General features: G+C 48.6%; 3 protein-coding genes, 1 long non-coding RNA gene and 1 pseudogene across 7 annotated transcripts in view; 2 read left to right on the top strand and 3 right to left on the bottom strand.

Moving 5' to 3' along the window:
• Positions 1 to 14969: 14969 nt before the first annotated feature.
• On the bottom strand, positions 14970 to 15658 carry LOC127911707 (uncharacterized; the record flags this gene model as incomplete). Its single annotated transcript, XM_052479002.1, has 1 exon — positions 14970 to 15658. A coding segment is annotated over one exon (627 nt), but the record flags the coding sequence as incomplete, so codon positions are not given.
• A 1038-nt stretch (positions 15659 to 16696) lies between these two features.
• LOC127911708 (uncharacterized) lies at positions 16697 to 17212 on the bottom strand (the record flags this gene model as incomplete). Its single annotated transcript, XM_052479004.1, has 1 exon — positions 16697 to 17212. A coding segment is annotated over one exon (516 nt), but the record flags the coding sequence as incomplete, so codon positions are not given.
• Positions 17213 to 23940: 6728 nt separating this feature from the next.
• On the bottom strand, positions 23941 to 24974 carry LOC127911898 (uncharacterized; annotated as a pseudogene).
• Positions 24975 to 26136: 1162 nt separating this feature from the next.
• Positions 26137 to 44401, top strand: LOC127911709 (uncharacterized). 4 transcript variants are annotated; one of them, XR_008079015.1, is made up of 5 exons: positions 26137 to 26182; positions 30639 to 30895; positions 32132 to 32419; positions 34979 to 35289; positions 37890 to 37962. It is a non-coding gene; the product is annotated as an uncharacterized LOC127911709 (long non-coding RNA). The 4 variants fall into 4 exon arrangements; XR_008079014.1 differs by lacking the exons at positions 26137 to 26182; positions 37890 to 37962 and adding an exon at positions 44360 to 44401 and having other exon boundaries at positions 30470 to 30895; XR_008079013.1 differs by lacking the exons at positions 26137 to 26182; positions 37890 to 37962 and adding an exon at positions 39302 to 39374 and having other exon boundaries at positions 30470 to 30895.
• A 16822-nt stretch (positions 44402 to 61223) lies between these two features.
• Positions 61224 to 69522, top strand: part of LOC118371625 (calsenilin-like) — a 23120-nt gene continuing 14821 nt past the window's right edge. Inside the window, exons 1-5 of the mRNA XM_052479001.1 lie at positions 61224 to 61556; positions 64337 to 64406; positions 64625 to 64803; positions 64900 to 65004; positions 65169 to 65231. Coding sequence (XP_052334961.1) covers positions 61245 to 61556; positions 64337 to 64406; positions 64625 to 64803; positions 64900 to 65004; positions 65169 to 65231 — 729 coding nt within the window. The 5' untranslated portion in view covers positions 61224 to 61244. The remainder of the gene's footprint in view (positions 61557 to 64336; positions 64407 to 64624; positions 64804 to 64899; positions 65005 to 65168; positions 65232 to 69522) is intronic.

The raw sequence follows: 69522 nt of genomic DNA, 5'->3' as shown, positions 1-69522 counted from the left end.
TCCCCTCCCCCATCTCCTCCGCTTCTCCCCTCTACTCCTCTCCGCCTCTTCTCCTCTCCGCTCCTCCTCCTCATCCCTCTCTTCTCTACAGTTGTGTGAAGTACCTAAGTAAAATACTTTAAAGTACTACTTAAGTCGTTTTTGGGGTATCTGTACTTTACTATTTATATTTTTTACAACTTCTACTTTTACTTCACTACATTCCTAAAGATTTTCCATGACACCCAAAAGTACTAGTGATATTTGGACAGGAAAATGGTCCAATTCACACACTTATCAAGAGAACATCCCTGGTCATCTCTACTGCCACTGATCTGGCGGACTCACTAACACACATGCTTTGTTTGTAAATTATGTCTAAGTGTTGGAGTGTGCCCCTGACTATCCGTAAATAAATAAAAACAAGGCAATTCTGCCGTATGCTTTGCATAATATAAGGAATTTAAGTATATTTTAGCAATTCCATTTACTTGTTATACTTAAGTATATTTAAAACCATTTTTAGACTTTTTCTCAAGTATTATTTCACAGGGTGACATTCACTTTTGATTGACTCATTTTCTATTAAGGTGTCTTTACTTTTACTCAAATATAACATTTGAATACTTTTTTCCACCACTGCTTTGATATTCTGCTCTCCACTCCCCTCCACTCCCACTCCCCCCTCCACTCCCACTCCCCCTCCACTCCCCCACCCCCTCCACTCCCACACCCCCTCCACCCCACACCCCCTCCACCCCCCCCCCTCCCCTCCACCCCGCTCCCCTCCCCCTCCACTCCCACCCCCCCACCCCCCCCTCCACTCCCACTCCCCTCCACTCCCCCCCCCTCCACTCCCACTCCCCTCCACTCCCCTCCACTCCCCCACCCCCTCCACTCCCACCCCCCCCCCCCCCCTCCACTCCCCTCCACTCCCACTCCCCTCCACTCCCACTCCCCTCCAACTCCCACTCCACTCCCTCCACTCCCACTCCCCTCCACTCCCCCCACTCCCACACCCCTCCACTCCCACTCTCCACCCCTCCCCCTCCACTCCCACTCCCACTCCCACTCCACTCCCAGTCCCCCTCCACACCCACTCCCCTCCACTCCCACTCCCCATCCCTCTCTTCTTTATTCTGCTCCTCACTCCCCTCCCACTCCCCTCCACCCCACTCCCCTCCACTCCCACTCCCACTCCCCTCCACTCCCCTCTGCTCCCCTCCTCATCCCTCTCTTCTTTATTATTTTCCTCACTCCCCTCCACTCCCCTCCACTCACCTCTGCTCCCCCTCCTCACTCCCCTCTCTCCTGTCCCTCTGCTCCTCACTCCCCTCCACTCCCATCTGCCCCCTCCTCATCCCTCTCTCCTGTCCTCTGCTCCTCACTCCCCTCCACTCCCCTCTGCTCCCCTCCCTCGTCCCCCACTCTTTATTCTGCTCCTCACTCCCCTCCACTCCCCTCTGCTCCCCTCCTCATCCCTCTCTTCTTTATTCTGCTCCTCACTCCCCCTCCACTCCCCTCTCCACTCCCCTCCTCATCCCTCTCTTCTTTATTCTGCTCCTCACTCCCCCTCCACTCCCCTCTGCTCCCCCTCCTCATACCTCTCTTCTTTATTCTGCTCCTCTCCCCCTCCACTCCCCTCTGCTCCCCTCCTCATCCCTCTCTTCTTTATTCTGCTCCTCACTCCCCCTCCACTCCCCTCTGCTCCCCTCCTCATACCTCTCTTCTTTATTCTGCTCCTCACTCCCCTCCACTCCCCTCTGCTCCCCTCCTCATCCCTCTCTTCTTTATTCTGCTCCTCACTCCCCCTCCACTCCCCTCTGCTCCCCCTCCTCATACCCTCTTCTTTATTCTGCTCCTCACTCCCCCTCCACTCCCATCTGCTCCCCATCCTCATCCCCTCTCCTGTCCTCTGCTCCTCACTCCCCTCCACTCCCCTCTGCTCCCCTCCTCATCCCGCTCTTCTTTATTGTGCTCCTCACTCCCCTCCACTCCCCTCTGCTCCCCCTCCTCATCCCTCTCTTCTTTATTCTGCTCCCTCACTCCCCCTCTACTCCCCTCTGCTCCCCTCCTCATCCCCCTCTTCTTTATTCTGCTCCTCACTCCCCCTCCACTCCCATCTGCTCCCCACCCTCATCCCTCTCTCCTGTCCTCTGCTCCTCACTCCCCTCCACTCCCCTCTGCTCCCCTCCTCATCCCTCTCTTCTTTATTCTGCTCCTCACTCCCCCTCCACTCCCCTCTGCTCCCCTCCTCATCCCTCTCTTCTTTATTCTGCTCCTCACTCCCCCTCCACTCCCCTCTGCTCCCCTCCTCATCCCTCTCTTCTTTATTCTGCTCCTCACTCCCCCTCCACTCCCCTCTGCTCCCCTCCTCATCCCTCTCTTCTTTATTCTGCTCCTCACTCCCCCTCCACTCCCCTCTGCTCCCCTCCTCATCCCCCTCTTCTTTATTCTGCTCCTCACTCCCCTCCACTCCCCTCTGCTCCCCTCCTCATCCCTCTCTTCTTTATTCTGCTCCTCACTCCCCCTCCACTCCCCTCTGCTCCCCTCCTCATCCCGCTCTTCTTTATTCTGCTCCTCACTCCCCCTCCACTCCCCTCCACTCCCCTCTGCTCCCCTCCTCATCCCGCTCTTCTTTATTCTGCTCCTCACTCCCCCTCCACTCCCCTCTGCTCCCCTCCACTCATCCCCTCTTCTTTATTCTGCTCCTCACTCCCCCTCCACTCCCCCTCTGCTCCCCTCCTCATCCCCTCTTCTTTATTCTGCTCCTCACACCCTCCCCCTCCACTCCACTCTGCTCCCCTCCTCACCCCCTCTTCTTTATTCTGCTCCTCACTCCCCCTCCACTCCACTCTGCTCCCCTCCTCGTCCCCCTCTTCTTTATTCTGCTCCTCACTCCCCTCCACTCCACTCTGCTCCCCTCCTCATCCCTCTCTTCTTTATTCTGCTCCTCACTCCCCCTCCACTCCACTCTGCTCCCTCCTCATCCCTCTCTTCTTTATTCTGCTCCTCACTCCCCCTCCACTCCCCTCTGCTCCCCTCCTCATCCCTCTCTTCTTTATTCTGCTCCTCACTCCCCCTCCACTCCCCTCTGCTCCCCTCCTCATACCTCTCTTCTTTATTCTGCTCCTCACTCCCCCTCCACTCCCTCTGCTCCCCTCCTCATCCCCTCTTCTTTATTCTGCTCCTCACTCCCCCTCCTCCCCCTCCCATCTGCTCCCCATCCTCATCCCTCTCCTGTTATTCTGCTCCTCACTCCCCCTCCACTCCCTCTGCTCCCCTCCTCATCCCTCTCTTCTTTATTCTGCTCCTCACTCCCCCTCCACTCCCATCTGCTCCCCTCCTCATCCCTCTCTTCTTTATTCTGCTCCTCACTCCCCTCCACTCCCCTCTGCTCCCCTCCTCATCCCTCTCTTCTTTATTCTGCTCCTCACTCCCCCCTCCACTCCCCTCTGCTCCCCTCCTCATCCCCTCTTCTTTATTCTGCTCCTCACTCCCCCTCCACTCCCATCTGCTCCCCATCCTCATCCCTCTCTCCTGTCCTCTGCTCCTCACTCCCCCTCCACTCCCTCTGCTCCCCTCCTCATCCCTCTCTTCTTTATTCTGCTCCTCACTCCCCTCCACTCCACTCTGCTCCCCTCCTCATCCCCTCTTCTTTATTCTGCTCCTCACTCCCCTCCACTCCACTCTGCTCCCCTCCTCGTCCCCTCTTCTTTATTCTGCTCCTCCCTCCCTCCACTCTGCCCCCTCCTCATCCCTCTCTTCTTTATTCTGCTCCTCACTCCCTCCACTCCCCTCCACTCCCCTCTGCTCCCCTCCTCATCCCCTCTTCTTTATTCTGCTCCTCACTCCCCCTCCACTCCCATCTGCTCCCCATCCTCATCCCTCTCTCCTGTCCTCTGCTCCTCACTCCCCCTCCACTCCCCTCTGCTCCCCTCCTCATCCCTCTCTTCTTTATTCTGCTCCTCACTCCCCTCTGCTCCCCTCCTCATCCCTCTCTTCTTTATTCTGCTCCTCACTCCCCCTCCACTCCCCTCTGCTCCCCTCCTCATCCCTCTCTCCTGTCCTCTGCTCCTCGCTCTCCTCTCCTTCATTAGTGATGGGTCATTAATGACTCAGCATTTCCTCTTATTCCTCATCCCTTCATCTCTCTATCTCTCTCCTCTCAGGTATAAGTAGTGAAAAGAGAGAGAGAGAGGGAGAGACTAACTATTTGCACATCATTACAACACTGTATATATTTTGTTTATTATCTATTTCCCTTGCTTTGGCAAAGTAAACATATGTTTCCCATGCCAATAAAGCTATTCAATATAAATTGAGAGAGAGAGAGAGAGAGAGAGAGAGAGAGAGAGAGAGAGAGAGAAGAGAGAGAGAGAGAGAGAGAGAGAGAGAGAGAGAGAGAGAGAGAGAGAGAGAGAGAGAGAGAGAGAGAGAGAGAGAGAGAGAGATTCTGTACAGATTCTGTACAGATTCTGTACAGACCTGGGCCCTGACAGTAAATATCAGTTAGACAAAATAATGGTGTTCCAAAAAGGTCCAGTTGCCAGGACCACAAATACAAATTCCATCTAGACATCGTTCCCCTCTAGAGCACACAAAAAAACTATACATACCTTGGCCCAAACATCAGCACCACAGGTAACTTCCACAAAGCTGTGAACATCTGAGAGACATGGCAAAAAGGGCCTTCTATGCCATCAAAAGGAACATTAAATTCAACATACCAATTAGGATCTGGCTAGAAATACTTGAAAAAGTTATAGAACCCATTGCCCTTTACAAAATGGGACAAACACCAAATTGAGACTCTGCATGCAGGATTCTGCAAAAATATCCTCAGTGTACAACGTAAAACAAATAATGCATGCAGAGCAGAATTAGGCTGATACCCGCTAACTATCAAAATCCAGCAAAGAGACCACCTAAAAGGAAGTGATTCTGAAACATTTACATTTACATTTACATTTACATTTAAGTCATTTAGCAGACGCTCTTATCCAGAGCGACTTACAAATTGGTGCATACACCTTATGACATCCAGTGGAACAGCCACTTACAATAGTGCATCTAGATCTTTTTAGGGGGTGAGAAGGATTACTTACCCTATCCTAGGTATTCCATCCATAACAAAGCCATCACCTACAGTGAGATGAACCTGGAGAAGAACACCCTTCTTTAAGCTGGTCCTGGTGCTCTGTTCACAAACGGAGCCCCAGGCCAGCAACATATATCTATATACAACACTGAATAAATGTATTGCTGATGACACAGCAGTGGTAGGCCTGATCACCGACAACGATGAGACAGCCTATTGGGAGGAGGTCAGAGACCTGACCGTGTGGTGCCAGGACAACAACCTCTCCTCAACGTGATCAAGACAAAGGAGATGATTTGACTACAGGAAAAGGAGGACCAAGCACGCCCCCATTCCCATCGATGTGCTGTAGTGGAGCAGGCTGAAAGCTTCAAGTTCCTTGACGTCCACATCACCAACAAACTAACATGGTCCCAACCACACCAGGACAGTCGTGAAGAGGGTACAACAAAACCTCTCCTCAGAAGAGCATGACCACTGGTTGCATCATGGCCTGGTATGGCAACTGCTTGACCTCCGACCGCAAGGCACTATAGAGGGTAGTGCGTACGCCCATACATCACCGGGGCCAAGCTTGCTGCCATCCAGACCTCTATACCAGGCAGTGTCAGGCGGTAAAAATTGTCAACGACTCCAGCCAACCTAGTCATAGACTGTCCTCTCTGCTACCGCACGGCAATCCATACCGGAGCGCCAAGTCTCGGTCCAAGAGGCTTCTAAACAGCTTCTACCCCAAGCCATAAGACTCCTGAACATCTAATCTAATGACTACCCAGTATTTGCACCCCTTACAACACACACACACACTGCTGCTATTATCTATTATCATCTATACATAGCCACTTTAATAACCCTACCTGCATGTAAATAATTACCTCAACTAGAGACACCGGTGCCCCCGCACATTGACTCTCTCACTATTGTTATTTACTGCTGCTCTTTAATTAATTGCCTTGTAATGACAACATATGTCTTGCATGATAAAGACATGATGACTAATATTAAATCATTGATGGTAAATGGCAGTATACTGATGTGCCGTGTGTGTGTGTGTGTGTGTGTGTGTGTGTGTGTGTGTGTGTGTGTGTGTGTGTGTGTGTGTGTGTGTGTGTGTGTGTGTGTGTGTGTGTGTGTGTGTGTGTGTGTGTGTGTGTGTGTGTGTGTGTGTGTGTGTGTGTGTGTGTGTGTGTGTGTGCGTGTGCATACTTTCGTGTGTGTGGTGATGTCAGAGCGATCCAGTGAAGTGCTGCCCCAGGCCAAAGCCATTTGGAACATTAAGAGAGAACAGGAGAAGAGAATCCTGGCTGGCTGGCTGGTGTGTGTGTTTCTGTGCGTGTGCGTGTGCATACTTTCGTGTGTGTGGTGATGTCAGAGCGATCCAGTGAAGTGCTGCCCCAGGCCAAAGCCATTTGGAACATTAAGAGAGAACAGGAGAAGAGAATCCTGGCTGGCTGGCTGGCTGGCTGGCTGGCTGGCTGGTGTGTGTGTGTGTGTGTGTGTGTGTGTGTGTGTGTGTGTGTGTGTGTGTGTGTGTGTGTGTGTGTGTGTGTGTGTGTGTGTGTGTGTGTGTGTGTGTGTGTGTGTGTGTGTGTGTGTGTGTGTGTGTGTGTGCGTGTGCATACTTTCGTGTGTGTGGTGATGTCAGAGCGATCCAGTGAAGTGCTGCCCCAGGCCAAAGCCATTTGGAACATTAAAAGAGGACAGGAGAAGAGAATCCTGGCTGGCTGGCTGGCTGGTGTGTGTGCTCCTTTCCCCCAAGCGTGCTCCTTCCCCCGAGCGTGCTCCTTTCCCCGAGCGTGCTCCTTTCCCCGAGCGTGCTCCTTTCCCCGAACGTGCTCCTTCCCCCGAGCGTGCTCCTTCCCCCGAGCGTGCTCCTTCCCCCGAGCGTGCTCCTTTCCCCCGAGCCCTTTCCCCCGAGCGTGCTCCTTTCCCCCGAGCGTGCTCCTTTCCCCCGAGCGTGCTTTTTAATCTTTCTTTCCCTCCACCCCTCCACCCCTCTCCCTTTTCCAGTCTTCTCTCCATCCCTTTCTCTCCCACATTCCTCCACCATTCTCTTCCCCTCATTCTTATCCCCCACTCTCTATCTCTAGCCCACCACTACCTCTCTCTCTCTCATCCCTCTCTGCCAGTACTCCCCTAAACCTCTATTTGTCCTGTGCTCCTGCTTAGATAGCCCAGTATTCATTAGGATAATTGACTTCAATTCTTCCAAGAACAAACTCCTTTACATCCTCTCTATCTCTTCTCTCTCTCTCTCAGTATAAAGAAAGGGATGTGCCTGTGTTGTCAGACTCCCCCAGGATCTCACAGCCGTTTACACTCCTCCACTGTGTTTTCCCCCTGTCATCCCTCGCATCCCTCCCACACAGCAGAGAGCAAACAGAGCTCCTGTATCTTCTCTCTTTCATCTCCTTCCCTCGATCACCAAGGGACCTAGCCAATCCCGTGTTTGTGTGTGTGTGCATGCGGGTGGGGGGCGAGACGTTTTAGGATCGTTTGGGAATGAGCTGTATCACTCTTATCAGATCTCTCATCCATCCACACTGACTTTCACAATGCCCTTGGACCGCTCAAGCACCTTGTTGAAACATCCTTATGTAAAGAGATAATGTTGCTCTGCTATGCTTTAGGTTTAGTGGTGGAGACACACCCTTGGACCCTCTTGATCCCCTTTCCTTTCTATAATTCCCCATCCTTCTGTTCCCTCCCATATGTCTGTTCTCAAATTAAATCTGTGATCTGATGACCCTGTCCGTCCATCCATCCATCCATCTCACTCACTCACTCACTCACTCACTCACTCACACCACTCACTCACTCACTCACTCCTCTCTATCCATCTCTCCTTCACCTTTGCCCCAATGCTTTGTATAGTCAGTGTGTGCAGTAATAATCATCCACTGTCTGTCTCCCTAGTGCCCTACAGGTCTGTAATTAAACTTCATGACTTCTTCTCTCTCTTCCTCTCTCTCTCTCCTCTTCTCTCTCTCTCTCTCTCTCTCTCTCTCTCTCTCTGTGTGTAGGAGGATGGTAAGGTGGTGGATGGCAGCCTGTTGGGTGATCAACGGTTTACACTCCTCCAGTGCCAAGTCCAGGAAGAGTGAAGGAGTCTGGGAAATGGCAGAAGCCCCGGTTCACACGCAAAGCCCTGATGAGCTGTCTGGTCAAATGGATCGTCACCCAGGACAACACCAGACAAAGGTGAAGAGAGAAGATCCTGGGGTATCTTCTCTCTTTCATCTCCTCTCCTGGGGAGGGGTGGGGTTGGGTTGGGACCTGGGGAGCCAGGGTCCCGGGGTTGGGTGTGGGTGTGGGGGGAGGGTGGGGTGGGGTTGGGTGGGGGGCGGGTGGGGGGGGATGGGGTTTTAGGATGGGTTGGGAATGGGGGAGAGGCTGTTGGGTTGGGTCTTATGGGGGGAGGGGTGGGGTCTGGGTTGGGTGTGGGGAGGGTGGGGTTCAATGGAAATGGGGAGGGTGGGCCAAGTTGGGTTGAAACATCCTTAGGGTGGGATAATGTTGCTCTGCTAGAGGGTTTAGTGGGTGGAGACACACCCTTGGACCTCTTGATCCCCTTTCCTTTCTATAATTCCCCCATCCTTCTGTTCCCTGCCCCATATGGGGTTGTTCGGGTCAAATTAAATCTGTGATCTGGGGTGTGTGGGGAGGGTGGGGTGGGTTGGGGTCCATCTGGGGAGAGGGTGGGTTGGGTTGGGTGTGGGGGGGAGGGTGGGGTTCACTGGGTGTGGGGGACCATGGGGGCTCTATGGGGGGATCTCTGGGTTTGTGGGGGAATGGGTTGGGTTGGGGGGGAGGGTGGGGTTGGGTCAGGGTGTGGGTAAGGGTGGGGTTCACTGGGTGTGGGGAGAGGGTGCCCTGGGTGTGGGGGAGGGTAATTAAATCATGGGGTTCTTGGGTCTGGGTGGGGGGGGGTGGGGTGGGGTCTGGGTCTCTGGGTTGGGTGTGGGGAGGGGTCTCTCTCTGGGTTGGGGTGGGGGAGGGTGGGGTTGGGTTGGGGTGGGGGAGGGTGGGGGTTGGGTGTGGGGAGGGGGGGTTGGGTTGGGTGTGGGGGGAGGGTGGGGTTGGGTTGGGTGGGGGGAGGGTGGGGTTGGGTTCTCTCTGGGGGGTGGGGTCTGGGTTGGGTGGGGGGAGGGTGGGGCTGGGTTGGGTGTGGGGGAGGGTGGGGTTGGGTTGGGGTGGGGAGAGGGTGGGGTTGGGTTGGGTGTGGGGGAGGGTGGGGTTGGGTTGGGTGTGGGGGAGAGGGTGGGGTTGGGGTGTGGGGGGGAGGGTGGGGTTGGGTGGGTGTGGGGAGAGGGGTGGGGGCCAAGGATGGGAAGGGTGGGGTGGGTTGGGGGAATGGGGGGTTGGGGAGAGGTGGGGTTGGGTGGGTGGGGGGAGGGCCCTGGGTTGGAGTGGGGGGAGGGTGGGGTCTGGTGGGGGGAGGGTGGGGATGGGTCACCAGTGGGGGGAACACCAGACAAAGGTGTGGGGGGAGGGTGGGGAAGGTGTGGGGAGAGGGTGGGGGGGTGGGGGAGGGTGGGGTTGGGTTGGGTGTGGGGGGGGTGGGGTTGGGTTGGGTGTGGGGGGAGGGTGGGGTTGGGTTGGGTGGGTGGGGGGGGGGGGTTGGGTTGGGTTGGGGTTGGGTGTGGGGGAGGGTGGGGTTGGGTTGGGTGTGGGGGGAGGGTGGGGTTGGGTTGGGTGTGGGGGAGGGTGGGGTTGGGTTGGGTGTGGGGGAGGGTGGGGTTGGGTTGGGTGTGGGGAGGGTGGGGTTGGGTTGGGTGGGGGGTGGGGTTGGGGGGGGGTGGGGGAGGGGTGGGGTTGGGTTGGGTGGGGGGAGGGTGGGGTTGGGTTGGGTGTGGGGGGAGGGTGGGTTGGGGTGGGGGAGAGGGTGGGGTTGGGTGGGGGGGGGAGGGTGGGGGGGTTGGGGAGGGGTGGGGTTGGGTTGGGTGTGGGGGAGGGTGGGGTTGGGTGGGGTTGGGTTGGGTGTGGGGGAGGGTGGGGTTGGGGGGTTGGGTGGGGTTGGGTGGGTGGGGAGGGTGGGGTTGGGTTGGGTGTGGGGGAGGGGTGGGGTGGGTTGGGGTGGGGGAGGGTGGGGTTGGGTGGGTGGGGGGGGGGTGGGGTTGGGTTGGGTGTGGGGGAGGGTGGGGTTGGGTTGGGTGTGGGGGAGGGTGGGGTTGGGTTGGGTGTGGGGGAGGGTGGGGTTGGGTTGGGTGTGGGGGGAGGGTGGGGTTGGGTGGGGTGTGGGGGAGGGTGGGGTTGGTTGGGTGTGGGGGAGGGTGGGGTTGGGTTGGGTGGGGGGGGTTGGGTGGGGCTGGGTTGGGGGGGGAGGGTGGGGTTGGGTTGGGTGTGGGGGGAGGGTGGGGTGGGGTGTGGGGGAGGGTGGGGTTGGGTGTGGGGGAGGGTGGGGTTGGGTTGGGTGTGGGGGGAGGGTGGGGTTGGGTTGGGTGGGGGAGGGGTGGGGTTGGGTTGGGTGTGGGGGGAGGGTGGGGTTGGGTTGGGTGTGGGGGGAGGGTGGGGGTTGGGTTGGGTGGGGGGGGAGGGTGGGGTTGGGTGGGTGGGGGGTGGGGTGGGGTTGGGTTGGGGGTGGGGGGAGGGTGGGGTTGGGGTTGGGGTTGGGTGGGGGAGGGTGGGGTTGGGTTGGGTGTGGGGGAGGGTGGGGTTGGGGGAGGGTGGGGTTGGGTGGGGGGGGGGGGTGGGGTTGGGTTGGGTGTGGGGGGAGGGTGGGGTTGGGTTGGGTGTGGGGGAGGGTGGGGTTGGGGTTGGGGTGGGGGAGGGGGGTTGGGTTGGGTGTGGGGGGGGAGGGTGGGGTTGGGTTGGGTTGTGGGTGGGGAGGGTGGGGGTTGGGTTGGGGTGGGGGAGGGTGGGGTTGGGTTGGGTGGGGAGGGTGGGGTTGGGTTGGGGTGGGGGGGGAGGGTGGGGGGTTGGGGGGGGGGGGGTTGGGGTTGGGGGAGGGGTGGGGTTGGGTTGTGGGGGAGGGTGGGGTTGGGTTGGGTGTGGGGGGGGGGTGGGGTTGGGTTGGGTGTGGGGGGAGGGTGGGGTTGGGGGTGGGGGAGGGTGGGGTTGGGTTGGGGTGGGGGAGGGTGGGGTTGGGTTGGGGTGGGGGGGTTGGGTGGGGGAGGGTGGGGTGGGGTTGGGTTGGGGGAGGGTGGGGTGGGGGTGGGGTGGGTTGGGTGGGGGGAGGGGCAGGTGAGGGGTGAGTGGGGGAAAGGTGGAGAGAGGGGGAAAGGACAGAGAGCGAGAGGGGAGAGAGGTGGTGGAGAGAGAGGGACACATTTGTGGAGTTGAATGTGTAAACAGTAAGTAAATGAATTGGAATGGATTCAAGACTGGACTGGCCTGACCTCTGCTGGTCCCTGTGGGTGAGCATACACATTTAGTGGGCGGTACATTCACCAAGGGGTCAGAGTTCTCACACACACACACTATATTTGATGCATCAATGGCCTTTCCTTTGCTCATTATTTTGGAGCTCTTAGTTACACTTCTGTGTCCGATTGCAGATTGAACAGACAGCAGCTAAAAAAACATCAACTAGTTGTGTCCCTCTCCTTCTTCGTGTCTCTAAATATACAGTGTTCACATCATACTGTTCCATTAGACCAGGGATCATCAACTAGATTCAGCTGTGGGACCATTTATTTTTATGGACCTGATGGTCGGGGGGCCAGAACATAATTACAAATCATTTGCAGACTTCAAATTGACCGCAAGAATCCCAAACAGATATAATGTTTGAATAAAACATAATCATTTCAAACCTTGGTTATATTTGTATATGATCATGTGTCTCTCTATTATGGGTGGGAATACTTGGGAACAGATTTCTTAAATCATACTGAACAAAAATATAAACACAACATGCAACAATTTCAATGGTTTTAATTACAGTTTAATAAGTTACAGTTTAGTTACAGTTTAATAAGGTAATCAGTCAATTGGCCCTAATCTATTGATTTTACATGACTGAGCAGGGGTGCCTGGGAGGACATCGGCACACCCACTGGGGAGCCAGGCCCAGCCAATCAGAATGAGTTTTTCCCGACAAAAGGGGTTTATTAAAGATAGAATTACTCCTCAGCTGTCCGGGTGGCTGGTCTCAGATCCCGCAGGTGAAGAAGCCGGATGTGGAGGTCCTGGGCTAGCGTGGTTACACATGATTATGAGGCCAGTTGGATGTACTGTCAAATTTCCTAAAATTACATGGGAGGCAGCTTATGGTAGAATTAACATTCAATTATCTGGCAACAGCTCTGGTGGACATTCCTGCAGACAGCATGCCAATTGCACGCTCCCTCAAAACTCTGTGGCATTGTGATGTGTGACAAAACTGCACATTCTAGAATGGCCTTTTATTGTCCCAGAACATTGTCCCAGCACAGAATGTTTTTTGTGTTATTACATAGAGCCAGAAATAACTTGTGGATATCAGAGCGGCGGTAACTTACCAGAATTACAGCCAGAAATACGATTGATCCAGGGCAATTAAACTTATCCCAGAGGCTGCTCCAAGATGCCGCCAATGGAGAAGAGATATTTGGAGTAGACTTCTAGTCCGACTCGGGAGGCGTGCACACCATCCACCACTTCCGAGTATTTTACTCGCTAATGTTCAGTCCTTGGACAATAAAGTAAACAAGCTCATGGCGAGGATCTCCTTCCAGAGAGACCATCAGGGACTGTAACATACTCTGTTTCACGGAATCAGGACTCTCTCCAGATATATTGTCTCAGTCCATACAGCCAGCAGTGTTCTCAGTACATCGTGCAGACAGGAACAAAGACCTCTCCAGGAAGAAGAAAGGTGTGGTGTATGCTTTATGATTAACGTACAGGAACTCAAGTCCTTTTGTTCACCTGACCTAGAATATCTCACAATCAAATGTTGACCCGATTACCTCCCAAGAGAATTCTCTTTGGTTATAGTAACAGAAGTGTATAGTTCCACTCAAGCCAACACCACAACGGCCCTCAAGGTACTGGGCTTTGGGCAAACTGGAAAACACATATCCTGAGGCCGCATTTATTGTAGCTGGAGATTTTGGTGCATCAGTACTGCTTGTCGTGCGGTAGAGGAAAGAACAGTCTATGACTTGGGTCGTTGGAGTCTTGAACATTTTTTAGGGCCTTCCTCTGACACCACCTGGTATAGAGGTCCTTGATGCAGTGAGCTTGGCCCCAGTGATTTACTGGGCCATACACACTACCCTCTGTAGCACCTTGCTGTTGGATGCCAAGCTGTTGCCATACCAAGTGGTGATGTAGTCAGTCAAGATGCTCCCAATGGTTCAGCTGTATAAATATTTGAGGATCTGATGGCCCATGCCAAATATTTTCAGCCTCCTAAGGGGAAGAGGCATTGTCGTGCCCTCTTCACGACTGTATTGTTGTGTTTGGCCCATGATAGTGATGTGGACACCCAGGAACTTGAAGCTCCCGATCCGCTCCACTTCAGCCCTGTCGATGTGGATGGGGGCGTGCTCAGCCCTCCGTTTCCTATAGTCCACAATCAGCTCCTTTGAGCTGATGTTGAGGGAGGGTTGTTGTCCTGGCACCACATTGCCAGGTATCTGACCTCCTCCCTATAGGCTGTCTCATCATCATCTGTTATCAGGCCTACAACCGTCGTGTCATCTGCAAACTTAATGATGGTGTTGGAGTCATGCACAGCCAAGCAGTTGTGGGTAAACATTGAGTACAGGAGGGGACTAAGCACACACCCCTGAGGGGTTCCTGGGAAGAGAGGAAGAGAAAGATAGAGAGGGGGAGGAAGAGAAAGATAGAGAGGAGGAGTAAGAGAAAGATAGAGAGGGGGAGGAAGAGAAAGATAGAGAGGGGGAGGAAGAGAAAGATAGAGAGGGGGAGGAAGAGAAAGATAGAGAGGGGGAGGAAGAGAAAGATAGAGAGGGGGAGGAAGAGAAAGATGGGGAGGAAGAGAAAGATAGAGAGGGGGAGGAAGAGAAAGATATAGCGGCGGAGGAAGAGAAAGATAGAGAGGGGGAGGAAGAGAAAGATAGAGAGGGGGAGGAAGAGAAAGATAGAGAGGGGGAGGAAGAGAAAGATAGAGAGGGGGAGGAAGAGAAAGATAGAGAGGGGGAGGAAGAGAAATATATAGCGGCGGAGGAAGAGAAAGATAGAGAGGGGGAGGAAGAGAAATATATAGCGGCAGAGGAAGAGAGAGATAGAGAGGGGGAGGAAGAGAAAGATAGAGAGGGGGAGGAAGAGAAAGATAGAGAGGGGGAGGAAGAAAAGATATAGCGGCGGAGGAAGAGAGAGATAGAGAGGGGGAGGAAGAGATAGATACAGAGGGGGAGGAAGAGAAAGATATAGCGGCAGAGGAAGAGAGAGATAGAGAGGGGGAGGAAGAGAAAGATATAGCGGCAGAGGAAGAGAAAGATATAGCGACAGAGGAAGAGAGAGATAGAGAGGGGGAGGAAGAGATAGATACAGAGGGGGAGGAAGAGAAAGATATAGCGGCAGAGGAAGAGAGAGATAGAGAGGGGGAGGAAGAGAAAGATATAGCGGCAGAGGAAGAGAAAGATATAGCGACAGAGGAAGAGAGAGATAGAGAGGGGGAGGAAGAGAAAGATAGAGAGGGGGAGGAAGAGAAAGATATAGCGGCAGAGGAAGAGAAAGATATAGCGTCAGAGGAAGAGAAAGATATAGCGGCAGAGGAAGAGAGAGATAGAGAGGGGGAGGAAGAGAAAGATATAGCGGCAGAGGAAGAGAAAGATATAGCGGCAGAGGAAGAGAAGGATATAGCGGCAGAGGAAGAGAGAGATAGAGAGGGGGAGGAAGAGAAAGATATAGCGGCAGAGGAAGAGAGAGATAGAGAGGGGGAGGAAGAGAAAGATATAGCGGCAGAGGAAGAGAGAGATAGTGAGGGGGAGGAAGAGAAAGATATAGCGGCAGAGGAAGAGAGAGATAGAGAGGGGGAGGAAGAGAAAGATATAGCGGTCAGAGAAAGAGAGAGAGAGAGGGGGAGGAAGAGAAAGGTATAGCGGCAGAGGAAGAGAGAGATAGAGAGGGGGAGGAAGAGAGCGATACAGAGGGGGAGGAAGAATAAGATATAGCGGCAGAGGAAGAGAGAGATAGAGAGGGGGAGGAAGAGAAAGATATAGCGGCAGAGGAAGAGAGAGATAGAGAGGGGGAGGAAGAGAAAGGTATAGCGGCAGAGGAAGAGAGAGATAGAGAGGGGGAGGAAGAGAGAGAGACAGAGGGGGAGGAAGAGAAAGATTTAGCGGCAGAGGAAGAGAGAGATAGAGAGGGGGAGGAAGAGAAAGATTTAGCGGCAGAGGAAGAGAGAGATATAGAGGGGGAGGAAGAGAAAGATATAGAGGCAGAGGAAGAGAGGGATAGAGAGGGGGAGGAAGAGAAAGGTATAACGGCAGAGGAAGAGAGAGATAGAGAGGGGGAGGAAGAGAAAGATATAGCGGCAGAGGAAGAGAGGGATAGAGAGGGGGAGGAAGAGAAAGGTATAACGGCATAGGAAGAGAGAGATAGAGATGGGGAGGAAGAGAAAGATATAGCGGCAGAGGAAGAGAGAGATAGAGAGGGGGAGGAAGAGAAAGATAGAGAGGGGGAGGAAGAGAAAGATAGAGAGGGGGAGGAAGAAAAGATATAGCATGGGAGGAAGAGAGAGATAGAGAGGGGGAGGAAGAGATAGATACAGAGGGGAGGAAGAGAAAGATATAGCGGCAGAGGAAGAGAGAGATAGAGAGGGGAGGAAGAGAAAGATATAGCGGCAGAGGAAGAGAAAGATATAGCGACAGAGGAAGAGAGAGATAGAGAGGGGGAGGAAGAGATAGATACAGAGGGGAGGAAGAGAAAGATATATGCAGAGGAAGAGAGAGATAGAGAGGGGGAGGAAGAGAAAGATATAGCGGCAGAGGAAGAGAAAGATATAGCGACAGAGGAAGAGAGAGATAGAGAGGGGAGGAAGAGAAAGATAGAGAGGGGAGGAAGAGAAAGATATAGCAGAGGAAGAGAAAAAGAAGGCCAGAGGAAGAGAAAGATATAGCGGCAGAGGAAAGAGATAGAGAGGGGAGGAAGAGAAAGATATAGCGGCAGAGGAAGAGAAAGATATAGCGGCAGAGGAAGAGAAGGATATCGGCAGAGGAAGAGAGAGATAGAGAGGGGAGGAAGAGAAAGATATAGCGGCAGAGGAAGAGAGAGATAGAGAGGGGGAGGAAGAGAAAGATATAGCGGCAGAGGAAGAGAGAGATAGTGAGGGGGAGGAAGAGAAAGATATAGCGGCAGAGGAAGAGAGAGATAGAGAGGGGGGAGGAAGAGAAAGATATAGTGGTCAGAGAAAGAGAGAGAGAGAGGGGAGGAAGAGAAAGGTATAGTAGAGCAGAGGAAGAGAGAGATAGAGAGGGGAGGAAGAGAGCGATACAGAGGGGGAGGAAGAATAAGATATAGCGGCAGAGGAAGAGAGAGATAGAGAGGGGAGGAAGAGAAAGATATAGCGGCAGAGGAAGAGAGAGATAGAGAGGGGAGGAAGAGAAAGGTATAGGCAGAGGAAGAGAGAGATAGAGAGGGGGAGGAAAGAGAGAGACAGAGGGGGAGGAAGAGAAAGATTTAGCGGCAGAGGAAGAGAGAGATAGAGAGAGGGGAGGAAGAGAAAGATTTAGCGGCAGAGGAAGAGAGAGATATAGAGGGGGAGGAAGAGAAAGATATAGAGGCAGAGGAAGAGAGGGATAGAGAGGGGGAGGAAGAGAAAGGTATAACGGCAGAGGAAGAGAGAGATAGAGAGGGGGAGGAAGAGAAAGATATAGCGGCAGAGGAAGAGAGGGATAGAGAGGGGGAGGAAGAGAAAGGTATAACGGCATAGGAAGAGAGAGATAGAGATGGGGAGGAAGAGAAAGATATAGCGGCAGAGGAAGAGAGAGATAGAGAGGGGGAGGAAGAGAAAGATATAGCGGCAGAGGAAGAGAGAGATAGAGATGGGGAGGAAAAGAAAGATATAGCGACAGAGGAAGAGAGAGATAGAGAGGGGGAGGAAGAGAAAGATAGAGAGGGGGAGGAAGAGAAAGATAGAGAGGGGGAGGAAGAGAAAGATATAGCAGCAGAGGAAGAGAAATATAGAGAGGAGGAGGAAGAGAAAGATAGAGAGGGGGAGGAAGAGAAAGATATAGAAAGATAGAGAGGGGAGGAAAGAAAGATAGAGAGGAGGAGGAAGAGAAAGATATAGCGGCAGAGGAAGAGAAAGATATAGTGGCGGAGGAAGAGAAAGATAGAGAGGAGGAGGAAGAGAATGATATAGCGGCAGAGGAAGAAAAAGATATAGCGGCAGAGGAAGAGAGAGATAGAGAGGGGGAGGAAGAGATAGATACAGAGGGGGAGGAAGAGAAAGATATAGCGGCAGAGGAAGAGAGAGATAGAGAGGGGGAGGAAGAGAAAGATATAGCGGCAGAGGAAGAGAAAGATATAGCGACAGAGGAAGAGAGAGACAGAGAGGGGGAGGAAGAGAAAGATAGAGAGGGGGAGGAAGAGAAAGATATAGCGGCAGAGGAAGAGAAAGGTCAGAGGAAGAGAAAGATATAGCGGCAGAGGAAGAGAGAGATAGAGAGGGGGGAGGAAGAGAAAGATATAGGCAGAGGAAGAGAAAGATATAGCGGCAGAGGAAGAGAAAGATATAGCAGCAGAGGAAGAGAGAGATAGAGAGGGGGAGGAAGAGAAAGATATAGCGGCAGAGGAAGAGAGATAGAGAGGGGGAGGAAGAGAAAGATATAGCGGCAGAGGAAGAGAGAGAGATAGAGAGGGGGGAGGAAGAGAAAGATATAGCGGCAGAGGAAGAGAGAGATAGAGAGGGGGAGGAAGAGAAAGATATAGCGGTCAGAGAAAGAGAGAGAGAGAGGGGGAGGAAGAGAAAGGTATAGCGGCAGAGGAAGAGAGAGATAGAGAGGGGGAGGAAGAGAGCGATACAGAGGGGGAGGAAGAATAAGATATAGCTGCAGAGGAAGAGAGAGATAGAGAGGGGAGGAAGAGAAAGATATAGCGGCAGAGGAAGAGAGAGATAGAGAGGGGGAGGAATAGAAAGGTATAGCGGCAGAGGAAGAGAGAGATAGAGAGGGGAGGAAAGAGAGAGACAGAGGGGGAGGAAGAGAAAGATTTAGCAGAGGAAGAGAGAGATAGAGAGGGGGAGGAAGAGAAAGATAGAGAGGGAGGAAGAGAAAGATAGAGAGGGGGAGGAAGAAAAGATATAGCGGCGGAGGAAGAGAGAGATAGAGGGGAGGAAGAGATAGAACAGAGGGGGGAGGAAGAGAAAGATATAGCGGCAGAGGAAGAGAGAGATAGAGAGGGGGAGGAAGAGAAAGATATAGCGGCAGAGGAAGAGAAAGATATAGCGACAGAGGAAGAGATAGAGAGGGGGGGAAGAGATAGATACAGAGGGGGAGGAAGAGAAAGATATAGCGGCAGAGGAAGAGAGAGATAGAGAGGGGGAGGAAGAAAGATATAGCGGCAGAGGAAGAGAAAGATATAGCGACAGAGGAAGAGAGAGATAGAGAGGGGAGGAAGAGAAAGATATAGCGGCAGAGGAAGAGAGATATAGGGTCAGAGGAAGAGAAAGATATAGCGGCAGAGGAAGAGAGAGATAGAGAGGGGGAGGAAGAGAAAGATATACAGAGGAAGAGAAAGATAGGACAGAGGAAGAGAAGGGATATAGCGGCAGAGGAAGAGAGAGATAGAGAGGGGGAGGAAGAGAAAGATATAGCGGCAGAGGAAGAGAGAGATAGAGAGGGGGAGGAAGAGAAAGATATAGCGGCAGAGGAAGAGAGAGATAGTGAGGGGAGGAAGAGAAAGATATAGCGGCAGAGGAAGAGAGAGATAGAGAGGGGGAGGAAGAGAAAGATATAGCGGTCAGAGAAAGAGAGAGAGAGAGAGGGGGAGGAAGAGAAAGGTATAGCGGCAGAGGAAGAGAGAGATAGAGAGGGGGAGGAAGAGAGACAGAGGGGGGAGGAAGAATAAGATATTGCGGCAGAGGAAGAGAGAGATAGAGAGGGGGGAGGAAGAGAAAGATATAGCGGCAGAGGAAGAGAGAGATAGAGAGGGGGGAGGGGAAGAGAAAGGTATAGGACAGAGGAAGAGAGAGATAGAGAGGGGGAGGAAGAGAAAGATAGAGAGGGGGAGGAAGAGAAAGATAGAGAGGGGGAGGAAGAGAAAGATATAGCAGCAGAGGAAGAGAAAGATAGAGAGGAGGAGGAAGAGAAAGATAGAGAGGGGGAGGAAGAGAAAGATATAGCGGCGGAGGAAGAGAAAGATAGAGAGGAGGAGGAAGAGAAAGATATAGCGGCAGAGGAAGAGAAAGATATAGTGGCGGAGGAAGAGAAAGATAGAGAGGACAGAGGGGGAGAATGATATAGCGGCAGAGGAAGAAAAGATATAGCGGCAGAGGAAGAAGAGAGATAGAGAGGGGGAGGAAGAGATAGATACAGAGGGGGGAGGAAGAGAAAGATATAGCGGCAGAGGAAGAGAGAGATAGAGAGGGGGAGGAAGAGAAAGATATAGCGGCAGAGGAAGAGAAAGATATAGCGACAGAGGAGAGAGAGAGACAAGGGGGAGGAAGAGAAAGATAGAGAGGGGGAGGAAGAGAAAGATATAGCGGCAGAGGAAGAGAAAGATATAGCGTCAGAGGAAGAGAAAGATATAGCGGCAGAGGAAGAGAGAGATAGAGAGGGGGAGGAAGAGAAAGATATAGCGGCAGAGGAAGAGAAAGATATAGCGGCAGAGGAAGAGAAAGATATAGCGGCAGAGGAAGAGAGAGATAGAGAGGGGGAGGAAGAGAAAGATATAGCGGCAGAGGAAGAGAGAGATAGAGAGGGGGAGGAAGAGAAAGATATAGCGGCAGAGGAAGAGAGAGATAGAGAGGGGGAGGAAGAGAAAGATATAGCGGCAGAGGAAGAGAGAGATAGAGAGGGGGAGGAAGAGAAAGATATAGCGGTCAGAGGAAAGAGAGAGAGAGAGGGGGGAGGAAGAGAAAGGTATATGGCAGAGGAAGAGAGAGATAGAGAGGGGGAGGAAGAGAGGAACAGAGGGGGAGGAAGAATAAGATATAGCGGCAGAGGAAGAGAGAGATAGAGAGGGGGAGGAAGAGAAAGATATAGCGGCAGAGGGAAGAGAGATAGAGAGGGGGAAGAAGAAAGGTATAGCAGAGGAAGAGAGAGATAGAGAGAGGGGGAGGAAGAGAGAGAGACAGAGGGGGAGGAAGAGAAAGATTTAGCGGCAGAGGAAGAGAGAGATAGAGAGGGGGAGGAAGAGAAAGATAGAGAGGGGGAGAAGAGAAAGATAGAGAGGGGGAGGAAGAAAGATATAGCGGCGGAGGAAGAGAGAGATAGAGAGGGGAGGAAGAGATAGATACAGGGGGAGGAAGAGAAAGAAGATGCAGAGAAGAGAGAGATAGAGAGGGGGGAGAAGAGAAAGATATAGCGGCAGAGGAAGAGAAAGATATAGCGACAGAGGAAGAGAGAGATAGAGAGGGGGAGGAAGAGATAGATACAGAGGGGGAGGAAGAGAAAGATATAGCGGCAGAGGAAGAGAGAGATAGAGAGGGGAGGAAGAGAAAGATAGCAGAGGAAGAAAAGATATAGCGACAGAGGAAGAGAGAGATAGAGAGGGGGAGGAGAAAGATATAGCGGCAGAGGAAGAAAAAGATATAGCGTCAGAGGAAGAGAAAGATATAGGGCAGAGGAAGAGAGAGATAGAGAGGGGGAGGAAGAGAAAGATATAGCGGCAGAGGAAGAGAAAGATATAGCGGCAGAGGAAGAGAAGGATATAGCGGCAGAGGAAGAGAGAGATAGAGAGGGGGGAGGAAGAGAGATGGCAGAGGAAGAGAGAGATAGAGAGGGGGAGGGAAGAGAAAGATATAGCGGGAAGAGAGAGATAGTGGGGGAGGAAGAGAAAGATATAGCGGCAGAGGAAGAGAGAGATAGAGAGGGGAGGAAGAGAAAGATATAGCGGTCAGAGAAAGAGAGAGAGAGGGGGAGGAAGAGAAAGGTATAGCGGCAGAGGAAGAGAGAGATAGAGAGGGGGAGGAAGAGAGATACAGAGGGGGAGGAAGAATAAGATATAGAGGCAGAGGAAGAGAGAGATAGAGAGGGGAGGAAGAGAAAGATATAGCGGCAGAGGAAGAGAGAGATAGAGAGGGGGGAGGAAGAGAAAGGTATAGCGGCAGAGGAAGAGAGAGATAGAGAGGGGGAGGAAGAGAGAGAGACAGAGGGGGAGAAGAGAAAGATTTAGCGGTCAGAGGAAGAGAGAGATAGAGAGGGGGAGGAAGAGAAAGATTTAGCGGCAGAGGAAGAGAGAGATAGAGGGGAGGAAGAGAAAGATATAGAGGCAGAGGAAGAGAGAGGGATAGAGAGGGGGAGGAAGAGAAAGGTATAACGGCAGAGGAAGAGAGAGATAGAGAGGGGGAGGAAGAGAAAGATATAGCGGCAGAGGAAGAGAGGGATAGAGAGGGGGAGGAAGAGAAAGGTATCAGATAGGGAAGAGAGAGATAGAGAGGGGGGAGGAAGAGAAAGATATAGCGGCAGAGGAAGAGAAAGAGATTTTACAGAGGAAGAGAGAGATAGAGAGGGGGAGGAAGAGATAGATACAGAGGGGGAGGAAGAGAAAGATATAGCGGCAGAGGAAGAGAGAGATAGAGAGGGGGAGGAAGAGAAAGATATAGCGGCAGAGGAAGAGAAAGATATAGCGACAGAGGAAGAGAGAGATAGAGAGGGGGAGGAAGAGAAAGATATAGCGGCAGAGGAAGAGAAAGATATAGGCAGAGGAAGAGAAAGATATAGCGGCAGAGGAAGAGAGAGATAGAGAGACAGAGGAAGAGAAAGATATAGCGGCAGAGGAAGAGAAAGATATAGCGGCAGAGGAAGAGAAGGATATATGGCAGAGGAAGAAGAGAGAGATAGAGAGGGGGAGGAAGAGAAAGATATAGCGACAGAGGAAGAGAGAGATAGAGGGGAGGAAGAGAAAGATATAGCAGAGGAAGGAGATAGTGAGGGGGAGGAAGAGAAAGATATAACGGCAGAGGAAGAGAGAGATAGAGAGGGGGAGGAAGAGAAAGATATAGCGGTCAGAGAAAGAGAGAGAGAGAGGGGAGGAAGAGAAGATATAGCGGCAGAGGAAGAGAGAGATAGAGAGGGGAGGAAGAGAGGAAGGGGGAGGAAGAATAAGATATAGCGGCAGAGGAAGAGAGAGATAGAGAGGGGGAGGAAGAGAAAGATATAGCGGCAGAGGAAGAGAGAGATAGAAGGGGGAGGAAAGAAAGGTATAGCGGCAGAGGAAGAGAGGAGAGAGGGGGAGGAAGAGAGAGAGACAGAGGGGAGGAAGAGAAAGATTTAGCGGCAGAGGAAGAGAGATAGAGAGGGGAGGAAGAGAAAGATTTAGCGGCAGAGGAAGAGAGAGGAGGGGAGGAAGAGAAAGATATAGAGGCAGAGGAAGAGAGGAAGGAGGAAGAGAAAGGTATAACGGCAGAGGAAGAGAGAGATAGAGAGGGGGAGGAAGAGAAAGATATAGCGGCAGAGGAAGAGAAGAGGGGGGAGGAAGAGAAAGGTATAACGGCATAGGAAGAGAGAGATAGAGATATATGGCAGAGGAAGAGAGAGATAGAGAGGGGGAGGAAAAGAAAGATATAGCGGCAGAGGAAGAGAGAGATAGAGATGGGGAGGAAGAGAAAGATATAGCGACAGAGGAAGAGAGAGATAGAGAGGGGGAGGAAGAGAAAGATAGAGAGGGGGAGGAAGAGAAAGATAGAGAGGGGGAGGAAGAGAAAGATATAGCAGCAGAGGAAGAGAAATATAGAGAGGAGGAGGAAGAGAAAGATAGAGAGGGGGAGGAAGAGAAAGATATAGCGGCGGAGGAAGAGAAAGATAGAGAGGAGGAGGAAGAGAAAGATATAGCGGCAGAGGAAGAGAAAGATATAGTGGCGGAGGAAGAGAAAGATAGAGAGGAGGAGGAAGAGAATGATATAGCGGCAGAGGAAGAAAAAGATATAGCGGCAGAGGAAGAGAGAGATAGAGAGGGGGAGGAAGAGATAGATACAGAGGGGGAGGAAGAGAAAGATATAGCGGCAGAGGAAGAGAGAGATAGAGAGGGGGAGGAAGAGAAAGATATAGCGGCAGAGGAAGAGAAAGATATAGCGACAGAGGAAGAGAGAGACAGAGAGGGGGAGGAAGAGAAAGATAGAGAGGGGGAGGAAGAGAAAGATATAGGCGGCAGAGGAAGAGAAAGATATAGGTCAGAGGAAGAAAGATATAGCGGCAGAGGAAGAGAGAGATAGAGAGGGGGAGGAAGAGAAAGATATAGCGGCAGAGGAAGAGAAAGATATAGCGGCAGAGGAAGAGAAAGATATAGCGGCAGAGGAAGAGAGAGATAGAGAGGGGGAGGAAGAGAAAGATATAGCGGCAGAGGAAGAGAGAGATAGAGAGGGGGAGGAAGAGAAAGATATAGCGGCAGAGGAAGAGAGAGATAGAGAGGGGGAGGAAGAGAAAGATATAGCGGCAGAGGAAGAGAGAGATAGAGAGGGGGAGGAAGAGAAAGATATAGCGGTCAGAGAAAGAGAGAGAGAGAGGGGGAGGAAGAGAAAGGTATAGGGCAGAGGAAAGAGAGATAGAGAGGGGGGGGAAGAGAGCGATACAGAGGGGGAGGAAGAAGAAGATATAGCGGCAGAGGAAGAGAGAGATAGAGAGGGGGAGGAAGAGAAAGATATAGCGGCAGAGGAAGAGAGAGATAGAGAGGGGGAGGAATAGAAAGGTATAGCGGCAGAGGAAGAGAGAGATAGAGAGGGGGAGGAAGAGAGAGAGACAGAGGGGGAGGAAGAGAAAGATTTAGCGGCAGAGGAAGAGAGAGATAGAGAGGGGGGAGGAAGAGAAAGATTTAGCGGCAGAGGAAGAGAGAGATAGAGAGGGGGAGGAAGAGAAAGATATAGAGGCAGAGGAAGAGAGGGATAGAGAGGGGGGAAGAGAACTAACGGCAGAGGAAGAGAGAGATAGAGAGGGGGAGGAAGAGAAAGATATAGCGGCAGAGGAAGAGAGGGATAGAGAGGGGGAGGAAGAGAAAGTGGATACCGGCAGAGGAAGAGAGAGATAGAGATGGGGAGGAAGAGAAAGATATAGCGGCAGAGGAAGAGAGAGATAGAGAGGGGGAGGAAGAGAAAGATATAGCGGCAGAGGAAGAGAGAGATAGAGATGGGGAGGAAGAGAAAGATATAGCGACAGAGGAAGAGAGAGATAGAGAGGGGGAGGAAGAGAAAGATAGAGAGGGGAGGAAGAGAAAGATAGAGAGGGGGAGGAAGAGAAAGATAGAGAGGGGGAGGAAGAGAAAGATATAGCGGCGGAGGAAGAGAAAGATAGAGAGGAGGAGGAAGAGAAAGATATAGCGGCAGAGGAAGAGAAAGATATAGTGGCGGAGGAAGAGAAAGATAGAGAGGAGGAGGAAGAGAAAGATATAGCGGCAGAGGAAGAGAAAGATATAGCGGCGGAGGAAGAGAAAGATAGAGAGGAGGAGTAAGAGAAAGATAAAGCGGCAGAGGAAGAGAAAGATATAGCAGCAGAGGAAGAGAGAGATAGAGAGGGGGAGGAAGAGAAAGATATAGCGGCGGAGGAAGAGAAAGATAGAGAGGGGGAGGAAGAGAAAGATAGAGAGGGGAGGAAGAGAAAGATAGAGAGGGGGAGGAAGAGAAAGATAGAGAGGGGGAGGAAGAGAAAGATATAGCGGCGGAGGAAGAGAGAGGTAGAGATGGAGACTGGGAGAGAAAGAGAGAGGTAGAGAGGGTGGCAGAGATAACGGGGGAAAGGGGAGGAGGGTACACAGGAAAGCCCTGGGGTTTGTGATATTACACACTGTTGAGTTAGCCTTCACCTAGGCCCCAGCTAATGAGCAGCAGCTATAAACAGACATACATTACTGTATGTACCAGAGGGAAAGAGAGAGAGAGACCTTAGAGGTTGGGGAGAGGGAAGATGAGAATGATCAAGACAGGGTAAGACAGTGTGTTCAATATCAACAGAGAGAAGGAGAGAGAGTGGAAACAGACAGGGTGAGAGCAATAGGTCAGAGAGAGAGAGAGAGAGAGACAGGTATAGAGAGGAGACAGACAGGGAGAGAGCAATAGGTCAGAGAGAGAGAGACAGGTATAGAGAGGAGACAGACAGGGAGAGAGCAATAGGTCAGAGAGAGAGAGAGAGAGACAGGTGTAGAGAGGAGACAGACAGGGAGAGAGTGAGAGGTCAGAGAGAGAAAGAGAGAGATACAGGTATAGAGAGGAGACAGACAGGGAGAGAGCAATAGGTCAGAGAGAGAGAGAGAGAGAGAGACAGGTATAGAGAGGAGACAGACAGGGAGAGAGTGAGAGGTCAGAGAGAGACAGAGAGAGACAGGTATAGAGAGGAGACAGACAGGGAGAGAGTGAGAGGTCAGAGACAGAGAGAGACAGGTATAGAGAGGAGACAGACAGGGCGAGAGCAATAGGTCAGAGAGAGAGAGAGAGAGAGAGAGAGAGAGAGAGAGAGAGAGAGAGAGAGAGAGAGAGAAAAAGAGACAGGTATAGAGAGGAGACAGACAGGCGAGAGCAATAGGTCAGAGAGAGAGAGAGAGAGAGAGAGAGAGAGAGAGAGAGAGAGAGAGAGAGAGAGAGAGAGAGAGAGAGAGAGAGAGAGAGACAGGTATAGAGAGGAGACAGACAGGGAGAGAGTGAGAGGTCAGAGAGAGAGAGACAGGTATAGAGAGGAGACAGACAGGAGAGAGCAATAGGTCAGAGAGAGAGAGAGAGAGAGAGAGAGAGAGACAGGTATAGAGAGGAGACAGACAGGGCGAGAGCAATAGGTCAGAGAGAGAGAGAGAGAGAGAGAGAGAGAGAGAGAGAGAGAGAGAGAGAGAGAGAGAGAGAGAGACAGGTATAGAGAGGAGACAGACAGGGGGAGAGTGAGAGGGTAGAGAGAGAAAGAGAGAGACAGGTATAGAGAGGAGACAGACAGGGAGAGAGCAATAGGTCAGAGAGAGAGAGAGAGAGACAGGTGTGTAGAGAGGAGACAGACAGGGAGAGAGTGAGAGGTCAGAGAGAGAAAGAGAGAGACAGGTATAGAGAGGAGACAGACAGGGAGAGAGCAATAGGTCAGAGAGAGAGAGAGAGACATGTATAGAGAGGAGACAGACAGGGAGAGAGTGAGGGGTTAGAGAGAGAAAGAGAGAGACAGGTATAGAGAGGAGACAGACAGGGAGAGAGTGAGAGGTTAGAGAGAGAAAGAGAGAGACAGGTATAGAGAGGAGACAGACAGGGAGAGAGCAATAGGTCAGAGAGAGAGAGAGACAGGTGTAGAGAGGAGAGAGTGAGAGGTCAGAGAGAGAAAGAGAGAGAGACATGTATAGAGAGGAGACAGACAGGGAGAGAGGTCAGAGAGTCAGAGAGAGACAGGTATAGAGAGGAGATGACAGGGAGAGAGCAATAGGTCAGAGAGAGAGAGAGAGAGAGAGACAGGTATAGAGAGGAGACAGACAGGGCGAGAGCAGAGGTCAGAGAGAGAGAGAGAGAGAGAGAGAGAGAGAGAGAGAGAGAGAGATAGAGATAGAGAGAGAGAAGACAGGTAGAGAGGACTAGACAGGAGAGAGAGAGAGGTTAGAGAGAGAAAGAGAGAGACAGGTATAGATAGGAGACAGACAGGAGAGAGCAATAGGTCAGAGAGAGAGAGGAGAGAGAGACAGGTATAGAGAGGAGACAGACAGGGAGAGAGCAATAGGTCAGAGAGAGAAAGAGAGAGAGAGGTATAGAGAGGAGACAGACAGGAGAGAGCAATAGGTCAGAGAGAGAGAGAGACAGGTGTAGAGAGGAGAGAGTGAGAGGTCAGAGAGAGAAAGAGAGAGAGACATGTATAGAGAGGAGACAGACAGGAGAGAGCAATAGGTCAGAGAGAGAGAGAGAGAGAGAGAGAGAGAGAGAGACAGGTATAGAGGAGGAGACAGACAGGGAGAGTGAGAGGTTAGAGAGAGAAAGAGAGAGACAGGTATAGAGAGGAGACAGACAGGGAGAGAGCAATAGGTCAGAGAGAGAGAGAGAGAGAGAGACAGGACAGGTAGAGAGGAGACAGACAGGGAGAGAGTGAGGGGTTAGAGAGAGAAAAGAGAGACAGGTATAGAGAGGAGACAGACAGGAGAGAGCAATAGGTCAGAGAGAGAGAGAGAGACAGGTGAGAGAGGAGAGAGTGAGAGAGGTCAGAGAGAGAAAGAGAGAGAGACATGTATAGAGAGGAGACAGACAGGAGAGAGCAATAGGTCAGAGAGAGAGAGAGAGAGACAGGTATAGAGAGGAGACAGACAGGGAGAGAGTGAGGGGTTAGAGAGAGAAAGAGAGAGACAGGTATAGAGAGAGGAGACAGACAGGAGAGAGTGAGAGGTTAGAGAGAGAAAGAGAGAGACAGGTATAGAGAGGAGACAGACAGGAGAGAGCAATAGGTCAGAGAGAGAGAGAGACAGGTAGAGAGGAGACAGACAGGAGAGAGCAATAGGTCAGAGAGAGAGAGAGAGAGAGAGAGAGAGAGAGAGAGAGAGAGAGAGAGAGAGACATGTATAGAGAGTGAGACAGACAGGGAGAGAGTGAGGGGTTAGAGAGAGAAAGAGAGAGACAGGTATAGAGAGGAGACAGACAGGGAGAGAGTGAGAGGATAGAGAGAGAAAGAGAGAGACAGGTATAGAGAGGAGACAGACAGGGAGAGCAATAGGTCAGAGAGAGAGAGAGAGAGAGACAGGTGTAGAGAGGAGACAGACAGGAGAGAGAGTGAGAGTCAGAGAGAAAGAGAGAGAGGGGTATAGAGAGGAGACAGACAGGGAGAGAGCAATAGGTCAGAGAGAGAGAGAGAGACAGGTGTAGAGAGAGAGAGGAGAGGTCAGAGAGAGAAAGAGAGAGAGACATGTATAGAGAGTGAGACAGACAGGAGAGAGCAATAGGTCAGAGAGAGAGAGAGAGAGAGAGACAGGTATAGAGAGGAGACAGACAGGGAGAGAGTGAGGGATTAGAGAGAGAAAGAGAGAGACAGGTATAGAGAGGAGACAGACAGGGAGAGAGGAGAGGTTAGAGAGAGAAAGAGAGAGACAGGTATAGAGAGGAGACAGACAGGAGAGAGCAATAGGTCAGAGAGAGAAAAGAGAGAGAGGTATAGAGAGGAGACAGACAGGAGAGAGCAATAGGTCAGAGAGAGAGAGAGACAGGTGTAGAGAGGAGAGAGTGAGAGGTCAGAGAGAGAAAGAGAGAGAGACATGTATAGAGAGGAGACAGACAGGGAGAGAGTAATAGGTCAGAGAGAGAGAGAGAGAGAGAGACAGGTATAGAGAGGAGACAGACAGGGAGAGAGTGAGGGGTTAGAGAGAGAGAAAGAGAGAGACAGGTATAGAGAGGAGACAGACAGGGTGAGAGTGAGAGGTTAGAGAGAGAAAGAGAGAGACAGGTATAGAGAGGAGACAGACAGGAGAGAGCAATAGGTCAGAGAGAGAGAGAGAGAGAGAGAGACAGGTGTAGAGAGGAGACAGACAGGGAGAGAGTGAGAGGTCAGAGAGAGAAAGAGAGAGAGAGGTATAGAGAGGAGACAGACAGGGAGAGAGCAACAGGTCAGAGAGAGAGAGAGACAGGTTTAGAGAGAGGAGAGAGTGAGAGGTCAGAGAGAGAAAGAGAGAGAGACATGTATAGAGAGGGAGACAGACAGGAGAGCAATAGGTCAGAGAGAGAGAGAGAGAGAGACAGGTATAGAGAGGAGACAGACAGGGAGAGAGTGAGGGGTTAGAGAGAGAAAGAGAGAGACAGGCAGAGAGGAGACAGACAGGAGAGAGTGAGAGGTTAGAGAGAGAAAGAGAGAGACAGGTATAGAGAGGAGACAGACAGGGAGAGAGCAATAGGTCAGAGAGAGAGAGAGACAGGTGAGAGAGGAGACAGACAGGGGAGAGAGCAATAGGTCAGAGAGAGAGAGAGAGAGAGAGAGAGAGAGAGAGAGAGAGAGAGAGAGACAGAGACATGTATAGAGAGGAGACAGACAGGGAGAGAGTGAGGGGTTAGAGAGAGAAAGAGAGAGACAGGTATAGAGAGGAGACAGACAGGGAGAGAGTGAGAGGTTAGAGAGAGAAAGAGAGAGACAGGTATAGAGAGGAGACAGACAGGGAGAGAGCAATAGGTCAGAGAGAGAGAGAGACAGGTGTAGAGAGGAGACAGACAGGGAGAGAGTGAGAGGTCAGAGAGAGAAAGAGAGAGAGGGGTATAGAGAGGAGACAGACAGGGAGAGAGCAATAGGTCAGAGAGAGAGAGAGAGACAGGTGTAGAGAGGAGAGAGTGAGAGGTCAGAGAGAGAAAGAGAGAGAGACATGTATAGAGAGGAGACAGACAGGGAGAGAGCAATAGGTCAGAGAGAGAGAGAGAGAGAGACAGGTATAGAGAGGAGACAGACAGGGAGAGTGAGGGATTAGAGAGAGAAAAGAGAGAGACAGGTATAGAGAGGAGACAGACAGGGAGAGAGTGAGAGGTCAGAGAGAGAAAGAGAGAGAGAGGTATAGAGAGGAGACAGACAGGGAGAGAGCAATAGGTCAGAGAGAGAGAGAGAGACAGGTGAGAGAGGAGAGAGGAGAGGTCAGAGAGAGAAAAGAGAGAGACATGTATAGAGAGGAGACAGACAGGGGAGAGAGCAATAGGTCAGAGAGAGAGAGAGAGAGAGACAGGTATAGAGAGGAGACAGACAGGGGAGAGAGTGAGGGGTTAGAGAGAGAAAGAGAGAGACAGGTATAGAGAGGAGACAGACAGGGAGAGAGTGAGAGGTTAGAGAGAGAAAAGAGAGAGACAGGTATAGAGAGGAGACAGACAGGGAGAGAGCACAGGTCAGAGAGAGAGAGAGACAGGTGTAGAGAGGAGACAGACAGGGAGAGAGCAATAGGTCAGAGAGAGAGAGAGAGAGAGAGAGAGAGAGAGAGAGAGAGAGAGAGAGAGAGACATGTATAGAGGAGACAGACAGGGAGAGAGTGAGGGGTTAGAGAGAGAAAGAGAGAGACAGGTATAGAGAGGAGACAGACAGGGAGAGAGGAGAGGTTAGAGAGAGAAAGAGAGAGACAGGTATAGAGAGGAGACAGACAGAGAGAGCATAGGTCAGAGAGAGAGAGAGACAGTGTAGAGAGGAGACAGACAGGGAGAGAGTGAGAGGTCAGAGAGAGAAAGAGAGAGAGGGGTATAGAGAGGAGACAGACAGGAGAGAGCAATAGGTCAGAGAGAGAGAGAGACAGGTGTAGAGAGGAGAGAGTGAGAGGTCAGAGAGAGAAAGAGAGAGAGACATGTATAGAGAGGAGACAGACAGGGAGAGCAATAGGTCAGAGAGAGAGAGAGAGAGACAGGTATAGAGAGGAGACAGACAGGAGAGAGTGAGGGATTAGAGAGAGAAAGAGAGAGACAGGTATAGAGAGGAGACAGACAGGGAGAGAGTGAGAGGTTAGAGAGAGAAAGAGAGAGACAGGTATAGAGAGGAGACAGACAGGGAGAGAGCAATAGGTCAGAGAGAGAAAGAGAGAGAGAGGTATAGAGAGGAGACAGACAGGGAGAGAGCAATAGGTCAGAGAGAGAGAGAGAGACAGGTGTAGAGAGGAGAGAGTGAGAGGTCAGAGAGAGAAAGAGAGAGAGACATGTATAGAGAGGAGACAGACAGGGAGAGAGTAATAGGTCAGAGAGAGAGAGAGAGAGAGAGACAGGTATAGAGAGGAGACAGACAGGGAGAGAGTGAGGGGTTAGAGAGAGAAAGAGAGAGACAGGTATAGAGAGGAGACAGACAGGGAGAGAGTGAGAGGTTAGAGAGAGAAAGAGAGAGACAGGTATAGAGAGGAGACAGACAGGAGAGAGCACAGGTCAGAGAGAGAGAGGAGAGACAGGTGTAGAGAGGAGACAGACAGGGAGAGAGTGAGAGGTCAGAGAGAGAAAGAGAGAGAGAGGTATAGAGAGGAGACAGACAGGGAGAGAGCAATAGGTCAGAGAGAGAGAGAGAGACAGGTGTAGAGAGGAGAGAGTGAGAGGTCAGAGAGAGAAAAAGAGAGAGACATGTATAGAGAGGAGACAGACAGGAGAGAGCAATAGGTCAGAGAGAGAGAGAGAGAGAGACAGGTATAGAGAGGAGACAGACAGGAGAGAGGAGGGGTTAGAGAGAGAAAGAGAGAGACAGGTATAGAGAGGAGACAGACAGGAGAGAGTGAGAGGTTAGAGCGAGAAAAGAGAGAGACAGGTATAGAGAGGAGACAGACAGGGAGAGAGCAATAGGTCAGAGAGAGAGAGAGACAGGTGTAGAGAGGAGACAGACAGGGAGAGAGCAATAGGTCAGAGAGAGAGAGAGAGAGAGAGAGAGAGAGAGAGAGAGAGAGAGACAGGTGTAGAGAGGAGACAGACAGGGAGAGAGTGAGAGGTCAGAGAGAGAAAGAGAGAGACAGGTATAGAGAGGAGACAGACAGGGAGAGAGCAATAGGTCAGAGAGAGAGAGAGAGACATGTATAGAGAGGAGACAGACAGGGAGAGAGTGAGGGGTTAGAGAGAGAAAGAGAGAGACAGGTATAGAGAGGAGACAGACAGGGAGAGAGTGAGAGGTTAGAGAGAGAAAGAGAGAGACAGGTATAGAGAGGAGACAGACAGGGAGAGAGCAATAGGTCAGAGAGAGAGAGAGAGAGAGAGATAGAGAGAGAGAGAGAGACATGTATAGAGAGGAGACAGACAGGGAGAGAGTGAGAGGTCAGAGAGAGAGAGACAGGTATAGAGAGGAGACAGACAGGGAGAGAGCAATAGGTCAGAGAGAGAGAGAGAGAGAGACAGGTATAGAGAGGAGACAGACAGGGCGAGAGCAATAGGTCAGAGAGAGAGAGAGAGAGAGAGAGAGAGAGACAGGTATAGAGAGGAGACAGACAGGGAGAGAGTGAGAGGTTAGAGAGAGAAAGAGAGAGACAGGTATAGAGAGGAGACAGACAGGGAGAGAGCAATAGGTCAGAGAGAGAGAGAGAGAGAGACAGGTATAGAGAGGAGACAGACAGGGAGAGAGCAATAGGTCAGAGAGAGAAAGAGAGAGAGAGGTATAGAGAGGAGACAGACAGGGAGAGAGCAATAGGTCAGAGAGAGAGAGAGACAGGTGTAGAGAGGAGAGAGTGAGAGGTCAGAGAGAGAAAGAGAGAGAGACATGTATAGAGAGGAGACAGACAGGGAGAGAGCAATAGGTCAGAGAGAGAGAGAGAGAGAGACAGGTATAGAGAGGAGACAGACAGGGAGAGAGTGAGGGGTTAGAGAGAGAAAGAGAGAGACAGGTATAGAGAGGAGACAGACAGGGAGAGAGTGAGAGGTTAGAGAGAGAAAGAGAGAGACAGGTAAGAGAGAGACAGACAGAGAGAGTAGGTAGAGAGGAGACAGACAGTAGGAGGAGACAGACAATGAGAGGTCAGAGAGAGAAAGAGAGAGAGAGGTATAGAGAGGAGACAGACAGGGAGAGAGCAATAGGTCAGAGAGAGAGAGAGAGAGACAGGTGTAGAGAGGAGAGAGTGAGAGGTCAGAGAGAGAAAGAGAGAGAGACATGTATAGAGAGGAGACAGACAGGGAGAGAGCAATAGGTCAGAGAGAGAGAGAGAGAGAGACAGGTATAGAGAGGAGACAGAGAGGGAGAGAGTGAGGGGTGAGAGAGAGAAAGAGAGAGACAGGTATAGAGAGGAGACAGACAGGGAGAGAGTGAGAGGTTAGAGAGAGAAAGAGAGAGACAGGTATAGAGAGGAGACAGACAGGGAGAGAGCAATAGGTCAGAGAGAGAGAGAGACAGGTGTAGAGAGGAGACAGACAGGAGGAGAGGTCAGAGAGAGAGAGAGAGAGAGAGAGAGAGAGAGACATGTATAGAGAGAGACAGACAGGAGAGAGAGTGAGGGGTTAGAGAGAGAAAGAGAGAGACAGGTATAGAGAGGAGACAGACAGGGAGAGAGTGAGAGGATAGAGAGAGAAAGAGAGAGACAGGTATAGAGAGGAGACAGACAGGGAGAGAGCAATAGGTCAGAGAGAGAGAGAGAGAGAGAGACAGGTGTAGAGAGGAGACAGACAGGGAGAGAGTGAGAGGTCAGAGAGAGAAAGAGAGAGAGGGGTATAGAGAGGAGACAGACAGGGAGAGAGCAATAGGTCAGAGAGAGAGAGAGAGACAGGTGTAGAGAGGAGAGAGTGAGAGGTCAGAGAGAGAAAGAGAGAGAGACATGTATAGAGAGGAGACAGACAGGGAGAGAGCAATAGGTCAGAGAGAGGAGAGAGAGAGAGAGAGAGAGAGACAGGTATAGAGAGAGACAGACAGGGAGAGAGTGAGGGATTAGAGAGAGAAAGAGAGAGACAGGTATAGAGAGGAGACAGACAGGAGAGAGTGAGAGGTTAGAGAGAGAAAGAGAGAGACAGGTATAGAGAGGAGACAGACAGGGAGAGAGTAGGTCAGAGAGAGAGAGAGAGAGAGAGGTATAGAGAGGAGACAGACAGGAGAGAGCAATAGGTCAGAGAGAGAGAGAGAGACAGGTGTAGAGAGGAGAGAGAGAGGTCAGAGAGAGAAAGAGAGAGAGACATGTATAGAGAGGAGACAGACAGGGAGAGAGTAATAGGTCAGAGAGAGAGAAGAGAGAGAGACAGGTATAGAGAGGAGACAGACAGAGAGAGAATGAGGGGTTAGAGAGAGAAAGAGAGAGACAGGTATAGAGAGGAGACAGACAGGGAGAGAGTGAGAGAGGTTAGAGAGAGAAAGAGAGAGACAGGTATAGAGAGGAGACAGACAGAGAGAGAGCAATAGGTGAGAGAGAGAGAGAGAGAGACAGGTATAGAGAGGAGACAGACAGGGAGAGAGTGAGAGGTCAGAGAGAGAAAGAGAGAGAGAGGTATAGAGAGGAGACAGACAGGAGAGAGCAATAGGTCAGAGAGAGAGAGAGAGACACAGAGAGGAGAGAGTGAGAGGTCAGAGAGAGAAAGAAGAGAGACATGTATAGAGAGGAGACAGACAGGGAGAGAGCAATAGGTCAGAGAGAGAGAGAGAGAGAGACAGGTATAGAGAGGAGACAGACAGGGAGAGACCAGGGATTTAGAGAGAGAAAGAGAGAGACAGGTATAGAGAGGAGACAGACAGGAGAGAGTGAGAGGTTAGAGAGAGAAAGAGAGAGACAGGTATAGAGAGGAGACAGACAGGGAGAGAGCAATAGGTCAGAGAGAGAAAGAGAGAGAGAGGTATAGAGAGAGACAGACAGGGAGAGAGCAATAGGTCAGAGAGAGAGAGAGACAGGTGAGAGAGAGAGAGTGAGAGGTCAGAGAGAGAAAGAGAGAGAGACATGTATAGAGAGGAGACAGACAGGGAGAGCAATAGGTCAGAGAGAGAGAGAGAGAGAGAGACAGGTATAGAGAGGAGACAGACAGGGAGAGAGAGTGAGGGGTTAGAGAGAGAAAGAGAGAGACAGGTATAGAGAGGAGACAGACAGGAGAGAGTGAGAGGTTAGAGAGAGAAAGAGAGACAGGTATAGAGAGGAGACAGACAGGGAGAGAGCAATAGGTCAGAGAGAGAGAGAGAGAGACAGACAGGTGTAGAGAGGGAGACAGACAAGGAGAGATGAGAGGTCAGAGAGAGAAAGAGAGAGAGAGGTATAGAGAGGAGACAGACAGGGAGAGAGCAATAGGTCAGAGAGAGAGAGAGACAGGGTAGAGAGGAGAGAGTGAGAGGTCAGAGAGAGAAAAAGAGAGAGACATGTATAGAGAGGAGACAGACAGGGAGAGAGCAATAGGTCAGAGAGAGAGAGAGAGAGAGACAGGTATAGAGAGGAGACAGACAGGGAGAGAGTGAGGGGTTAGAGAGAGAAAGAGAGAGACAGGTATAGAGAGGAGACAGACAGGGAGAGAGTGAGAGGTTAGAGCGAGAAAGAGAGAGACAGGTATAGAGAGGAGACAGACAGGGAGAGAGCAATAGGTCAGAGAGAGAGAGAGACAGGTGTAGAGAGGAGACAGACAGGGAGAGAGCAATAGGTCAGAGAGAGAGAGAGAGAGAGAGAGAGAGAGAGAGAGAGAGAGAGAGAGAGAGAGAGAGACATGTATAGAGAGGAGACAGACAGGGAGAGAGTGAGGGGTTAGAGAGAGAAAGAGAGAGACAGGTATAGAGAGGAGACAGACAGGGAGAGAGTGAGAGGTTAGAGAGAGAAAGAGAGAGACAGGTATAGAGAGGAGACAGACAGGGAGAGAGCAATAGGTCAGAGAGAGAGAGAGAGAGAGAGACAGGTGTAGAGAGGAGACAGACAGGGAGAGAGTGAGAGGTCAGAGAGAGAAAGAGAGAGAGGGGTATAGAGAGGAGACAGACAGGGAGAGAGCAATAGGTCAGAGAGAGAGAGAGAGACAGGTGTAGAGAGGAGAGAGTGAGAGGTCAGAGAGAGAAAGAGAGAGAGACATGTATAGAGAGGAGACAGACAGGGAGAGAGCAATAGGTCAGAGAGAGAGAGAGAGAGAGAGAGACAGGTATAGAGAGGAGACAGACAGGGAGAGAGTGAGGGATTAGAGAGAGAAAGAGAGAGACAGGTATAGAGAGGAGACAGACAGGGAGAGAGTGAGAGGTTAGAGAGAGAAAGAGAGAGACAGGTATAGAGAGGAGACAGACAGGGAGAGAGCAATAGGTCAGAGAGAGAAAGAGAGAGAGAGGTATAGAGAGGAGACAGACAGGGAGAGAGCAATAGGTCAGAGAGAGAGAGAGAGACAGGTGTAGAGAGGAGAGAGTGAGAGGTCAGAGAGAGAAAGAGAGAGAGACATGTATAGAGAGGAGACAGACAGGGAGAGAGCAATAGGTCAGAGAGAGAGAGAGAGAGAGAGAGACAGGTATAGAGAGGAGACAGACAGGGAGAGAGTGAGGGGTTAGAGAGAGAAAGAGAGAGACAGGTATAGAGAGGAGACAGACAGGGAGAGAGTGAGAGGTTAGAGAGAGAAAGAGAGAGACAGGTATAGAGAGGAGACAGACAGGGAGAGAGCAATAGGTCAGAGAGAGAGAGAGAGAGAGACAGGTGTAGAGAGGAGACAGACAGGGAGAGAGTGAGAGGTCAGAGAGAGAAAGAGAGAGAGAGGTATAGAGAGGAGACAGACAGGGAGAGAGCAATAGGTCAGAGAGAGAGAGAGAGACAGGTGTAGAGAGGAGAGAGTGAGAGGTCAGAGAGAGAAAGAGAGAGAGACATGTATAGAGAGGAGACAGACAGGGAGAGAGCAATAGGTCAGAGAGAGAGAGAGAGAGAGACAGGTATAGAGAGGAGACAGACAGGGAGAGAGTGAGGGGTTAGAGAGAGAAAGAGAGAGACAGGTATAGAGAGGAGACAGACAGGGAGAGAGTGAGAGGTTAGAGAGAGAAAGAGAGAGACAGGTATAGAGAGGAGACAGACAGGGAGAGAGCAATAGGTCAGAGAGAGAGAGAGACAGGTGTAGAGAGGAGACAGACAGGGAGAGAGCAATAGGTCAGAGAGAGAGAGAGAGAGAGAGAGAGAGACATGTATAGAGAGGAGACAGACAGCGCGAGAGCAATAGGTCAGAGAGAGAGAGAGAGAGCGTGACAGGTATAGAGAGGAGACAGACAGGGAGAGAGTGAGAGGTCAGAGAGAGAGAGAGAGAGAGGTATAGAGAGGAGACAGACAGGAGAGAGCAATAGGTCAGAGAGAGAGAGAGAGAGAGAGAGACAGGTATAGAGAGGAGACAGACAGGGCGAGAGCAATAGGTCAGAGAGAGAGAGAGAGAGAGAGAGAGAGAGAGACAGGTATAGAGAGGAGACAGACAGGGAGAGAGTGAGAGGTTAGAGAGAGAAAGAGAGAGACAGGTATAGAGAGGAGACAGACAGGGAGAGAGTGAGAGGTGAGAGAGAGAGAGAGAGAGGTATAGAGAGGAGACAGACAGGGAGAGAGCAATAGGTCAGAGAGAGAGAGAGAGAGAGAGAGAGAGAGAGAGAGGTATAGAGAGGAGACAGACAGGGCGAGAGCAATAGGTCAGAGAGAGAGAGAGAGAGAGAGAGAGAGAGAGAGACAGGTATAGAGAGGAGACAGACAGGAGAGAGTGAGAGGTTAGAGAGAGAAAGAGAGAGACAGGTATAGAGAGGAGACAGACAGGGAGAAAGCAATAGGTCAGAGAGAGAGAGAGACAGGTGTAGAGAGGAGACAGACTGGGAGAGAGCAATAGGTCAGAGAGAGAGAGAGAGACAGGTATAGAGAGGAGACAGACAGGGAAAGAGCAATAGGTCAGAGAGAGAGAGAGCGAGAGAGAGAGAGAGAGAGAGAGAGAGAGAGAGAGAGAGAGAGAGAGACAGGTATAGAGAGGAGACAGACAGGAGAGAGCAATAGGTCAGAGAGAGAGAGAGAGAGAGAGAGACAGGTATAGAGAGGAGACAGACAGGGCGAGAGCAATAGGTCAGAGAGAGAGAGAGAGAGAGAGAGAGAGAGAGAGAGAGAGACAGGTATAGAGAGGAGACAGACAGGGAGAGAGTGAGAGGTTAGAGAGAGAAAGAGAGAGACAGGTATAGAGAGGAGACAGACAGGAGAGAGTGAGAGGTCAGAGAGAGAGAGAGAGAGAGGTATAGAGAGGAGACAGACAGGGAGAGAGCAATAGGTCAGAGAGAGAGAGAGAGAGAGAGAGAGAGAGAGAGGTATAGAGAGGAGACAGACAGGGCGAGAGCAATAGGTCAGAGAGAGAGAGAGAGAGAGAGAGAGAGAGAGAGAGAGAGAGAGAGAGACAGGTATAGAGAGGAGACAGACAGGGAGAGAGTGAGAGGTTAGAGAGAGAAAGAGAGAGACAGGTATAGAGAGGAGACAGACAGGGAGAAAGCAATAGGTCAGAGAGAGAGAGAGACAGGTGTAGAGAGGAGACAGACAGGGAGAGAGCAATAGGTCAGAGAGAGAGAGAGAGACAGGTATAGAGAGGAGACAGACAGGGAAAGAGCAATAGGTCAGAGAGAGAGAGAGCGAGAGAGAGAGAGAGAGAGAGAGAGACAGGTATAGAGAGGAGACAGACAGGGAGAGAGTGAGGGGTTAGAGAGAGAAAGAGAGAGACAAGTATAGAGAGGAGACAGACAGGGAGAGAGCAATAGGTCAGAGAGAGAGAGAGAGAGAGAGACAGGTGTAGAGAGGAGACAGACAGGGAGAGAGCAATAGGTCAGAGAGAGAGAGAGAGAGAGAGAGAGGGAGAGGTATAGAGAGGAGACAGACAGGGAGAGAGCAATAGGTCAGAGAGAGAGAGAGAGAGAGAGAGAGAGGTGTAGAGAGGAGACAGACAGGGAGAGAGTGAGAGGTCAGAGAGAGAAAGAGAGAGAGACATGTATAGAGAGGAGACAGACAGGGAGAGAGCAATAGGTCAGAGAGAGAGAGAGAGAGAGAGAGAGGCGTATAGAGAGGAGACAGACAGGGAGAGAGCAATAGGTGAGAGAGACAGAGAGAGAGAGAGAGAGAGACAGGTGTAGAGAGGAGACAGACAGGGAGAGAGTGAGAGGTCAGAGAGAGAAAGAGAGAGAGAGGTATAGAGAGGAGACAGACAGGGAGAGAGCAATAGGTCAGAGAGAGAGAGAGAGACAGGTGTAGAGAGGAGAGAGTGAGAGGTCAGAGAGAGAAAGAGAGAGAGACATGTATAGAGAGGAGACAGACAGGGAGAGAGCAATAGGTCAGAGAGAGAGAGAGAGAGAGACAGGTATAGAGAGGAGACAGACAGGGAGAGAGTGAGGGGTTAGAGAGAGAAAGAGAGAGACAGGTATAGAGAGGAGACAGACAGGGAGAGAGTGAGAGGTTAGAGAGAGAAAGAGAGAGACAGGTATAGAGAGGAGACAGACAGGGAGAGAGCAATAGGTCAGAGAGAGAGAGAGAGAGAGAGACAGGTGTAGAGAGGAGACAGACAGGGAGAGAGTGAGAGGTCAGAGAGAGAAAGAGAGAGAGAGGTATAGAGAGGAGACAGACAGGGAGAGAGCAATAGGTCAGAGAGAGAGAGAGAGACAGGTGTAGAGAGGAGAGAGTGAGAGGTCAGAGAGAGAAAAAGAGAGAGAGTCATGTATAGAGAGGAGACAGACAGGAGAGAGCAATAGGTCAGAGAGAGAGAGAGACAGGTATAGAGAGGAGACAGACAGGGAGAGAGTGAGGGGTTAGAGAGAGAAAGAGAGAGACAGGTATAGAGAGGAGACAGACAGGGAGAGAGTGAGAGGTTAGAGAGAGAAAGAGAGAGACAGGTATAGAGAGGAGACAGACAGGAGAGAGCAATAGGTCAGAGAGAGAGAGAGACAGGTGTAGAGAGGAGACAGACAGGGAGAGAGCAATAGGTCAGAGAGAGAGAGAGAGAGAGAGAGAGAGAGAGAGAGAGAGAGAGAGAGAGAGGTATAGAGAGGAGACAGACAGGGCGAGAGTAATAGGTCAGAGAGAGAGAGAGAGAGAGAGACAGGTATAGAGAGGACACAGACAGGGAGAGAGTGAGAGGTCAGAGAGAGAGAGAGAGACAGGTATAGAGAGGAGACAGACAGGGAGAGAGTGAGAGGTCAGAGAGAGAGAGAGAGACAGGTATAGAGAGGAGACAGACAGGGAGAGAGCAATAGGTCAGAGAGAGAGAGAGAGAGAGAGACAGGTATAGAGAGGAGACAGACAGGGCGAGAGCAATAGGTCAGAGAGAGAGAGAGAGAGAGAGACAGGTATAGAGAGGAGACAGACAGGGAGAGAGTGAGAGGTTAGAGAGAGAAAGAGAGAGACAGGTATAGAGAGGAGACAGACAGGGAGAGAGCAATAGGTCAGAGAGAGAGAGAGAGAGAGAGAGACAGGTGTAGAGAGGAGACAGACAGGGAGAGAGTGAGAGGTCAGAGAGAGAAAGAGAGAGAGAGGTATAGAGAGGAGACAGACAGGGAGAGAGCAATAGGTCAGAGAGAGAGAGAGAGACAGGTGTAGAGAGGAGAGAGTGAGAGGTCAGAGAGAGAAAGAGAGAGAGACATGTATAGAGAGGAGACAGACAGGGAGAGAGCAATAGGTCAGAGAGGGAGAGAGAGAGAGACAGGTATAGAGAGGAGACAGACAGGGAGAGAGTGAGGGGTTAGAGAGAGAAAGAGAGAGACAGGTATAGAGAGGAGACAGACAGGGAGAGAGTGAGAGGTTAGAGAGAGAAAGAGAGAGACAGGTATAGAGAGGAGACAGACAGGGAGAGAGCAATAGGTCAGAGAGAGAGAGAGAGAGACAGGTATAGAGAGGGGACAGACAGGGAGAGAGTGAGGGGTTAGAGAGAGAAAGAGAGAGACAGGTATAGAGAGGAGACAGACAGGGGGAGAGCAATAGGTCAGAGAGAGAGAGAGAGAGAGAGAGAGGTATAGAGAGGAGAGAGTGAGAGGTCAGAGAGAGAAAGAGAGAGAGAGAGAGAGAGAGAGAGAGAGAGGTATAGAGAGGAGACAGACAGGGAGAGAGCCTAAGTCAGAGAGAGAGAGAGAGAGAGAGAGAGAGAGTGTAGAGAGGAGACAGACAGGGGGAGAGCAATAGGTCAGAGAGAGAGAGAGAGAGACAGGTATAGAGAGGAGACAGACAGGGAAAGAGCAATAGGTCAGAGAGAGAGAGAGAGAGAGAGAGACAGGTAGAGAGAGACAGACAGGGAGAGAGTGAGAGGTCAGAGAGAGAAAGAGAGAGAGGTATAGAGAGGAGACAGACAGGGAGAGAGAGAGGTCAGAGAGAGAGGAGACAAGTATAGAGAGGAGACAGACAGGGAGAGAGTGAGAGGTCAGAGAGAGAAAGAGAGAGAGAGGTATAGAGAGGAGACAGACAGGGAGAGAGGTGAGAGGAGAGAGAGAGAGAGAGAGACAGGTATAGAGAGGAGACAGACAGGGAGAGAGAGAGGTCAGAGAGAGAGAGAGAGAAGAGAGACAGGTGTATAGAGAGGAGACAGACAGGGAGAGAGCAATGAGAGGTCAGAGAGAGAGAGAGAGAGACAGGTGTAGAGAGAGGAGACAGACAGGGAGAGACAGACAGGGAGAGGTCAGAGAGAGAAAGAGAGAGAGACAGGTATAGAGAGGAGACAGACAGGGAGAGAGTCAGAGAGAGAGAGAGAGAGAGAGAGGTCAGGGAGAGAGAGAGAGAGAGAGAGAGAGAGACAGGTATAGAGAGGAGACAGACAGGGAGAGAGCAATAGGTCAGAGAGAGAGAGAGAGAGAGAGACAGGGTAGAGAGGAGACAGACAGGGAGAGAGTGAGAGGTCAGAGTCAGAGAGAGGTATAGAGAGGAGACAGACAGGGAGAGAGGTCAGAGAGAGAGAGAGAGACAGGTATAGAGAGGAGACAGACAGGGAGAGAGCAATAGGTCAGAGAGAGAGAGAGAGAGAGAGACAGAGTATAGAGAGGAGACAGACAGGTATAGAGAGGAGACAGACAGGTCAGAGAGGAGAGAGAGAGAGAGAGACAGGTATAGAGAGGAGACAGACAGGAGAGAGCAATAGGTCAGAGAGAGAGAGAGAGAGAGAGAGAGAGACAGGTATAGAGAGGAGACAGACAGGGAGAGAGCAGACAGGTCAGAGAGAGAGAGAGAGAGAGAGAGAGACATCAGTAGAGAGAGAGAGACAGAGAGAGAGAGAGAGAGGTATAGAGGTCAGAGAGAGAAAGAGAGAGAGACATGTATAGAGAGGAGACAGACAGGGAGAGCAATAGGTCAGAGAGAGAGAGAGAGAGAGAGAGAGACAGGTATAGAGAGGAGACAGACAGGGAGATGTATGAGAGGTCAGAAAGGAGAGAGAGGTATAGAGAGAGACAGACAGGGAGAGAGAGTCAGATAGAGAGAGACAGGTATAGAGAGGAGAGACAGGAGAGAGTGAGAGGTCAGAGAGAGAAAGAGAGAGAGACAGTATAGAGGAGACAGACAGAGAGAGAGAGGTCAGAGAGAGAGAGAGAGACAGGTATAGAGAGAGACAGACAGGGAGAGAAGACAGAGAGGGAGAGAGAGACAGGTATAGAGAGGAGACAGACAGAGTCAATAGGTCAGAGAGAGAGAGTATAGAGAGAGACAGACAGGTAGGTAGAGAGAGAGACAGACAGGAGAGAGAGAGGTGAGAGGTCAGAGAGAGAGAGAGAGAGAGAGACAGGTATAGAGAGGAGACAGACAGGGAGAGAGCAAGAGGTCAGAGGTTAGAGAGAGAGAGAGAGACAGGTATAGAGAGGAGACAGGTATAGAGAGGAGACAGACAGGGAGAGAGCAATAGGTCAGAGAGAGAGAGAGAGAGAGAGACAGGTATAGAGAGGAGACAGACAGGGAGAGAGTGAGAGGTCAGAGAGAGAAAGAGAGAGAGCATGTATAGAGAGGAGACAGACAGGGAGAGAGTGAGAGGTCAGAGAGAGAGAGAGAAAGAGAGAGACAGGTATAGAGAGGAGACAGACAGGAGAGAGACAGGTCAGAGAGAGAGCAAGAGAGAGAGAGAGGAGAGAGGTGTAGAGACAGGAGAGAGTGAGAGGTCAGAGAGAGAAAGAGAGAGACAGGTATAGAGAGGAGACAGACAGGGAGAGAGCAATAGGTCAGAGAGGAGACAGACAGGGAGAGAGTGAGAGGTCAGAGAGAGAAAGAGAGAGAGAGGTATAGAGAGGAGACAGACAGGGAGAGAGCAATAGGTCAGAGAGAGAGAGAGAGAGAGAGAGGTTCAGAGAGAGAGAAGAGAGAGACAGGTATAGAGAGGAGACAGACAGCAATAGGTCAGAGAGAGAAGAGAGGTAGAGAGGACACAGACAGGGAGAGAGTGAGAGAGAGAGAGAGAGAGAGACAGGTATAGAGAGGAGACAGACAGGGAGAGAGTGAGAGGTCAGAGAGAGAGAGGAGAGACAGGTATAGAGAGGAGACAGACAGGGAGAGAGCAATAGGTCAGAGAGAGAAAGAGAGAGAGACAGGTATAGAGAGGAGACAGACACAGAGCAATAGGTCAGAGAGAGAGAGAGAGAGACAGGAGAGGGAGACAGACAGGGAGAGAGTGAGGGTTAGAGAGAGAAAGAGAGAGACAGGTATAGAGAGGAGACAGACAGGGGGAGAGCAATAGGTCAGAGAGAGAGAGAGAGAGAGAGAGACAGGTGTAGAGAGGAGACAGACAGGGAGAGAGTGAGAGGTCAGAGAGAGAAAGAGAGAGAGAGGTATATAGGAGACAGACAGGGAGAGAGATGAGACAGAGAGAGAGAGAGAGGTCAGAGAGAGAGAGAGAGAGAGACAGGTATAGAGAGAGACAGACAGGGGAGAGCAATAGGTCAGAGAGAGAGAGAGAGAGACAGTATAGAGAGAGAGAGAGAGAGTGAGGGGTTAGAGAGGAGACAGACAGGGAAGGAGAGACAATAGGTCAGAGAGAGAGAGAGAGAGAGAGACATGTATAGAGAGAGAGAGAGACAGGTATAGAGAGGGAGACAGGGAGAGAGTGAGAGAGAGAGAGAGAGAGACAGGTATAGAGAGGAGACAGACAGGGGGAGAGCAATAGGTCAGAGAGAGAGAGAGAGAGAGAGAGAGAGAGAGAGAGAGAGAGTCAGAGAGAGAAGAGAGAGAGAGAGAGAGAGAGAGAGGTATAGAGAGGAGACAGACAGGGAGAGAGCCTAAGTCAGAGAGAGAGAGAGAGAGACAGGAGGGGTGTAGAGAGGAGACAGACAGGGGGGCAATAGGTCAGAGAGAGTGAGAGAGAGAGAGAGAGAGAGACAGGTATAGAGAGGAGACAGACAGGGAAAGAGCAATAGGTCAGAGAGAGAGAGAGAGAGACATGTATAGAGAGAGACAGACAGGGAGAGAGTGAGAGGTCAGAGAGAGAGAGAGGTCAGAGAGGAGACAGACAGAGAGAGAGAGCAGAGAGGTCAAGAGAGACAGACAGAGAGCAATAGGTCAGAGAGAGAGAGAGAGAGAGAGAGAGAGAGAGAGAGAGAGAGAGAGAGAGAGAGAGAGAGAGAGAGAGAGAGAGAGAGAGAGAGAGAGAGACAGGTATAGAGAGGAGACAGACAGGGAGAGAGTGAGAGGTCAGAGAGAGAGAGAGACAGGTATAGAGAGGAGACAGACAGGGAGAGAGCAATAGGTCAGAGAGAGAGAGAGAGAGAGAGAGAGACAGGTATAGAGAGGAGAGACTGAGAGGTCAGAGAGAGAAAGAGAGAGAGAGAGAGAGAGAGAGAGGTATAGAGAGGAGACAGACAGGGAGAGAGCCTAAGTCAGAGAGAGAGAGAGAGAGAGAGACAGGTGTAGAGAGGAGACAGACAGGGGGAGAGCAATAGGTCAGAGAGAGAGAGAGAGAGAGAGAGAGAGAGAGAGAGAGAGAGAGAGACAGGTATAGAGAGGAGACAGACAGGGAGAGAGCAATAGGTCAGAGAGAGAGAGAGACAGGTGTAGAGAGGAGACAGACAGGGAGAGAGTGAGAGGTCAGAGAGAGAAAGAGAGAGAGACATGTATAGAGAGGAGACAGACAGGGAGAGAGTGAGAGGACAGAGAGAGAGAGACAGGTATAGAGAGGAGACAGACAGGGAGAGAGCAATAGGTCAGAGAGAGAGAGAGAGAGAGAGAGACAGGTATAGAGAGGAGACAGACAGGGCGAGAGCAATAGGTCAGAGAGAGAGAGAGAGAGAGAGAGAGAGAGAGAGAGAGAGAGAGAGAGAGAGAGAGAGAGAGAGAGGTATAGAGAGGAGACAGACAGGGAGAGAGTGAGAGGTCACTGGGAAATGTGATAGAGAGAGAGAGAGAGACAGAGATTAATGAGAGAAAAGGAGGAGTGTTGTGTTGTGTACTGTAGGTCAGTCTGAGTCCATCTTAAATAAAAAGTGATTCTCTTTAATTGCCTAGCTGTCGCTGTCTCTAAGCCTGCGGGCTGAGGTGGTGTATGAATGGGTGATTGTAATAAGTAGAAGAGGGATTGGTATGAGTTAGACTTAATTGAGATTAAGATGGGTGAGAGGAAAGAGATAAAGTAAGATATGAAGACTACCCCCCGTGATTAATCTTTACGGTAAAATGACCCCACTTGAACCGTAACCCTGGTGACCCTCCCTGTGCATGAACATATTAACTTTACCTTCCATAATTCTAGCTGCAACCCAGAAAGTGGCTGGGCATTGGGTCCCAGACTATTATTTTGGAATGAATGAATGAATAAATACATAAACTTTTTTTATTAGACCAAGTTCAAATATATATACAGTTGCCTGTAGTGGAAGCATTAGTAACATCTGTGTGATCAAATGAGTTTATTTTGTTTACATTTGGGTTTTGAATTTATATTGTCCTTGAGACACTGTGAAAGTAAAGAGGAATATAGGAACAACCAACCATGTGACCCATTGTAGGTCTATACCAGTGGTGATCGGTGACGTTTAGGGAGGGAGGACGATATCATTTTTAATGAGCATGGCCTTATTTCTATTACAGCATATTGGATGACTGTCATTCATATTCCATTCACCCAGTTCAATGTAACATGGATATGTTTAGGCTACTACATGATACTCTAATGTTCCCTATACCCACCATGAGGTTGGAGGAAGATTAGATCTATGAATGAAATGAACAACGTAGGTGCACAGGTCGAGAGAAACATTTTAGTAATCAAGGTGACAGACAATGACACATTCAATACCACCTTGCACACTCTTGCCTGCTGATCTAGAGGGTAATCAGTAGTCCAACAGTTGCAAACGTTTCTATAGGTCAAATTCAGGTATTTTTATCCCTGTTTCGTTATGTTTGTCAACAGAATCTAATACACCACTGATCACACGCAAGCACAGTTCACTTTCATAGTAGAAACATACAAACAGCATGATCATTTTGCTCGTTGCATAATTCCTTCTCGCATCTACACGCTCTCCTCCTCTCACCTTTTCCCTTCGCTTGTGGACTTCAGTTCACAACACGTCAGCTGTCTGTAACCAGGTGAAAAAACCTTTCCAAGACAAATTTTCATATCATAACCGCTAACCGCTACACACAGCCTTACATCTTTGTCACCATAATAGCTAACTAAAAAGGATAACTTTCTAATGTTCATTATTGAAATGTTTATGGAATTCACTGATCCTTCCTCCTCTGAGACGTCTCCATGTTAAATGAGCATGGCTGTTTCTCTAGAACAGCTGAGTAATGCTCCATGTGATTCTTTAAATAGGCTGAACTATTATTTGATTGCTGATTATTATGACTGACGATATCAGATCACTAACCTCAGTCAGCATTCCTGTATACCAGAACTGTAGACTGGTAAACATGGCTCTGCTGCATATGTGGTGCTAGCACCCACTAGTGGGTATTGTAAGTCATTACACAGCTTGGATTTTGTCATGAGCATGGTTATATGACCAATTTTGTACTTCGTGTAGCTGTTTAGTTAAAACCCAACATTTACAACAGTTTCTACAGTTCCTCAAGGACACGTGTTACAGGTTGTATATTTGATTTATTTTACACGTGATCATGGAACAGGAGAGGAGAGAGGGAAGTTAAACATGAGGAATGTGGACAGTGGGAGAAGCAGACAGAGAGACTCAGTGGTGAGAGAGAAGAAGAGAAGAAAGAGGTGGCTGGTCATGATGTTTGTGAAAGGTCAGGCTCTTTGGTTCTTTGGCCTCTTCTTTGATCTCTCTCTCTCTCTCTCTCTCTCTCTCTCTACTCTCTCTCTCTACTCTCTCTCTCTACTCTCTCTCTCTGCTCTCTCTCTCTCTCTCCACTCTCTCCACTCTCTCTCTCACTCTCTCTACTCTCTCTCTACTCTCTCCCCACTCTCTCTCCTCTCTCTCTACCTCTCTCCCACTCTCTCCCCACTCTCTCCACTCTCTCTCCACTCTCCTCTCTCTCTCACTCTCTCCCACTCCCCCCACTCTCCCTCCTCCACTCTCCCCTCTACTCTCTCTCTCCCCTCTCTCTACTCTCCACTCTCTCTCTCTCTCTCACTCTCTCTCTCTCTCCTCGCTCTCTCCCCCTCTCTCTCTCTCTCTCTCTCTCTCTACTCTCACTCTTCTCTCTCTCTGCTCTCACTCTCTCTCTCTCTCTCTCTCTCACTCTCTCTCTCTCTACCTCTCTCTCCACTCTCCTTTACTCTCTCCTCCACTCTCTACCCACTCTCTCTCTCTACACTCTCCACTCTCTCTTATCTCTCTCTCTCTCTCTCTCTCTCTCTCTCTCTCTCTCTCTCTCTCTCTCTCTACTCTCTCTCTACTCTCTCTCTACTCTCTCTCTCTCTCTCTCTCTCTCTCTACTCTCTCTCTCTACTCTCTCTCTACTCTCTCTCTTCATCTGGGTCTGACTCAAGCCCAGCTTCACAAACTACAAACAGACTAGAAAATTTGACACGCACACATACACACACACACATCGTCTGTCCTCTCCACACAATTGTCAGCGTCAGTTCAATCTGTTCTGTCATCTATCGGACTGTAGTTTCATATGACAGGTAGAATAGTTATTATCTGAGAGTTGACTTTATTATTAGTTTATTATCTGAGTGGATCACTCTGCAGTGTGTCTCAAAGTCTCATCTTGTCTCGTAGGATTCTTTAGTTGAGTCTAGTGTATAGTTAGTGAGTGTGTATACTTTTAGTGAGTTTGGTACACATCCGGTGGATAGGGAGCCGTTTATTATGTTCAACATAGGAGGACCAAGCACAGGAAGCAGCTCTTTCAGTAGTTTAGTTGGAATATGTAGCTTGAAGGTATAGAGGCAATGACTATTTTCATCAAAGTGTCAAGAGATAAAGTATTTAAAAACTTGAATGTTTTCCTTGATCCTAGGTCCTGCCAGTGTTGTGCAGACTCAGGACAACTGAGCTTTGGCGAAATACGCAGATTTAAAGAGGAGTCGTCAAAGATCTTTTCGTTATCACTGCTGAAGTGAAAGCAATCCTCTCTTAGGGAATGCTGCTTTTTAGTTAGCTTTGCAACAGTGTCAAAAATACATTTTGGATTGTTATTCTCCTCAAGTTGTAAAAGTAGGATGATGGAGCAGCAGTGAGGGCTCGTCGATACCGCACGGTACCGTCTCTCCAAGCTAGTCGGAAGACTTCCAATTTGGTGTAACAGCATTTCCGTTCCAGTTTTCTGGAAGCATCAGGGTTCAGGTATTTTCTGGAAGCCTGCTTCAGGGCTCAGGTATTTTCTGGAAGCATGCTTCAGGGCTCAGGTATTTTCTGGAAGCCTGCTTCAGGGCTCAGGTATTTTCTGGAAGCTTCAGGGCTCAGGTATTTTCTAGAAGCCTGCTTCAGGGCTCAGGTGCGACTGCATTTAGGTTATTACGCAAGGTTACATTTAGTTCCTCAGTTAGGTGGTTAACCGATTTTTGTACTCCTTGACGTCCTTAGGTAGCTGGAGGGAGTCTGGAAGGGCATCTAGGAATCTTTGGGTTGTCCCAGAATTTATAGCACAGCTTTTGATGATCCTTGGTTGGGGTCTGAGCAGATTATTTGTTGCGATTGCAAACGTAATAAAATGGTGGTCCGATAGTCCAGGATTATGAGGAAAAACATTAAGATCAACAATATTTATTCCACAGGACAAAACTAGGTCCAGAGTATTACTGTGGCAATGAGGAGGTCCGGAGACAGTTTGGACAAAACCCAGAGTGGGTCTGTGGACTTTTCCATGTGAATATTAAAGTCACCAATAATTTGAATATTATCTGCCATGACTACAAGATCCGATAGGAATTCAGGGAACTCAGTGAGGAAAGCTGTATACGGCCCAGGAGGCCTGTAAACAGTAGCTATAAAAAGTGATTGAGTAGATTGCATAGGTTTCATGAATAGAAGCTCAAAAGACGAAAACACAATAATTTTTTTGTTTGTAAATTGAAATTTGCTATCGTAAATGTTAGCAACACCTCCGCCTTTGCGGGTGGTGCAGGGGATATGCTCACTAGTGTAGCCAGGAGGTGAGGCTTCATTTAACACAGTAAATTCATCAGGCTTAAGCCATGTTTCAGTCAGGCCAATCACATTAAGATTATGATCAGTGATTAGTTCATTGACTATAACTGCCTTAGAATTGAGGGATCTAACATTAAGTAGCCCTATTTTGACATGTGAGATATCAATCTCTTTCAATAATGACAGGAATGGAGGAGGTCTTTATTCCAGTGAGATTGCTGAAGCGAACACCACCATGTTTAGTTTTGCCCAACCTAGATATCAGTGAGGAAAGCTGAGCTGACTACACTGACTGTGCTAGTGGCAGACTCTACTAAGCTGCCTGGCCTGCACCCTATCTCATTGTGGAGCTAGAGGAGTTAGAGCCCTGTTTATGTTCATAGATAAGATGAGAGCACCCCTCCAGCTAGGATGGAGTCCGTCACTCCTCAACAGGCCTGGCTTGGTCCTGTTTGTGGGTGAGTCCCAGAAAGAGGGCCAATTATATACAAAATCTATCTTTTGGGAGGGGCAGAAAACAGTTTTCGACCATTGATTAAATTGTGAGACTCTGCTGTAGAGCTCATCACTCCCCCTAACTGGGAGGCGGCCAGAGATAATTTCTCGATGCCGACACATCTTTCAAGCTGATTTACACGCTGAAGCTGTATTGCCCTTGGTGACCTCTGACTGTTTCATCCTAACATTGTTGTTGCCGACGTGGATAACAATATCCCTATACTCTCTACACTCGCCCGTTTTAGCTTTAGCCAGCACCATCTTCAGATTAGCCTTAATGTCGGTAGCCCTGCCCCCTGGTAAACAGTGTATGATCGCTGGATGATTAGTTTTAAGTCTAATACTGTGGGTAATGGAGTCGTCAATGACTAGGGTTTTCAATTTGTCAGAGCTAATGGTGGGAGGTTTTGGCGTCTCAGACCCCGTAACGAGTGGAGGAGAGACCAGAGAAGGCTCCGCCTCTGACTCCGACTCGTTGCTTAATGGGGAGGACCGGTTGAAAGTTTGTGTCGGCTGTCGGCTGAAAGAGCGACACCGGTTGAGCATTCCTACAGCATTTCCTTCCAGAAGCCATGAGAAAATTGTCCGGCTGTGGGGACTGTGCGAGGGGATTTATACTCTATCTGTACATATTGGTGGCACAGATGCTGTTTCATCTGTTCCTTCACATAAATACCCTTGCCTAACGATTGCATCTGAAGCTGGGCTTGCAGCACGGCTATCCTCACCATAAGGCGATTGTTCTCCTGTATGTTATGAGTATATTATGAGTACAGCGACTGCAATTAGAAGGCATTATGTTAATGTTACTACTTAGCTTCGGCTGATGGAGGTCCTGTAGAACCATGTCCAGATAAAGCGTCCAGGGAGGGGGGCAGAAAACATAATAAGAATAGTACACAAGATGAAATGAAGATTAGGATAAGGATCAGTTTCTTTCACACATACACACACATTTTGGGTCACAGGATGGCAAGTAGGCTTCCCTAACATGTCAGGGTGATGATTGTAGTGTGTAAATATGAGGATATGGAGTATTATAGTTAGTGCTGTGGAGGTAGGAGCAGAGGACAGAGGAGAGGGGAGATGCTCACCACAGGTCGATTTATCTCTCTCTCTCTGGCCTCTCCCTGTCTCCATCAATGCATTAGTGCACACACCCACACACACAGACACACACACCTGTCTCTATCACCATCTCACACTCAATGCATCCGCAAGTGCACACTCCTGTGTGGATGCACACATACAGAAAAAAACAACCATTATTTAGCACTTGCAGTGTGCATGTGTGTGCGTGTGTGTGTGCTTACTAACATTTGATTCAAAAGCACTTTAAAATGAAACCTGTAACATTGCAGTAGAAATCTCGTCTCTATTTCTTTATGTTTATCTGTCTCTAGGAGAGGAAAGGAAAGAGAGAGGGGGAGTATGAATGAGGCGGGGGTGTCTGCTATTTGATCTTTGTGTGTGACTGTGAGTGTGATGTGACTGTCATATGTGTTTGACTATATGTTTGTGTGTGTGTGTGTGTGTGTGTGTGTGTGTGTGTGTGTGTGTGTGTGTGGACAGAAAGAGAGGAGGGGTGGACTGGATGGAGAGAGAGAGAGATTTGGGGAGAGGACCAGTCTGTAAATTATGGACAGAAAGAGAGGAGGGGTGGACTGGATGGAGAGAGAGGGGGAGAGAGGACCAGCATTATGGACAGAAAGAGAGGAGGGGTGGACTGGATGGAGAGAGAGAGAGGGGGGGAGAGGACCAGCATTATGGACAGAAAGAGGAGGGGTGGACTGGATGGAGAGAGAGAGAGGGGGAGAGGACCAGCATTATGGACAGAAAGAGAGGAGGGGTGGACTGGATGGAGAGAGAGAGAGGGGGAGAGGACCAGCATTATGGACAGAAAGAGAGGAGGGGTGGACTGGATGGAGAGAGAGAGAGGGGGAGAGGACCAGCATTATGGACAGAAAGAGAGGAGGGGTGGACTGGATGGAGAGAGAGAGAGGGGGAGAGGACCAGCATTATGGACAGAAAGAGAGGAGGGGGGGGATTGGATGGAGAGACAGAGAGGGGGAGAGGACCAGCATTATGGACAGAAAGAGAGGAGGGGTGGACTGGATGGAGAGAGAGAGAGGGGGAGAGGACCAGCATTATGGACAGAAAGAGAGGAGGGGTGGACTGGATGGAGAGAGAGAGAGGGGGAGAGGACCAGCATTATGGACAGAAAGAGAGGAGGGGTGGACTGGATGGAGAGAGAGAGAGGGGGAGAGGACCAGCATTATGGACAGAAAGAGAGGAGGGGTGGACTGGATGGAGAGAGAGAGAGGGGGAGAGGACCAGCATTATGGACAGAAAGAGAGGAGGGGTGGACTGGATGGAGAGAGAGAGGGGGGAGAGGACCAGCATTATGGACAGAAAGAGAGGAGGGGTGGACTGGATGGAGAGAGAGAGAGGGGGAGAGGACCAGCATTATGGACAGAAAGAGAGGAGGGGTGGACTGGATGGAGAGAGAGAGAGGGGGAGAGGACCAGCATTATGGACAGAAAGAGAGGAGGGGTGGACTGGATGGAGAGAGAGAGAGGGGGAGAGGACCAGCATTATGGACAGAAAGAGAGGAGGGCTGGACTGGATGGAGAGATTCACCGGACTGCCCACTGTAACTTCATCATCTGTGGTTTCTTAAAGGAAAGTGGGAGAGAGGAGAGAGAGACGGAAGGAGAGTGGGGTGAACAAGTTGAAAGCGATAGCAGCCCCCAGTACTGACATTGGAAAGACAGTGAGAGGGAGAGAGAGAGAGAGAGAGCGAAAGAAAGAAAGAGAGAGCAGAAGAGGAGAGAAGGGAAGACGCCTGGCGGTAAGGGAAGAGCGGTGCTCGCTCTTCAGTCCATCGGATCTCTCTCAGCCCTACACGGACCCAATCCTTTGGACCACTCTGTGGTCACTACCTGGACTAAGCTGGACTGGAAATATTGGACCAAACAAGGCCTGGACCATGTTAGCCTGAATCAGATCATACCTGGATTGAACCAAACCAGATCTGGACCGGATTCGATTGAACTGGACTGGACTATCTGTTACTGAGAGAAATAGGGAGGAATGGTTGGAAAAAAGAGAAATAAGTGTGAAGATTGTTCGTAGTGCCTTAGAAAGTGGTGACTACAGATCTGTCAGGTCTGTCAGGTCTGTCAGTTATAGTATTGATTATATGGTGGATTGTTTGATCGGTTAATTGATTTGCTAACAGATCTACACATATACTATGACAAGATCTAAAATAAGGAAGGGAAAGGCCTCTATTTAGGCACGTTGGTATTATGTTTCATTCACAGAGTGGGAATAGTTTAAGTTCAGAGAATCTGTGTCTTTAAGTTGGTTGTTCTTATATTTCTGTTGATATCGTGGGAAAGATGAGATGATCACTGTGAAGTGATTTCACTCTAACCACTTCCCTTCTACACACTTTCCTGTGTCAGCAAGTCAAGAATCAGATTCACTTCAATGATTCAGAGTTTTAAGACACATCATGAACTGGATATCACATGGATACAGCTGATTGATGGGAATTGTCTAATTCCTAAATGTGTTTTTATCCAGAGATCATTCAGTCCAACAAATGACAACTCCTATGATGGTTGATGTTTACTCTTTGGACTGTAAAGCTGTGTAGTGATGCTCTATCACTGGCTATATGTCTGGATCTTTGAGAACGACTCTGGAAGAATGACCTCAACTTTAACTTTAGATCCCTCCTCACCATCAAAATAGGTGACCTTTGACTAAACCTCTATTTTCCCACGCATCAGATCTGAAGAGAGCTTTTTTCTGTGTCTACCCACTTTTGGATATTTTCCATTCCATAATCGTTTACATTTAATATCCATTTTGTTGGCCATTCTCTCATGCTGCTCAGTGCCTTATGTTAGCACAACCTGACACGCTTAGCCAAGCCTCAAAGTACCTAGCCTAACTTACTGACTGCTGCATAGCTTAGCATCTGTTGTTCAACAACAGAGACTATTATTATCACGAACTTTGCACCTGCTGGAGTCTCTCGCGCAAGGCCTCTGTGTGTGGGCTTGCCCTCAGCAGGCTCCCCCTGCCCTCTCCCAGCCATGGGGATCCAGATCCAGGGTATGGAGCTGTTTGCCATTGGCGTGGTCATGATAATGTTTGTGGCAGTGCTCAAGGGCTTTGGCATCCTGGAGCCCATGTCCTCCTTTGAAGGTAAGAGCCCTGAGGGGATTCCAGCTGAAGCTGAACATCCAGTGAAGAGGCTGGGAGGCAAAATGCCTGGTGGTCTGTACCTTTTTATTCCTGGTTCAAAAAGGTGGACATGGCGTTTAGGTCGACGTTTCAGCATGAACTATCTGCTATCTGAGATAGGGTGTTCAATCTGTATCTGGTATTTGGGAGGAAAAGTGGGTATGTGGTACCTAGGGGTTACACAGTAGATATTCCTGGATCATATCTGGGTATCTAGTGTCTGGGATGGGGCATTTGGTGTGTGATGTCTTGGCATTGGATATATTCTAAGAGAGCATAAAAACAAGTCACACACTCTACAGTCTTAGAAAAAAGGGTTCCAAAAGGGTTCTTTGGCTGTCCCCATACAATAGGAGAACCATTTTTGTTGGTTCCTGGTAGAGGTAGAACCCTCTTTGTTCCAGGTAGAACTCTTTTGGGTTCCACGTAGAACCCTCTGTTGAAATTGTTCTACATGGAACCATTTACATTACATTTAAGTCATTTAGCAGACGCTCTTATCCAGAGCGACTTACAAATTGGTGCATTCACCTTATGACATCCAGTAGAACAGTCACTTTACAATAGTGCATCTAACCCATGGAAGTAAAAGGGGTTCTTCAAATGGTTATCCTATGGGGACAGCCAAAGAACCCTTTTTGGTTCTAGATAGCACCTTCTTTTCTAAGAGTGTATACACTGTATGCACTCGTGAATGTGTAAACCTAACCAAACATAAAGCTCCCCTCTTCTGAGGCTGGGGTAGGGCAGTATGCCTCTTGACACTGGGGATTCTGAGATAGGACATTATGGTATCTATTAGGAAATCTTTCTCAAGAGAAAAAAATGTATGATTTAGTGGGCATTAAAGTAAAGTGTACACTAAAGGTAAAGTGTAGATTCAGGGTGGTAAAGAATCACATCAGCAATCTGATTATATACTGGTCCCTGAAGAATAAATAGTTTTAGGCCAAAGGCCAGTCAAAGTGCCCTGTAGTCACTGTGCCAAAGCAATTATAGTTGAAAGCCTTCAACCTCACATTGAAGTGCTTATCACAGGCATCATAAGCATTAGAGAGCATTATACTGTAATGGTAATAGCTATGTGTGCCTTTTACATTCTTATCTAGGAATCAGGTAAATAATGATTCGACACATTTGGTGTTCCTGTGGATAGTTGATTGTGAAGGAGTGGCTCATCCATGAATCATTGCATTCTCTCATTCTATTTTTCTCACTAAATCCGTTCAACTGAACTCAAACTTCTGTCCTCTCTTCTTGCTCTCAATTCCTCTGCAGTGCATCCCTCTTCTTCTCTCTATCTCTCTCTCCCTCTCTCTCTCTCTCTCTCTCTCTCTCTCTCTCTCTCTCTCTCTCTCTCTCTCTCTCTCTCTCTCTCTCTCTCTCTCTCTCTCTCTCTCTCTCTCTCTCTCTCTCTCTCTCAGTCCTTCCACAGTGCATTTTCTCTCTCCTTCTCCTCCCTATTCCTCCCTATTTCCCATCTACCTCTCTCACAGCTTCAGATAGGCAGGGCCCACACCCAGGTCTAGCATTACCTAGCATTAATTATACATGCAGTATTGAACAGGCTTTCTCTGAGACCGCCTAAATATGGAGCCTGCAGTCCTTCACCAGGACCCTGAAGGACACTGGCCATCCAGCAATGGCCCCCAAAATCCTCCCCCACTGTTCAGTAGTGTCCCATAATAGCTTTTCCTCTCCTCTTTTTCTCTCACTTTCTCTCTTTTAAGTGACTCTCTGACATATACTCAGTCCCAGCAGACATATAAATATAGAGAAATACATACCATAATAATAGTTACATAGCCATAATACATAGTTACATAACCATAATAATAGGTACATAGCCATAATAATAGGTACATAGCCATAATAATAGATACATAGCCATAATAATAGATACATAGCCATAATAATAGATACATGGCCATAATAATAGATACATAGCCATAATAATAGATACATAGCCATAATAATAGATACATAGCCATAATAATAGATACATAGCCATAATAATAGATACATAGCCATAATAATAGATACATGGCCATAATAATAGATACATAGCCATAATAATAGATACATAGCCATAATAATAGTTACATAGCCATAATAATAGATACATAGCCATAATAATAGTTACATAGCCATAATAATAGATACATAGCCATAATAATAGTTACATAGCCATAATAATAGTTACATAGCCATAATAATAGTCACATAGCCATAATAATAGATACAGTCGTATGAAAAAGTTTGGGCACCCCTCTGAGGCTGCATAATAATTTACTCTGTCGTCACAGAAAATGATCACAGTGGCATGCCATTCATTTTCTAATAAAAGCTGAGTACTGGGGTATTGTCCAGACAAAGATTTTTAGTGTAGCAATATTAAGTTGTATGAAATTAAATCAGATGTGAAAAATAGGCCATGCAAAAATGTGGGCATCCTTGTCATTCTGTTGATTTGAATACCTGTAACTTAGCACAGATTAATTGGAACACACAATTGGTTTGGTGAGCTCATTAATCCTTGAACTTCATAGACCAGTGCATCCAATCATGAGAAAAGGTATTTAAGGCCAATTGCAAGTTGTTGTTCTCTTTGACTCTCCTCTGAAGAGTGGCAACATGGGGGCCTCAAAACAACTCTCAAATGACCTGAAAACAAAGATTGTTCAACATTATGGTTTAGAGGAAGGCTACAAAAAGCAATCACAGAGATTTAAGCTGTCAGTGTCCACTGTGAGGAACATAGTGAGGAAATGGAAGACCACAGGCACAGTTCTTGTTAAGGCCAGAAGTGGCAGGCCAAGTAAAATATCAGAGAGGCAAAGGCGAAGGATGGTGAGAACGGTCAAAAACAGCCCACAGACCACCTCCAAAGACCTTCAACATCATCTTGCTGCAGATGGTGTCACTGTGCATCGTTAAACAATTCAGCGCACTTTGCACAAGGAGAAGCTGTATGGGAGAGTGATGCGGAAGAAGCCTTTTCTGCACACACGCCACAAACAGAGTCACTTGAGGAATGCAAACGCACATTTGGACAAGCCAGCTTCATTTTGGAATAAGGTGCTGTGGAATGATGAAACAAAGGTTGAGTTATTTGGTCATAACAAGGGACGTTATGCATGGCAGCAAAAGAACACAGCGTTCCAAGAAAAACACTTGCTACCCACAGTAACATTTGTTGGGGGTTCCATCATGCTGTGGGGCTGTATGGCCAGTGCCGGTACTGGGAATCTTGTTAAAGTTGAGGGTCGCATGGATTCCACTCAATATCAGCAGATTCTTGGGAATAATGTTGAAGAATCAGTTACAAAGTTGAAGTTATGCCGGGGCTGGATATTTCAACAAGACAACGACTCAAAACACTGCTCAAAATCTACCCTCGCATTTATGCAGAGGAACAAGTACAATGTTCTGGAATGGCCATCCCAGTCCCCAGACCTGAATATCATTGAGAATCTGTGGGATATTTGAAGTGGGCTGTCCATGCTCGGCAACCATCAAACCTAACTGAACTGGAGATGTTTTGTAAGGAAGAATGGTCCAAAATACCTTCATCCAGAATCCAGAAACTCATTAGAGGCTATGGGAAGCGTCTAGAGGCTGTTATTTTAGCAAAAGGAAGCTCTACTAAATATTGATGTGATTTTTCTATTGGGGTGCCCAAATTTATGCACCTGTCTAATTTTGTTTTGATGCATATTGCACATTTTCTGTTAATCCAATAAACCTAATTTCACTACTGAAATATTACTGTGTCCATCAGTTATTTGATAGATCAAAATGAAATTGCTGATCCAAACACCCAATTATTTATAAATGGAAATCATGGTAATTGTCAGGGGTGCCGAAACTTTTTCATACGACTGTACATAGCCATAATAATAGTCCCATAGCCATAATAATAGTCCCATAGCCATAATAATAGTCCCATAGCCATAATAATAGTCCCATAGCCATAATAATAGTCCCATAGCCATAATAATAGTCCCATAGCCATAATAATAGGTGCATAGCCATAATAATAGATACATAGCCATAATAAAAGGTACATAGCCATAATAATAGATACATAGCCATAATAATAGTCCCATATCCATAATAATAGATACATAGCCATAATAATAGGTACATAGCCATAATAATAGATACATAGCCACAATAATAGTCCCATAGCCATAATAATAGGTGCATAGCCATAATAATAGATACATAGCCATAATAATAGGTACATAGCCATAATAATAGATACATAGCCATAATAATAGTCCCATAGCCATAATAATAGGTACATAGCCATAATAATAGATACATAGCCATAATAATAGGTACATAGCCATAATAATAGGTACATAGCCATAATAATAGGTACATAGACATAATATTAGGTACATAGCCATAATAATAGGTACATAGCCATAATAATAGGTACATAGCCATAATAATAGATACATAGCCATATACCCATAGTATGGCCCTGAGTCCCAGGTCCTTCAAATCGATCAGCAGTCAAACAAGGCCATCTGTTTTACCAGCTACATTATTTATAGCCACCTAGTACTTAGCAACAGGTCCATTAACCACCACTATCCAATACTGTGTATGGGTGTCTGCTTGTGCATGTTTGTGTTTGTTTGTGTGTTTGTGCGTTTTGGTGGATGTGTGTCACACAAATCCCTAGTTGTTGCTTTAGATTTTAGACGTTTCACCAGTCCTAATGTGTGTTATATTTTTTGTCTGTATGGTGTATTTCTGATATGTCTGGTGGTGCTGTGTATTTTGGGTTGTGTGTGGCGTCAGTGAGATAAGTCTGGCCTTTAATGTTATAATGGCAGTGGACTGATCAATACAGTCTGGACTTCTGCCAACTACTTCCTTACTACTGCCACCAGAGGACAGTATTGATAACCACCTGTATTTCAATGGAGTCATATTGTCTGTCTGTCTGTCTGTCTGTCTGTCTGTCTGTCTGTCTGTCTGTCTGTCTGTCTGTCTGTCTGTCTGTCTGTCTGTCTGTCTGTCTGTCTGTCTGTCTGTCTGTCTGTCTGTCTGTCTGCCTGCCTGCGTGCGTGCGTGCGTGCGTGCGTGCGTGCGTGCGTGTGTGTGTGTGTGCGTATGGGAGTTGAAAAACAGTAGTATTAGGACCTTGAAGTAAAGAGATGGGTTTTTGGCAAGTGTCACAGGCCTCGAGGGAACTATTGTCCAGTGAATTACTGTATCTGCTCTATCTGACTGTGTCTGACTATTTTATGTCCCAAATGGCACCATATTCCCTATATAGTGCACTACTTTTGACTAGGGCCCACAGGGCTCTTGTCAAAAGTAGTGCACGATATAGAGAATATGTTTCCATTTGGGAATCGTCCGGTGTGAAGCCTCTGCCTGCTGAGAGCTGTGTTAATGAACTCTGGAGAGACAAGAACAATTAGACTTGAACTGGATCACAGAGCCTGCTGGGGACATGGGATTTAGGACAAATGGGCTGGGTCTCATTACTGTAAACTAAAGCGTCTTCTTTTCCTTTTCTCCTCTTCATCATCTACACTAATCTGAAAACATAGACATGGTATAAGCAATTTCTATTGGGTATCAGCTTTCCCTGTCTTTTTCTATCAGATCAGAGCAGATGAAGGAGACGAGGAGAGGAAGCCACTTTAAACGGTTGGTATGCAGCCATATACACTGACTCCTTAAAGGCAAATGGGTATACTGGCAAGCACTGCATCAATTTTGTGGAAATACCTTGTTAAACATCTTTGTAATGAATGCAGACGTCTTATTACAGATTTGTCGTGTAAGCAGGAGGTACGGAGGGATTTCTTTTGTCGCTGGAACTGTCCCTAAATATAGTTGGTTTTTCACGATTATTTGAAAGAAATGTGTTAGGTTCCTTCTGTATCTGTGGATAGTTTTCACAGGAGTTCACAGGTTAATGGGATAAAGAGAATGAGAGGAGGAGGGGAAGCCAAGAAGGAGAGATGGCAGAGAGTAAATTCTCACGGTTAAGTGATGCATGTCTGTTCGTTCATCAGAGTTTTGATTCAGTGGGATGATATCAGTAACCTCTAACCTGGCTGTCCCAGGACTTGGGAGTTAAAGGACGGGACAATAAGTAAACAATTGGAATATTTTTTTGGGAAAACAAACAACAGCGTGCGATTTGTCATGGAAAGAAGGATTTTACTTGTTCCCTCTACTTTCAGTTTTATTTGAGAGACTGTTTTCAGTCTTTTATAATATCATTGAGCATGAGTCTGGTCAAATCGCTTTTCATGGCTTCAACTTAAATTTCTTTGCATCACAGTTGGAACTATTCTCTCTAGAACTGTAGAACTCTATAGGAACTTTATAGCATCCCAAGGATCTAAAGCCATATCTGTCTTTAGTTTGAGAGACAGATGGTATTTTATTGAAAGACTGACAGAGAGAAAGAGCGAACAGAGGGAGAAAGAATTGAGAGAGCGAGGACAGAGAGAATTTTCACGCTGGGGGAACAAAAAGACGGAAAGACGGAGGAAGAAGGGGAGATGAGTGTCAGGTGGGAGTCGGAGGGGCTACAGACTGTTGGGATCGTCTGCCTTGTATTAATGTTCCTCAAACTGATGCACCTACTGGGACTCATCGACATCACAGAGACTGGTGAGATGGGGAGGGGAGGGGGGGGTTGGATGTAGATGGAAGAGAGAGAGGGAGATTGAGGGAGAGAGAGAGAGGGGAGAGGTTGGATGGAGGGAGAGAGAGCGGTTGGATGGATGGAGAGGGAGGGAGAGAGGTAAGATGAAGGGAGAGGAAGGGAGAGAGTTTGAAGAGAGGTTGGAGGGAGAGAGGTTGGAGGGAGAGGGGTTGGAGGGAGGGTGGAGGGAGAGAGGTAAGATGGAGGTAGAGGAAGGGAGAGAGGTAAGATGGAGGGAGAGGAAGGGAGAGCGGTTGGAGGGAGGGTGGAGGGAGAGAGGGCAACAAACTGCATTTATGAAGATTCTGTCTATTCCTCTTTTGTTCTCCCTAGGCAGTATTTGTATTCCACAATGTCTGACTTGACTTGACCATGTTCTCTGTTTTTTCCCTCCCTTTTCTCACTGTCTCTCCGTACCTCTCTTTACTCCATTTACTGTCTTTACATCTCTCTCTATCTCTTACTTTCTCTCACACACACACTATCTCTGTTTTGTGTGTTAAAAGATGGTAAGTATGGTTTTTAGAAACTCCACGTCCTTTTTGATCGACGTCTTGCTTTTCTTTCTCCCAGTCTTAGTGCTTTCTCTTACTGTGTTTGAACAAGTAGGACTAATACACCTCAAACAGCCTTATAGTCAACATTCTTAGTCATGGCTTTAATTGGATTCAAGTTTTCACTCTTAGTAATCTGACACCTGTTCACTCAAATCTAATCAGTGAACACTAACATATCAATGGGTTTCTTTGCAAAGATCACATTATAAAAGAAGGTACCTCCCTCTCATTTTGAGTCCTCGCTTTGGTTTTGTCTCGTTCTTTTTTACTTTTATTCTATCTCTTTCTTGATCTCGCGCCTTACATGTTATTCCTCCTTCTCCTCTCTTACTCTGCTTGCCATGCACTCATCCTCTACCCATCCCTCTCCCTCTATTTCTATGTCTTCCCCTTTCTCTCTCCCTCTTTCCCTCCTCTCTCCCTCTTTCCCTCTCCTCTCTATCCCCTTCTCTCTCTCTCTCTCTCTTTCCCTCTCTCTTTCCCTCTCTCTTTCCCTCACCATCTCTCCCACTTTTCTCTTGTTTACAGACAGTAGTGAGAGTGATTTGGAGCTGTCTACGGTTCGTCACCAGCCAGAAGGCTTGGACCAGCTGCAGGTTCAGACCAAGTTCACCAAGAAGGAGCTCCAGTCTCTATATAGGGGCTTCAAGAACGTACGTAGTGGAACAGAGAGGATGGGTTGGGGATGCTGTGGGACTGGGACTGCAAATCAAATCAAACTTTATTTGTCACATTAGTGTAGACCTTACCGTGAAATACTTACTTACAAGCCCTTAACCAACAGCGCAGTTTAAGAAAATATTTACCAAATCACTAAAGTAAAAAAAAACTATGTAATAGTCCGGTGGCCATTTGATTAGTTGTTCAGCAGTCTTATGGCTTGGGGGTAGAAGCTGTTAAGGAGCCTTTTGGTCCTAGACTTGGTGCTCCGGCACCACTTGCCGTGTGGAAGCAGAGAAAACAGTCTATGACTTGGGTGACTGGAGTCTCTGACAATTTTACGGGCTTTCCTCTGACACTGCCTGTTAATATAGGTCCTGGATGGCAGGAAGCTTGGCCCCAGTGATGTACTGGGCCATACGCACTACCCTCTGTAGCGCCTTACGGTCAGATGCTGAGCAGTTGCCATACCAGGCGGTGATGCAACCAGTCAGGATGCTCTCGATGGTGCAGCTGTAGAACTTTTTGAGGATCTGGGGACCCATGCCAAATCTTTTCAGTCTCCTGAGGGAGAAAAGGTTTCGTTGCGCCCTTTTCACAACTGTCTTTTTGTGTTTGGACCATGATAGTTTGTTGGTGATGTGGACAACTCTCGTCCCGCTCCACTACAGCCCCGTTGATGTTAATGGGGGCCTGTTCGGCCCACCTTTTCCTGTAGTCCACGATCAGCTCCTTTGTCTTGCTCACATTGAGGGAGAGGTTGATGTCCTGACACCACACTGCCAGTTCTCTGACCTCCTCCCGATAGGCTGTGTGTTGTTGCCTACCCTTACCCCCTTCGAGGTGGCCCGTCAGGAAGTCCAGGATCCAGGTGCAGAGGGAGGAGTTTAGTCCCAGGGTCCTTAGCTTAGTGATGAGCTCTTAGTGATGAGCTTTTTGGGCACTATGGTGTTGAACACTGATCTGAAGTCAATGAACAGCATTCTCACATAGGTGTTCCTTTTGTCCAAGTGGGAAAGGGCAGTGTGGAGTGCGATTGAGATTGTGGATCTGTTGGGGTGGTATGTTAATCGGAGTGGGTCTAGAGTATCCGGGAGTATGCTGTTGATGTGAGCCATGACCAGCCTTTCAAAGCACTTCATGGCTACCGACATTAGTGCTACGGGGCTGTAATCATTTAGGCAGGTTACCATCACTTCCTTGAGCACAATGACTATGGTGGTCTGTTTGAAACATGTAGGTATTACAGACTCAGTCAGGGAGAGGTTGAAAATGTAAGTGAAGACACTTACCAGTTGGTCCCTGCATGCTTTGAGTACACATCCTAGTAATCCATCTGGCCCGGCAGCTTTGTGAATGTTGACCTGTTTAAAGGCCTTGCTCACATCGGTTTAGAACACAGTCATCCAGAACAGCTGGTGCTCTCGTGCATGCTTCAGTGTTGCTTGCCTCGTAGCAAGCGTAAAAGGCATTTATAGCTCGTTTGGTAGGCTCCCGTTACTGCGCAGCTCGTGTCTGGGTTTCTCTTTGTAGTACGTAATAGTTTTCAAGCCCTGCCACATCCGACGAGCGTCAGAGGCGGTGTAGTAGGATTCAATCTTAATCCTGTATTGACTCTTTGCTTGTTTGATCGTTCATCTGAGGGCATAGCGGGATTTCTTATAAGCGTCCAGATTAGTGTCCCGCTCCTTGAAAGCATAATCTCTGGTCTTTAGCTCGATGCAGATGTTGCCTGTAATCCATGGCTTCTGGTTGGGGTATGTGCATACGGTCACTGTGGGGCCTGCACTGTGGGGCCTGCATTAAAGTCCCTGGCCACTAGGAGCACTAGTGCTTCTTGTTTGCTTATGGCCTTATAGAGTTGGTTGAGTGCGGTCTTAGTGCCAGCATCGGTCTGTGGTGGTAAATAGACGGCTACAAATAATATAGATGGGAACTCTCTTAGTGTGGTCTACAGCTTATCATAAGGTACTCTACCTCACACGAGCGATACCTCGAGACTTCTTTAATATTAGACATTGTACACCAGCTGTTATTGACAAAAAGACACACACCCCCACCTCTAGTCTTACCAGACGTAGCATCTCTGTTCTGCCGGTGCATGGAAAATCCTGCCAGCTATATTATCCGTGTCGTTGTTCAGCCACGACTCGGTGAAACATAAGATGTTACAGTTCTTAATGCCCTGTTGGTAGGATAATCGTAATTGTAGGTCATCAATTTTATTTTCCAATGATTGTATGTTAGCAAGTAGAACTGAAGGCAGTGTGAGTTTACTCGCTCGCCACGGATTCTCAGACGGCAGCCCAATCTGCGTCCTCTTTTCCTCCATCTTTTTTAACACAAATGACGGGGATTTGGGCCTGTTCCCGGGAGAGCAGTATATCCTTCTCGTCGGACTCGTTAGAGGAAAAAGCTTTTTCCAGTTTGTGGTGAGTAATCGCTGTTCTGATGTCCAGAAGCTTTTCGATCATAAGAGACAGTGCAGCAACATTATGTGCAAAATAAGTAAAAAAATAAGTTACAAACAATGCAAAAAAAAAAAAAAAAAAAAAATAGCACATTTGGTTAGGAACATGTAAAACGTCAGTCATCCTCTTCGGCGCCATCTTAGAGGTTGAGCTTGGATCTCTATTTCTGGGCAGTTTGGAGTTTTACATGAGAATGATGAGTAAATGTGATCGAGTAGATTTGAGTATAAGTACTTTAATAATAATAGACACATGGCTTTTCCCTGTACACCCCACCCTCTCTCCCCCTCTCTCTCTGGTAGGAGTGTCCCAGTGGTTTGGTTGATGAAGAGACGTTCAAGACCATCTATTCTCAGTTCTTTCCCCAAGGAGGTGAGAGGAGAGTGCTACTTTATCTCCATTGACTCTCTGTTTCCATGTGCCTGGGATATGATAATAGTACACAGACTCTGGCAGATTTATATGAAGAATGCCAGGAAAAGCTTATGGTTGCTGATTATTTGAATGTCTTCCTACCACTAACACTCTCCCCTTCCCTCTCCCTCATCTCCTCTCCCCTCTCTCATTCCCTCCCTCCTTCTATCCTACAGACGCCACCACCTATGCACATTTCCTGTTCAATGCGTTTGATATGGACAGAAATGGCTCTATTCGTTTTGAGGACTTTGTGATCGGCCTGTCTGTTCTTCTGAGAGGGACAGTCACAGAGAAACTCAACTGGGCCTTCAACCTGTATGACATCAACAAGGATGGATACATCACTAAAGAGGTACTTGTGATTGGCTACTATAGAAACATTGCATATCTAAATGATTGGCTAGTTTTAGATACATCACGGTAAACTGACTCTCACTCTCTTTCTCAGGAGATGCTGGCTATTATGAAGTCCATCTATGATATGATGGGCAGGTACACCTACCCCAGTGTACGGGACGAGGCACCCTCTGAACATGTGGATAAGTTCTTCCAGGTGCACACAGCGCTGTGCGCACAAACACACACACACACGCAAACACTGTTCATACACACACCAAAAAAAGTTTTGATACCCACTAAACTTGCTCTCTTCCTCTCTCCTTACTTCCTTCCTTTCTGTCTCTCCCTTACCCCTCCCTCCCTTTCTTCTTTCTTTAGAAAATGGACAGAAACCGAGATGGAGTGGTGACCATTGACGAGTTCATTGAGACCTGTCAGAAGGTACTACAGTTACAAAATATTTCAGCACATCTGTACGCTAGCTCAATTTTGAAATAAATAATAAAATACATAGATGTTGTTAACACTTTACTTGTAGTGTCTATAACTAAGGCATTCATAACACATTTGTGAAACCAGTCACCTTTAGGAGTGTTGCAGCATCCTCAGTTACAAACTTTTTCACATTTAACAAATTTATTCAACATTCAAACAACATCATATTTTTGTATCATTGGATTATCACTGGGTAGGCCATCATTGTAAATTATTTGTTCTTAACTGACTTGACTAGTTAAATAAAGGTTAAATAAATAAAAACAATTAATTATACAATTATTTAACAGTGGAAATGTGTATTTATACTGCCACAGTACCCAACCCTCTGACACACCAGTCACGTAACAGACTGGGAGCAGGATTAGGAGTTAGTGACTGTGTGCATTGAGTGTTTTGTATCCTCTCTCGTGATCTTTCAGGATGACACCTTGAAATTATCAATATTATTGTCACGACTCCGACCGAAGGACACTCCCCTTCCCGTTCGGGTGGCGCTCGGCGCTCGTCGTCGCCGGCCTACTAGCTGCCACTGATTATTTCCTCCCCCTCCTTATGTGTTTATTGAATGCACCTGTTTTGAGTTAGGTAGTTAGTAGTAGCTTTATTAGTCAGCCGGCCCGCCTGGTTCCTTGTGCGGGATTAATTATTGTGACCGTCTGTTTTGTGTACACGTCTATGGGTTTTGTGTTTTCCCATTTTGTGGGTTTTCCCTGGACAGTTTAAGTCCCCCTGTTTGGGGCATTTGTTTGTTCTTTACGCCCTGTGTTTTCGTGAGGGTTGGCTTATGTTCGCCGTTTCTCTGTACATTAAAATAGCACTCACCTGAACTCTCTGCTTCCTGCGCCTGACTGCGCCCCACTACACTCAGATCGTTACAATTATCTTATTGAATTATGCATTTTCTGTTAGTGGGGTGACTACGCATAATAATGGTTGAGTTTGTGAAATATATTTTATATTTGAGATTTTTCAAAGTAGCCACCATTTGCCTTGATGACAGCTTTGCACACTCTTGGCATTCTCTCAACCAGCTTCATGAGGTAGTCACCTGGAATGCATTAAACAGGTGTGCCTTGTAAAAGTTAATTTGTGGGATTTATTTTCTTCTTAAATCGTTTGAGCCAATCAGTTGTGTTGTGACAAGGTAGGGGTGGTATACAGAAGATAACCCTATTTGGTAAAAGACCATGGCCATATTATGGCAAGACCAGCTCAAATAAGCAAAGAGAAACAACAGTCCATCATTAAGGGGGTTAAGGGGGGGATGCCTTCAACTGAAATGTGTCTTCCACATTTAACCCAACCCCTCTGAATCAGAGAGATGCGGGGGGCTGCCATAATCGACATTCACATCTTCGGCACCCGGGGAACAGCATTGCTCAGGGCAAAATGACCAATGTTTTTGTTTTACCTTGTCAGTTTAGGGATTCAATCCAGCAACCTTTCAGTTACTGGCCAATGCTCTAACCACTAGGCTACCTGCCACCCCCTGTTGGTGGGTTCTACAATCCTGCTGAGTTTCATTAAATTTGACAAAGCGGAAATGGCCATTATAGCCCTAGGTGGAGTGGCCATTTTGGAACGCAATGACCGTGTTCGATATCTGCCTACTGCTTACTTAAACTACACACGGTGTACTAATCATACTACATATGATTTACAACATACTGTTTCGTAAAAATGTGCTCGGACCGGTGCTAGAACCCCTATTTAAAGCTGGATCAGCATTCTGGGGAACTAGCACAAAGCCACAATGTTCTGTTAGTCTTTAAAGACATTAATGTTCTGAGCGATATGAGGAAACAAAGGTCTATAACAAGGGAGAGGAAGATTCCCACAACAGTATCTATTGAAGTTGGTAAGCCAGTGTAGTGGGCAATCATTTTTGATATGTGTATATTCTAAATATATCACGTGACTCAAAATAATACTAAGCAATTATCCGATTAAAAAGTTTATCTAACATAAAGATAATTAGCAATATGCAAGAGACTATGGTTGAGTTACAGTAATAGGCAATGAAGAAATGTCTGAGAATGGATTCTAAATATAAGTGTATTTAATTACTTTGTAAAACTAATGGAATCACATACAAGGCATAAAGCTTAAGTTACAAGGCATTAACAAACATTACAAGGCATTATTCTAAGCATGGTCAGGGAGAAAGAAATCATGGTCAGGGAGAAAGAAATCATAGCCTGAAAGGCCACGCCCCAAAAGTCCATGGGGTGGAGAGAGGAAGGCCCCAAAAATTGTCTAAGACTCCAGTCACCCAAGTCATAGACTGTTCAAAAGGTTCCTTAACAGCTTCTATCCCCAAGACATAAGACTGCTGAACATTGAATCAAATGGCCACCCAGACTATTTACACTGCTGCTACTCGCTGTTTATTATCTATGCATAGTCATTTTACCCCTATCTACATGTACGATTTACCTCAACTAACCTGTACAACCGCACATTGACTCTGTACCGGTACCCCCTGTATACAGCCTCGTTATTGTTATTTTATTGTGTTATTTTTTATTTAGTAAATATATTCATAACTCTTTTTCTTGAACTGCATTGTTGGTTAAGGGCTTGTAAGTAAGAATTTCACGGTAAGGTATACCTGTTGTATTCAGTGTCTGAGTTGTTTGGATTCAAAACCTGAGTTAAGTTAGGCTGCAATCAGATATCAGACCTACATGACGTAACTTCTACTTCTCAGAGGTGTGACAATGGGGTTTGGCAAGACCAACACAGAGAATGTTGAATTCTTAGGACAACACAATCAAATTCTTGCATCTGTTGATAAGAAGAGGGGTTGGGCTTCCCTGCACGAGCAGGGTTGGAGCTTGTGATTATGATGCTTAGAGCCACCCTCTTCAGGAACGGAGGAAGCAGGGTGATGGCATGTTGAAGCTGGCAAGCCAGTGGGGTTTGTGGAGCTTGTGATTATGATGCTTAGAGCCACCCTCTTCAGGAATGGAGGAAGCAGGGTGATGGCATGTTGAAGCTGGCAAGCCAGCGGGGTTTGTGGAGCTTGTGATTATGATGCTTAGAGCCACCCTCTTCAGGAACGGAGGAAGCAGGGTGATGGCATGTTGAAGCTGGCAAGCCAGCGGGGTTTGTGGAGCTTGTGATTATGATGCTTAGAGCCACCCTCTTCAGGAACGGAGGAAGCAGGGTGATGGCATGTTGAAGCTGGCAAGCCAGCGGGGTTTGTGGAGCTTGTGATTATGATGCTTAGAGCCACCCTCTTCAGGAACGGAGGAAGCAGGGTGATGGCATGTTGAAGCTGGCAAGCCAGCGGGGTTTGTGGAGCTTGTGATTATGATGCTTAGAGCCACCCTCTTCAGGAATGGAGGAAGCAGGGTGATGGCATGTTGAAGCTGGCAAGCCAGCGGGGTTTGTGGAGCTTGTGATTATGATGCTTAGAGCCACCCTCTTCAGGAATGGAGGAAGCAGGGTGATGGCATGTTGAAGCTGGCAAGCCAGCGGGGTTTGTGGAGCTTGTGATTATGATGCTTAGAGCCACCCTCTTCGGGAACGGAGGAAGCAGGGTGATGGCATGTTGAAGCTGGCAAGCCAGCGGGGTTTATGGAGCTTGTGATTATGATGCTTAGAGCCACCCTCTTCAGGAATGGAGGAAGCAGGGTGATGGCATGTTGAAGCTGGCAAGCCAGCGGGGTTTGTGGAGCTTGTGATTATGATGCTTAGAGCCACCCTCTTCGGGAACGGAGGAAGCAGGGTGATGGCATGTTGAAGCTGGCAAGCCAGCGGGGTTTGTGGAGCTTGTGATTATGATGCTTAGAGCCACCCTCTTCAGGAATGGAGGAAGCAGGGTGATGGCATGTTGAAGCTGGCAAGCCAGCGGGGTTTGTGGAGCTTGTGATTATGATGCTTAGAGCCACCCTCTTCAGGAATGGAGGAAGCAGGGTGATGGCATGTTGAAGCTGGCAAGCCAGCGGGGTTTGTGGAGCTTGTGATTATGAAGCTTAGAGCCACCCTCTTCAGGAATGGAGGAAGCAGGGTGATGGCATGTTGAAGCTGGCAAGCCAGCGGGGTTTGTGGAGCTTGTGATTATGATGCTTAGAGCCACCCTCTTCAGGAACGGAGGAAGCAGGGTGATGGCATGTTGAAGCTGGCAAGCCAGCGGGGTTTGTGGAGCTTGTGATTATGATGCTTAGAGCCACCCTCTTCAGGAACGGAGGAAGCAGGGTGATGGCATGTTGAAGCTGGCAAGCCAGCG

Source organism: Oncorhynchus keta, chromosome 25, assembly GCF_023373465.1.
Source record: "Oncorhynchus keta strain PuntledgeMale-10-30-2019 chromosome 25, Oket_V2, whole genome shotgun sequence".
Lineage (NCBI taxonomy): Eukaryota > Metazoa > Chordata > Actinopteri > Salmoniformes > Salmonidae > Oncorhynchus > Oncorhynchus keta.
The sequence above is the reverse complement of the archived record's forward strand: the minus strand, read 5'-3'. Positions and strand labels throughout refer to the sequence as shown.